Genomic DNA, 72089 nt, shown 5'->3' with positions numbered 1-72089 from the left:
CCATCAATGATTCATAATAAAATCTCTCACCAAACTAGGAGTAGGCAAACATCATGTGTAATCCAACATAAGGCACAGAAAAGAGACCACAGCTACACATAACTTGATGGTGAAAGACTAATTACATTACCCTAAAATTGGGACCAGAACAAGGATATCACCTTTGGTTTTTAACAATGTATAAAAGTCCTAGAGAGTGCAATAAGTCAAGAAAAATAAATAAATCCAGAGATCGAGAAAGGAGAGATAAATAAAACTGTTGATATTCACATTATCACATCATTGTTTACCTTTAAAACTAAAACTACGGGAATTAAAAAAAAAACATTTGGAATCAGTTAGTGAAATTTTAAGTGACATTTTGTGCTAAAATGAAATTTAATTCAATTTATATTGTATTAGAAAAACTAGAAAATGGCATGAAAATTCCATATACATAGTAAAAAATATTTTAACTGAAAATCATATGCAAAAATCTATAAAAATATCCCTGAAAAAATGAAGGCCCAAAGTAATGTTTATCTTCATGGACTTGGATATTGTAAGATATAAAATTGATCTGTTGATTCACAGCAACCCTAAACATAATCTCAGTGTGTGGGATTTTGACTGAGAATGGCAAGGTGCTTCTAAAATGCGTACATAAATTCACAGGACTTGAGACTGCAAAAACAAAAACAAACACAAACAAAAAACACTTGAACAAAAGGAAGATTTAAATTGAATGTTTTTTCAAGATTTATTATTTAAAAAAAAAACAGTATTCAACAGATTTTTTTTCTTTTTTCTTTTAACAAAAGGATTAAGGAAATTTCACGGAAAAAAATGTCTTTTTACCAAATGGTGCTGGAACATCCAGATACTAGACATTCATATAGTTAAAATGAGCCTTAACCCCTCCTACACATCATTCACAAGACTGAATTTGAGAAAATTATGAACCTATACATGAAAATTAAAACTATATAGTTTTCAGATTAAAACATAGCAGGATAGCTGTGTTCTGTGGGGCAGGCAAAATTTCTTAGGATACCTCAAGAACTAATGAAAGAAGGAAATATATTCATTAAATGCCATTAACTTTTTAAACAATTTGTTCATTTATAACATTAAAGAAATGAAGACATATCAAAAACTTGAGAAAACATTCACAGCAAATATATATATATATATATATATATATATATATATATATATATATAAAACAAAAAATAAAGCATTTACCAAAAATAAGAAAACAGGGTAGGGGTTTTTACCTAAATTAGGATGTTCAACATTTTTGATCACAGAACTATTTTATATTTTTAAAATTTATTGAGAGCTGAGCAGTGTAGCTTAGTCATAGAGTACTTGCCTAGCATACTTGAGGTCCTGGGCTTGATTCCCAGCACCACAAAAATAATGTGTGTGTGTGTGTGTATTTGTGTGTGTGTGTATCTATCTATCAATCTCTCTATATATGTAGACAGAGAGAAACCCAAACCCAAATATTATTTGCTCATGTAGGTTAGATCTATTGATAATAAATGAAGTCAAAATTAAAACTGAAAAATTCTGAAAACATTTATGAAGTAATTAACTTAAAGTAACATTTAAAAATTATTAAATTAAAAAAATACAGATTAAAGAAAATTGCATTTTCTCAAATCAAAATGAAATTTAGTGAGAAGATAATATACTTACACCTTTTGTAATTTTTTTCTAATTTCTGGCCTCCTGAAAAACAAGTGGTTTCTCATATCTGCTTTTGCATTCAATCTGTTGTGTCATGTTCTTGGTTTCAACTTACACAAGTTCACAGTTTGATGGAAGAGGTGAAGGATCTCTGTGACATCTTTTTTTTTAATGTATATTTTAGTTGTAGGTGAACATAATACCTTTATTTTTGTGTGGTGCTGAGGAACGAATCCAGTGCCTCACACATGTTAGGAGAGCACTCTACTACTGAGCCACAACCCCAGCCCTGTGACATCTTATTTATGTGCACCAATTCCAAGCATGAATGTTCTACCCTAATGTCCTGATCAGCTCCCAAAGGCCCCCATCTCCAATTATTATTACCTTTGGGGTTAAGATTTCAATGTACCAATTTTGGAGGACACAAACATTCACTTGGTTGCACAAATATATTTAGTTGTAAAAGAGAAATAAGTTTCATAGTCTTTTCAGGTAAATATCAATATTCTTTTCTGATACTATACTAAATCTGCAAAGTCATTTCTTAAACGTTAGTTGTTGTGTGGAATCTAAAATCATATTAGTCAGATGCTGTCACATTAAAAGTGGTCTATCTGGCATACTAAATGGAACTTTTATTCATCCATGATTTTACAACATAACACAGGCTATACCAAGGAATTGCTCATTGAAGAATAAAAGAATGTTAACATCAGACAAAACTGATTTAAGTAGAAGTGGGGATATGATAAGAAATATTCCTCTTGATGTTCAGGTTCTTAGTAGCATATACTTTACATTGACAAACAACCAAAATAGTGATAATCATTATAAGGAAGCTCTAGGTTCCTCTTTCAAAAGCTGGGATGTAAGAAAAAAAAAGATATACAAAACTTGAACAACTGAGGTCTTATTTTATAGCATATATGGCAAAAACAAAGAAGGAAAGAATCTCTGAATCTAATGAAGATAGATTGTTTACCCTTATGAAATTAAATGCATATTACACTGTAATATTAAACTTCAGAGAAAAACTTAAGAAGTTACAAAAGAACAGATATCATAAGGGCCACTTACCTAACTATGATACAAAATTAATAAACAGACACAAAAATGTAAAGTTCCCAATTATCTATCCATTGCAAGTTAAATATACTATCCCTAATAATATAATTAGAGAAAAATTAATAGGCAAACTGTATTAGTTTTAATGTAAACCATCCCTACAGAATGAGTCAGGAAGCGTTTCTTTTGTTTCTGTGCTCAGGCAAATTGAGATTTATCTGCTCCTTTTTTCTGTTCTTAGGATAGCTGTCTTTAAAAACTAAAAACTGAACATAAAACACGGTGTGCATATCTCTTTCAGTGGCAAATGACAGAGGTTTAACTGAATAAAAAGAGGGTTTTTGATTCTCAATACTGATCAGTCTATCAAAAAGATTTAATTTAGGCATTAATTAGTTCAAATTCTCCAAATGATATCCTCAATCTTTGTTCAGCTATAGATTCTGGTTTACTTATTGTGTGGTCTTTTTCTTGTATCATTGTCTTTGGGCACATTAGTAAGTGGTAGGTAGGATTTCCAGGCTCAAATCCCCTTCCTTAAGCAATTCAAGTTGAAAGAATTTCCCTTTGTAGCAAAAGTTTTGGGTAAACTGCTCATCCCAGCCTGGTGTTGTGGTACATGCTTTTAATCCCAGCTACCTAAGAAGATGAGATAGGAGAATAACAACTGCCTGAGCAACTTAAGAAGACACAGTCTCCAAAATAAAGTGGGGCTGTGAATATTATTCAGTAGTAGAGAACCCCTGAGTTCAATCCCCTGTGGTGGTAGAGGTGGGGATATCTCACCCTTAACATAATTCCCTACAATAACAAAGTAAATTGTTTGAAGAGTAGAGTATCAGCATCTTAGTTGATAGTGAAAATGTAATTGGTGATTTTTATATATTCTCATTTGGGTAGTTAAATTTTGCTCTAAAATTAGGAGGAAAGTCCCACAATTTGATGAAAGCCACAAAGAGAAAACAACTATTAGTAATAAGGCATAAAATAAGATTGAACTGAAATGTTGCATATACAATATGGGCTGCTAAAATGCAAAATTATAAAGATGTCAATTCCTGCCAAATAAATCATAACTTAAATCCTAAGAGAATATCTAAAGGTTTTTGGCAAGGATTTTAGAACATTTACCTGCCAGAAGAGAGAAAGAAAGAGGAGGAGATAGAGGGAAAAACTCAATAAAATATTTGATATATTAAGAAGAAAATATTTACATCTGCAGAACAAAGAGAATTACCCTAAATCTAAAATAATTAGTTCACTGTAAGTTGGTATGAGGACCGATAAGTAAATGTTAGAAGCCCATTAGAGAAATATCCAGGAATAACTAGGAATAGTTATATAGTTTATATTTGATAAACTTTACACTTTAAATCACTGGGGTCAGAACATACTAATAAATTACTGCATGATAACTTTTGATAATCTTTGAGATGAAATGTTCTTTTTCTGACCATGCACACCAGACTTTTCTGACATCAGTAGATAAATTCTTTGATTTTCCTTTTTTTTATTCATAGTTATAAAACCATGTATAGCTTTATCCCTGTAAGATTATTAAGGACAAACAAAAGGGGAAAAGAGAGGAAAAAGTAGGAGATGTGGGAATGAAGGGAGGGAGGCAGGAAAGAAGGAGGGAGGGAGGAGAACTCTGGTGCAGGATGCAAGATTGGACTGAGTGAAGAGATTATGAACTCATAGATCAGATAAATTCAAATTACCAGTTTTCAGCTATAAGATTTGTAAAATTGGAGAAGAGGGGAAAATGATTGTAATGTTTTGACATTTAGGGAAGGAAAGACCAAGGACAATCATGAGGTACCTCAATTTCTGTCTCCTTTTACCACCCTCACCCTCCACCCCCCATTTTTAGAGTAGAAGAGATCAATTTTGGAGTTGTGGTATACAAACTATAATTTTATATCCAAAAATTTGTAGGAATGTTATATTTTAAAAAGTCCAATTTTGTAGTACTTTAAATCTAAAAAGGTTTATGGTCCACAGTCCTCTCTGGAGGGGTGGTTTTGGGGGTGAGTGTTGGAAATATATGAAACACATACACACACAAAATTAAAGATACACCCATTATATAAATGCATATACAATTTCTCTTTGTCATCTTATTGACCATCTTCAAGGCAAAATTAACTTGAATAGAAATACATCTGTTTTCTAGAATGAAGGCCCACAAAACCTTAGTGTCCGTGTTCTTGTTCTTATCCTTGGGTTAATTTTCTGGCTCTCATTGGCTTTCAGAGCTCTCTTGACTTTTTAAATGTCTTGTTCTCATACACATTATATTCTCACATCAGACGCTGGAATTATAGCCATTGGTTACCATGAGGATGGGTTTCCTGAAACCAACCTCCAATTTGGTAGAGTTCTATTGAAGTGCCAATCAAAGTTCCAGGCAGCAGGGAAAGAAGGCTTCCCTGGGGCATTTACATTCTGAAATGTAAATTATGGTTTGCCTTGACTTCAACTGCAGTCTTTAAGATGTCCTCCTCCCTTTGTTCAGAAAACATTTTCAGTGCAGCTGGGAAAGCTATTTCCAATTAACAGACAAATCTGCATGTGAGGAAAGTAAAACTACTAACATTTTTAGAGTTAAACTTGGAGGATTTTGTGCCTGGGCCATGTCAACATTGCAGTGTCTTAAAAGAATCATGGTTTGAGTAGAATATGATAGATTCAGAATGGAATAAAATTTTACTATGCATCATACAGTCTAAAGTTCAGTAATCATGAACAGGCAACTCTTGTTAGTTTGTTTGTGTTTATTTGCCATCATAATTAATGAAGATTTTATAAAATCAATTGAAAAGAATTTATTTTGTAATTTAAACTGTCACTGGTAAATATTTATTTTCCTCTGGGAAATGTTGGAAATGGTTGCTTTTGAGAAAAAAATCCAAGTTAGGGATGCTCTTGACTCACCTGTGCATAAACACTGATCTTTATATGTCCGATGCAGACATATAGAGATGTCCACAACTGTGGTAGATTAAATTATTAGCTTCAATTCTTCAGCCTCCCTACAGATGTATCCTTGTCGTGGGATTTTGCAGCCCATTTCACCAAGTGTGTTTCACCACCGCTTGACTGTGGCTAGTAGGATATTTGGAACCCTGAAGCAAACAAAGGCCCCAAATGAAGGGTACATTTGAAAATGTATGGCTTTCCTTTCATGAAACAGCTCAGCTGGAGAACCAGCTGTTTAACTATATCAAGAGCAGTGTCCTGAGTTGTCACATTCACTGATTTCCATTGTATAAACACTCTCACCAGCAATCAGCTCTTGCAAGTAGGGACACCAGTCATGGCACACTCATTGTGGGAGTGTGCTTCCCAGCTTGCCCCTGCTCTCCTGCACTTCTGCCTTAGCTCCCAGGTGCAGGTGCCCTTGACCAGCCCACTGGCTCAAGGAGGATAAAAACACATTCTGCAGTCCTGCTCCCCTCCAGCTGACTCACAGGCCTGCAATGTGAAGCAGAACCACTCTGTGAAGCCCTGCCTCCATCAGGGGGCCCACAATTACAACAGGTGCTTGGAAATAAAGGAGGCCTGTTTTAAACTACTGAGTTTAAAATTAAGTTGTTGAATAGTATTGCTGTAGTGACAGATAACTAATACATTAACCTCTAGGAGGTAAAAGTAATAATGATTATATATATATATATATATATATATATATATATATATATAATACACACACACACACATATATACTATATATGATATTATAATACTAAATATAACACTATAATACTAACTATAATACTATAATATACTATATATAATACTGTATTTCTTTGTTGCTTGTGAAAGCCTTCAATATATTTATTAGTACTAATATGTATTGTCATTCAAGTTTTTATATTTTCTGTGAAATTTAACCTTGGCAGATATAAAAAGCATATGCTAGATCAATTAGCAGCTCAATGGATCAGCAGGGATTACCTAATGAACTCAGTGCCTGTGTTTGATATTTATGATTATTTTGATGCCAAATAAATAATTGTGGTAGCAACATAGGAATACTTAAAATTTCCGTGAGTTTTTCTTTTTAAAGTTCTTTAATAAGATGAGACAGATATTGGTTTCATATACAAAACACATCCATATAACATACCCAAGAGAAATATTTTTATTATAGCTGTCTAATGAAAACATAGACGATAATTGAGTGTCCACTAATCTGTTGGCATTAAGTGGAGCAGCATCACGGTGCAAGATATTATAATACATGTTAATTCAAAATTCAAAATTGCATCCACGTTGACAATAAGTTTCATACTAACATCACAACAAAACCATTTTATCCCAGAAAAAAAAAAATCACATCTCCAATTTGTATTGCTCCCACCCTTGTCTAAGTTATCAACAACTCCCACCTGCTCCTTCTGCTCATGTTTCCTGCACTGATCCTGCTAAAATAACGCTCAAGTCAGGTCACATCTCTGCTTGGAATCTGCCAAAACCTTTCTGTCTCCTTGAGCGTAAGGGGATGATTTCCTTTCAGGGCCTCCATGTCTTTCTGGGATCCTTTTCTCCTCTCTGCTCACTCTACTCTCCTTCCTCTCCAATCCCATCTCTTCTACTCTCCCTACTCTGGAGGGTATGAAGGTCACCCTCCAGACGCATGGGCTTCTACTGCTTTTCAAACCCTAGATTATGAGAGGTTTTTTCCTTTGCTGTTCCCTCTGATATGTGTTTGCTTTTCATGCATATCCCTAAGGTCCATACCTTTAATAAGTCATGCAGGTGAGTCCTTCTTTAATCATCCTACTTAAAATTAAGTATTGTTTCATAAACTTTACCAATATACTAACATACTACATGGTATATTATAGTCATTTATTTTGTTCACAGTCTGTTTCCTCCCACAAGAATACACGTTCCACGTGGTTACGTATTGGTGTTATTCAGTTCACTGTATATTCTCAGTACCGAGGACAATAGCTGTACATGACAGATAGCAATAAATAGTTGCTGATTAAATAAACCAGTCATTATTGTTAATAATATTTGCAGATGAGATGACATCATATATAAAAAGCTTTGGCCTCCTGTGTTATCATAGTAGTCTCCCAACTCATATCAGTGACCCTCATAATATATTTTCCTTTTGAAAGGTCCAATGTAGATGATCATGATTTGAAGGTCGAATGTGGGGTGGGGGTGATAATATTTAAGGTAGAAGAGAGGCTTCAAATTTAAGAAACAGGCACATTTTAAAATGTGCTAAATAAATCTCTAGCAGATCTGATGATTTTTTTTTCAAAACTCCTGAGAAGCTTTGGACTTAACATTATGAAATAACAAATTTCAAATTCACTCAGATCTCTCTCTCCATTTAAATTCTCAAGAGAAAGTAAATAAAGTGACAGATGCAACAAATGTGATGAAAGTCTTGCCTTCACGGGGCTTTCTCCTTATGTTCGAGCTCAGTCAAGAGCTGACTTGTCTCTGGAGTTTTTTCCAACAAATAAAAACACTGTCCCTCTGCTAGCTTCCCTTTCAATCAGGCTCCCTAACTATGTATTGTTCAGGGCCCTTTCATCTCTTCTCGAAGGCCCTGTCCTCCAAATATCACATTGCTCATATGTTTGCAGCCATCATGGATGCTCAGATCAAACTCCATTTCCCTACTTTTTCCTAAATTCTCATCCATTTGATAGAATGGCTTCTCATTATTTCTTTCCATGATGCCTCTACAATATCTCTGGATAGTCACATTAGAACTCTACTAGGAACACAAAAGTCTGTCACCAAGACGCCGGTTGCCTAAGTGATCCCTCGGTCTTCACTCCTCCTTACTTCTGTTGCCTTGAAAGGCTTCAACAAATGAGTTCAATTCTTTTTTTTTTCTTTTTTCCCAGAATAATTCGGGCACCTTCTCTTTCCCCTTTCTACCTAAAACTGCATTTGTAGCAGCATGTATTAGAATCCATATGCAGTTGTTTTCTGAGTGTGTTATTCCTATTTTATTATAAAGTATTTCTGATATAAAAAGCATATGGAGAATAAATATCTGATATCTATATACTCATTACTTAGGATGAGAAAAAAAAATAGAAAAAGTTGATGTTCATTGTGTACCTCCTAATAGTTCCTCAAGCGAATGGTCAGTCATGTTTGCAATGGAATTATTTTTTTCATGAACATTCAGGGAAGCATCCATTTTATTCAATAGGTATTTACTGAGAATCCTCTGAAAGTGGGTAGGATACAAAGGTAGACAATAAAACATAACCCTTGTCCTTGGGAAATTTAATTATACATCCATAAAAATACAATGGCAATTCAGCACAGTGAATGTCATGTTCAGATTTTACATAAGGTGCTATAGAAGACTAGACCAGGAGCTTCTTGTCTAGCTTTATAAAGAGGGCAGAACAGGATTTTTTTTTTCAGAGTAAATAATATGTCTGTAATGAGATTTAAAGGATGAATAGCCAGTTAAGATGATGAAATGGGGAGCAAATTGAAGAAATACAAAGCAAAGGAAAGAATATGAAGAAATCTCAGGAACTGTAAGCCACATCACTTCTCTACAGCACATAGTGGGAATGTAAACTTTTGAAAGTTGAGAGTAAGACATTGATCAAACAGTACGTTCCCCACAGGAGTGCTGTGAAGATCAATGCATTAACATTAATAAAGAGCTTAGAGCAGTAAATATAATTCTTAGCTAAATAATAGGAGATCTTGAATGCCAGGCTGAAGACCTTGGATGCTGAAGAGTGTTTAAAGGGTTTTTAATAACTGAATGGCATGGCATGTTGTTGTTTTTTTAATTTCATAGAAAACTATGAAGGCAGTAATGAAGGGGATTCAATAGGAATGATACAATACCTACTTAAGCTATTTGTCAGCTTTTGAACATGGAAGTTGAGGAAAAGGAAGAAAGACCCAACATGGTAGATCAGATGGCTGAGTAGAAGAAGGTGCCATCAGTTGAAATGAAGAAATTCTCCAGACACTGAGGATAGTTTGTGTACATTCCTTGCTAAGTCATCCAATAAATGGTTCTTAACAAACATGGCTGATCATGACAGAGACTATAAAACAACATTCTCTAAGGGGGTGCATTATAACATATGGCATTAATGCATGATATGTATTAATAGTGACTACAATGGTGTTCACACAGTGGAATTAGCATGGTTTGGGGTCCTCAGTGAAAAAGCAGGTATTAGTTTTTAAAAAAATAATACTTACTTTGGATACTGATTCCTGGATGGAGACTAAAAGTTATTTGTTTTGTGATTGAAAATATCTTGTCACCAGAATAGTATAATTTGTATCTGACAGATTCATGTTCTGTGAGATGAATAGATACTTTATTATATAAATGTCACATGTAGACTTAAAATACAACAGGGAACATACCATGTAGCTTCAAAACATGGAAGTATATCTAATCTCTCAAATTCAGGAATTCAATAATGACTAATGGCCTTTTCCTGCATTTTTACCACACATAAGGAAGTGCTTTGGAAAATGGAGAAATATTAATAAGAAGAAGTATAAATTCTGTCTTGGATTAGTTCATACTTCAACTATAACAAGCAGAAAACTACCAGGAAGAAAAGCTAATTGTGGCAGAAGTATGCATAAGACACAGAGAGAGACTGCTAAAGACCTGAGATGAAGGGAGGATGAAGAGGCATTGCAGGATATTAAAGTGGGAGTGAGAAATAGCTGAAATTGATTTTAGAAGGACTACTTTGGATGCAAGATGGAAAAATGCATTGAATAAAACCAATATGGGAAACAGGAGGATTCATACATGCCTGTTGGAATGTCCAGTCAAGAACAAGTGAGTCCTTAATTAAGGCAGTAGTATAAAATATTGGCTAAAGGAGACTGTGATCAAATAAGTTTTAGAGTAGAGAAAAACATAATAAAAGAAGTAACCTACTGAGCAAGTGATAATGAAGGTGTGTGATGTCCATCTAGTGCCAGTTGGGTTGATATTTATATGTTGGCATAGCTGGGATGATGGTGACTAAAAGCATAGTCTTCCCAAATTTGAATCCTGGCATGGCAAGCGATTTATCTTGAGTCCATGGGGAAAAAAAATTGCTTTACTTCTCTACTATGTATACCATTGAGTTATTGTGAGAATTTAGGGATTCAACTATACAAATGCTTAGAACAGTGTCTTATACAGATGGAGCCCAAAGTGACTATCGGTAGCCATTGTCCTATTCCAACAGCTGGGAACACCAGTTCTGAAAGCACCATGATGCAGTTCTGAGAAGTTTCAGGTGTTGTGCATCTTGTACACCCTAAATTTGGATAATGTTCTCACCAGAAGAAGAGTGGCTCCTGGGGAGAGTCTGGCACTTTGCATGGCTCCAAACATCCCAAACTTGTTCCCACTCACCAGCACTACTTCCTCCCTTTTAATTAAGGCCTTGTTCAGCATCATTGAGAAAAGTCCCTCATGTTTAATCTGTGACTCATAGTCCAACCATTTGAATGGTACAAACATTTCCTCCGCAGGAAGGAGCAGATGCTCTGGTGAAAAACAAGTAGGGGGGAATTAAAGCAGGGAGACTCATAAACACGGAAGAAGTCAGGGCTAAAGAAATCACAAATTTTCATAGACACGTTAGCTTGTACAAGTCCCTTACTTTTCATGGCGCACCATAATCATCGGAGACCTTTGTCTCTAAAAGAAATAAAACCAGCCACAGTTACATCAGTTATGGTCCCTAGAGTGTTGATCTGTCATTGGAAGCTAGGCAGGGCAGAAAAGGCTTCTCTCCAGGTAGCAATAAAAGAGTTATCAACTCATCCCGGTACTCCTCCGGGACCGAAAAAGAAAAAAAATAATAATAATCTAAGTCTGGCACCTAGTTCTTTCCTGAGTAGGTTGTCATAGCAACAGGATATAGCAACTGTTTTCAGGATTCTAGGGCCTTGGCAATTCTCATGAGTTTCTCTGCCTCAGCTTCTATGTATTCACAGACATATGGATACCAGAATTGGTGCCAGCATTGAGGAGAGGATTTGAAATTCATGCCAGGATTCCTCTGGGTTACACGGGACCTCAGCCGACCTCATAGAGTTTAGCTTGCTCTGCACCATTGCTGATAGCATGACATCTGGCTCCTTTGCCCACTGGAGCTCAGTGGCTCCAGATGTAAGATGAGGGGATTGGGCTCAGTAAGCTCAAAGGTTAATGTCATATCCAGAATGTTTTGAATCCCTGTAGTTTTACAGAATTTGTTTCCATAATTCTTCATGGTTGATCTGGATCATGCTTTTGTGATTTAAAATTAAGGGAAAAAAATCTTCCATTAGGATTTAGGAGAATTATTGATATTATTTACCACTTGATCAAGGGTTTTGCTGTCATTCAAGAAAGATTTGAACTTAGTTTACAGAATTGTTTGAGTCAGCTTTTCATTGCTGTAAGCAAAAAAGACCTGAGAAGAACAACTTAGAGGAGGAAAAGTTTATTTTGGCTTAGGAGTTTCAGAGTTTCAGCCCATGGTCAGCCAACTCACAGTTCTGTGTCCAAGGTGAGGCAGAACATCATGGCAGAAGGGAGTCAGCAGAAGAAAATTGCTCAGAACATGCCAATCAGAAAGGGTTGGGAAGCGTGCAAGGTGCCAGGTACAGAATATAAACCCTAATGTCATACCTCCGATTTCCTCCAGCATACTATATCTACTGATAGTTACCACCCAGTTAATCCATTCAGGTGGATTAATCCACTGATTAGGTTACACCTCTTGTGACCTCATTATTTCACCTCTGAACATTCTTGAATTGTCTCACACATAAGATTTTTGGGGACACCTCATATCCAAACCATAATGATAATATGCATATTTAAGTTAAGATACTATGTGAGTGTATGTGTATACACCCAGAAACTCTAGTGTTAGGAGATGAATACAAGTAGATTTTCTTTATTTTTTTTTTATTGGTTGTTCACAACATTACAAAGCTCTTGACAAATCATATTTCATACACTAGAATCAAGTGGGTTATGAACTCCCATTTTTACCCCAAATACAGATTAGATTTTCTTTAAATGTAACTAAGATCTGAAAAAAAATAGAATCTCTGAGACAAGAGAGTGACATTCTAATATTCATATATTTTGATTCTTTTATTCATTGTCTCATTTATATGCCCTATGTCTATATGGCATGTAATACTATATTAATATTATATGCATGGGCATCTATATGTGTCTATGTTTGTGAGTCTGTATATGTGTGTGTGTGTATGTGTGTGTCTGGGTGACGTTATGTGCCCTACAAGGCTACAACTTTAGCATCAGTTCTGTTACTCCAAGAATTCAGAAAAGGCAGTAATTCTTAGGAACTCAATAATTGTGTCTGCCTTGCACACTATTTTATCCTTAGCACTTTGGGTAGTCCTTGACAAATTATAGATGATTAGTCAATGTTTGGGGAGAGATAAAAGAATGAATGTATGAATGATATAGTGTACCTACTTGAGTTTCTCTATGTCTGTTAAAAACTGTCTCTCGGTACAGAACAAACTAAACGTTTTGGTTATCTCTTGCTATGTAACCAATATCTCTAAAACATAATGGCAAAAATTTACTTTAAATTTTATGCTCATAGATTCAGGAATTCAAAAAGGGCATGGTGAATGTAATGTGTGGAGACGTAGCTAGTATGACTTGATGGGCAGGGACTGATGCCTAACAGCTGGTGGCTGAAAGACCTATGGCTAAGGTATACTTCCAAGTTGGTCTGGTGCCTGGAGGAGACTGCTGAACTAGGGTGAGCTTCCCTGGGAAGCTGTTGACCAGAACCATTGAAAAGGTCTTAAGTATTTCTCAGATAGTGATTGGCTTTGGAGAAGGGACAGCCAAGAGATCCAAACAAAAGCTGCAGCATGTCTTTTCACTTACACTGAAATGATAGAAGAGGTGTCACTTCCACCATGTTTTGTTATTATAAGTAAGTCGCTAAAACCAGTCCTCCATTTTTGACTCCTTCTGGGAACTTTTCATACTGTTCTTGTCAATTACGCTTTAATTCTCCCTAGTCTTCCTTCTATAATTTATTTTTACCACGTTCTGCTATCTTCTAAGAAAATTCTTTTATCACATCTCACATCTTTCACAGCTTAATAATCTGTTTTGACTGTGTCCTTTCTGGCATTTATAACATTTATTGAATATTTATTTGATACCAAAATTTTTCTACTAATTTATAATTTAAGACATCTCTTCTAGATTTCATATTGCTAATATCTTCCTGTTTTGGAGTACATTTATTGTGTTAATTTAGAATAGGAATTTGTTTTACTTTTTCTTTTTAGAAAAAAAAAAAGCATTTGTAACCTTCATGTGTCTAGGATACCAGGATACCAGCTCTATAATGCATAACATGACAGGTCAAAGACCTGGCCTTAGTTTGCACCCCAGCTGACGATGGCAAGATATGAGACCATGACCCCCATAGACTGACCTTGGATGTTCCTCTGTCACTCTCACAGGCAACTTTATTTCAGGAGATAATCTTTAAATTTTTAGAGGAAATAGAAGTATTCTGAAGAGACATTTTCCACTGTTGTAATCTACTAGCTCTGGGATTTGGAGGAAAGTGACTAAATGATTGAACATATGAGTTGTTTTCATTCACCCTCTCTTTATTTGTTCTTTCCTGCTGCTTTCATACTGAGCACCAAACACCAACAACCTGACCATTACAGATTCTTTGGGAAAGGTCCAGAAATAGCTTTTTAAATGCCTAACTTCTCAATGCCTCAAGTCGATAGCCCATCCCACCACCCCACCATGCACGCGCGCACACACTCTCACACACACACACACACACACACACACACACACACACCCTCCAGGACATGAAGATGGCCTCATGATCCCCACAAGCCTCTTATCCTTTTATTTCCCTAATTCCTCCAGGGTTGATTTTAGGGCAGAAGGAGGACAGCAGCCCATGCTAATTTCTTATCTCATCAGGAATGCAAAAGCTCTTCCAATATTTTTTCTAATTAAATATATTTCCTGAGGTGATCCACATAAGAAAAGGGATGAAAAAAATATTCATTTTCCCTAAATGCTCCCATCATAAAAGTCTCTAGTGATGTGTCCAAAGGATACACTGGCTGAAAGAGAAGCTTTTGTTGGAATTTAACTCCAGATATAATCATCATCATCATCATCATCGTAGTAGTAGTAGTTTTTATTATTTAAAAATGTCAAGTTTATTTAGGATTCACTTTGTGCCATGCTCAATTATAATCACTTTACATGGATATAATCACTTGTAATTTACAGCATTTGGACAGATGCCTTAGTAAGGTCATATGCAAAACTTCAGAGTAAAATGGTCTAAGATGAGACAAAATGAAATAAGGAATTCAGTCCTCTGTTTCAGTCTCTCTAATGAAACACACAGAAACTTCTAGTACCTCTTTTCCTCACTTCTTTGCTCTTAGCATTCTCACATTCTCCAGATTCTCATTTCCTACCTACTTAAAAAATTATTGATTTCACTTGTTTGCAAAATCCTTTCTGTCTTCCTCCTGAGTCTTATGTCCATTTTTTTTGTCTTATTTTGCATTGCAAAGGTTTATTTGGTAGAAATGAATTCTTCAGAGTGATCTGAGCTGGGCGTGGTGACGCACACCTGTAATCCCAGTGATCTGGGAGCCTGAGGCAGAAGGATTATGTGTTTGAAGCCAGCCTGGGCAACTTTGCTTGACTCAGACTCAAAGCAAAAAATAAAAAAGAGCTAGGGATATGGGCATGTAGATAAGTGGTAAAGTGTCCTTGAGTTCAATCACCAATATCATCAAAATAAAAAGAGGTGGGGGTACCTAAGACGGAAATCCAGCAACATGTTCTCTCAGCATTAGCAGTTAGATATCATAACTATGCTTTTCATGTAAAGACAGAAGCTTTGAATAGGAAAAATTGCTTGCCTGAAGTTGCAATACACTTCCATGAAAGTGAATAATGGAGAATGTATAGGGAGAATTTACCATGTGATATTGGTACCCATGCTTTACTATACAAGGTTGCTGTACTTCCTCCTATTTAGGTAGATTTCCATAAAGAGCATAAGGATCTAGAACTTCAAGTACCCTCTTCAGCTGAGAGAGTTTTGGTCAAGGGAGATGTCATATTTAAAAGAGCCTATCTTATATGAACACTCTGAGTTTGCTTTCCTCACTCAAGGGTATCTCTACTCCCAAAGGGTTTCTCACCTGAGGCCACCTCTACATACATAATTATGCATGTAACAAGTATAATCTCTATTACATCCTTTATAATCATTGGTGAGGCTAGAAATCTCTTGTACTAAAACTTTTATCATGGAATTTTAAGTCTTTAGATTAATAATATTCATTGTAAAAACTACACTTCAAATATGCTAGCATATGTTATTAAATATGATTAAGTTATTCAACTGGAGCAGCATTCCTCAGAATCCCACCATGTACATAAACTTACTATCAATTCAGGAAACTCAGTATTCATTGTCTGGAACTAGAATTAGTATTCCAGTTGTCATCTAGAAATCTAGAGTCATTCAAGAAATACCCCTGAGGAATGTCAACAGTCATCCGACCTATAGAAATCATGTTATGATAGTAAAGTGTAAAGTCTAAAAGAAGAAAAAAGGAGGAGAAAATTGTTAAGATATGATGTTTTATCTGTACCTATGGATCAAATCTCAAATCACAAGAGGAAAGCAAAAATTTCAACAATTGCCTTGGGAATATTTCATTTGCTCTTATAACCAATTTTTAGACAGTGTATACTAGAAGAAAGTTGGTTACATTTTTGTTTCCAAAGTGAAATGCAAAAAGAAATGAAAATACCCAGTTCAAGTGTTCAGAATATGAAAATCTGTGAACATAAAGAACAGATGGTAGGTTCTTTCTTCCCCCAACCCCACAGTATTTCAGATAAAAAATAATTGACCTCTTGGTACTTAACAAATAAGTAATGATTTAATTCAAGAATAAATAAACTTTTTATTTCTGTAGTATTTTGTAATTTACAAAGTGCATTTATTTACATTATGCACTAATAAAAAATGGTAGGAATTTGCATTGTTACTGACCTACAAATTTTTAAAAAATGCATATACAAAATAGTGTGGAGGTAAAAGGGCTTTGGAACCAACTAGGTCTACCTCAAATTCAAGCAATATTTCCATGGAAGTATTTGGTTTGGATTTTAACAGCCACACTTAGTTCCTTAACTAGTCAGATGGTAATAATTATGGATCCATTGTGAAGTTTACAGGGTCACATGGAAGGTAATATCAAGTACCTATTAGATCCTCCTCTCCTCTACACCACTCTTTGCTTAGGGAAATCTTGAATGTTGATCTTGCTTGAAGACAATTAGGAAGATGTCCCTTTGTAAATTTTACTCAGTAACTGTTTACAGTGTTAGATACAACTTCTTAAAATTTGCTAAGCTTGAAAAACTTTAATCAGCCTGATGAATAGTGTTATTCATGTTGCTTGTTGACTTGATTTTTCACTATCACTCCTTCTTTCTATTCCATCCCATAAATTTTACCTAGTGACATTAGAGCCCGAGGCAGAAGTAAAAACTAGTCTTACCTTTATTTAAAAATGTTTATTATAGATGTTTTACATCCTATTTTACAATATTGCATTAATATTGCAAATTTACAGTGTTGCATTTATTGCATTAAAATCATGTTTATCTTAAGTTCTGAGTTTTTTGGCACTCTTTTAAACTTTGCAGATTATGAGAGTGTCTCGCTGGCCCATATTCAGGGACTTACTGTTCCACTCCTCCTTTTATATGCCTAAATCTGGCTTCTTCCAGTGGCTACTGAAAGAGCTCACTGAGGACCATGCCAGTGAGGCTTGAAAACTCTGAAGTAAAAAAAAAAAAAAAATTCCTACCATGAACTAAAAACATCAAGGAGGAACAAATCTGTTTATCCTACAGTTTAAATTATGAATATTGGTTTGGTCTGATTTTGCAGGGTTTTTTTTTTTGTTCTTATTTACTTCCTTTTCATAGAAAACTACAAATCATATCATTTAGGGTTGAGGAATAGAAGTGAACATGCTCCTTACCTCAAATCTGACATCTGATGGCATTGCATCAATCACTTCTCCAGAGCTGGGATTTAGAAGAGCAACTGACCCAACATCCACCGTTATGTTAAATCTCTCCTGAGTTTTAGTGATTTATTGCTGTGCATGTGATCATTCTTAAAAATAAGGTATTACACATTTCAAAAAATGCTAAAATAATTATTTTTTAATGTTCTAAGAAAGAAAGAAAGGGAGGGAGGGAGGAGGAAGGAAGGAGATGATAAGCTGGTGTATATGTCAATTAGCTCAATTGAATCTTTCTACAATATATACATAAAAAAATCACATAGTACCCCATAAATAGGTATAGTTACTATTTGTCAATTAAAACCAGATTTTTAAAAATATTTATTTTTTAGTTGTAGTTGGACACAATACCTTCATTTTACTTATTTTTATGTGGTGCTGGGGATGGAACCCAGGGTCGTACACAAGCTAGGTGCACGCTCTACCGCTGAGCCATGACCCCACCCACTAAACCCAGATTTTTAATATCAATTTAAAGAACTCTAACTCTATTAGAGCTCACTGGTAAAGCGCTTGCATGAGGCACTGGGTTATTTGAGCCCGAGGCATCCCCTCCTGTATTTTCCCAAGTCTATCAGCTCCAAAACATGCAAACCTGAGAAAGAGAAACCCAGGTGACACAGCAGGAGAGGAGCCTTGGTGTTCCCTGCCCGTCATTATTAGTTAGGTTCACAGAGGGTCACTGCATTGGTTATCTTGCCGACAAAAAAAAATAAATCCTCAGCTTAACACTGATAACAGACCTCATTTTGACAGTAACTTTAAAATGAGAAACCAAAATTGACTCTGTAAAGGAAGAAAATGAACAGTGTGACTAGCAAGAATAATTTAGTTTAGCACATCCCAATATATAGTCTACATAGGAAATTAACAATAATTAATATTTATTGTCTGCTTACAGGAAACCTCATGCTGTTCTTAGTTCTCTGTTATATCAAACCTTTTCAACAACCTTATAAGACAGTCACTATTTTTAGACTTGCTGAAGGTCATTCTGCTAGGTTACAAGCTCTGGCAGACTCTAGAATAAGCGCTTCAGCCACTATGACATACACTTCTCAAATTATTAAAGCAAAACTGCTTTAGGAAAAATTCAAGTAAGTATTATTTGCACAGGATATTGTTTAATGAGTGTCACATTGCTTATGTGTGTGTGTACATCTGTATATGTTTGGAAGCTGTCTTTGCAAGGTAGAAGGTTCCAAGTTCAATATGTTTAGAGAACACATGTCAAGAAGTTTAAAGGACTTTACTGCAAACCTATGGGAGCCCTGAATCGACAAAGTTGAACAATGATTCTCCAGGGAAGAGTTTTGAATGTACAGTTATCCAAAGATATTTGACAAGAAACATCCCAATGTGATAAACCATCACTACATAGTAGCATTTCATTCTGTCCTGGCACTTTAACGGTCATCGGGAGTGGACTGGATGGTGGCCAAAAGTTCACCACCAACAGGTGCAAGATGCCACCAAAGTCTATATCTCAGCCTGGATCCCAGCTGTCACAACAACCTCACTGTGAAAGTGGAATGTTTAACAAAGTGTGGCCATGCACATCAGCCCCGAGAGAGACACCAAGGCATGAGGGAGGCTGGGGAGGCAGCCAACTGAAAGAGCAAGTGATGACTCACAACAGCCGACAGAGCCACTGGGGTTTCTTAATGGGCATTGGCTGCCCTGAGGAAAGGGTAAGGAGAGATTTAATGGAGCTTGCTGGGGCTGTTGCTATGTAAATCCCGTCTCTGGGGAAGTGACTGGCACAACAATATCAGATGTCACTGGTGCAGACATTTGGCAGATGTTTCATCGTTTTTACTGGTGTGCAAATTATGAGCAGATTCCAAAAAGCGTGAGCATGGGAGTGTGGGCAGATGGGTGTGGACACCTGCATGTGCCATCTTTAAATCCACTGCCCACAAAATGGGAGTGGAGTTTCAAAGGTGAACTTTGACAGGAGATTTGCTACACACCGATAGAGTTTATCCATTATAAAAACTACATAGCAGACATTTTTTTAAAAGCAAACACCCATACATGCATACACTTTCTTACATGTGGAAAGAAATCAAGTTGCTCCTTGACTCTCAGGGGGAAAATGCGCTGTCACTCTGCTTCCGAAGTAATTGTCAGATCTCTGGTAGTACCTCAAACCAGAGCCTTGCCTTGGATGTGACAAGAACTCTTAAAAGCCTGGCAGTTTTTTCCCCCACTAGGAGGTAAAATGTAAATGGATAGAGGGAGTTTATTTGACTTTCAAAAAAAAGGAGAGCAAGAATATTTAGATCAATATGTCACATTTTATTCTTATAATGTGCTTTTATCTTCCATTTGGTCAGTGACCCAAGAGTCCCCAAATAGGGACAGTCCCAAAGCAGGTGTTTAGAGTATCTGAATTGTATTGAATTAAGTTGAGTTAGATCAAATTGAATTAAATAGATTATGTGAGTGCTCTGGGTTCAAGCAAAGTTTCTTTAGGACTGGTCTTGGATACAAAAGCATAGCACTAACCCACCACGGGGCACACAGAGCAAGAGAGAAATGAAATCCATGTTCTGGACCGCTCAACATTTAAGTTAAGACAAGAAGCAAGTTTCAGACAAGACAGATCAGCCAAAAATAATTTTGAACCTGGAGCCTAGGGGAATTTCCAGAAGCCCCCTGCCTAGGGCAAATGTTGCTGGGGGGTGAATGTGGGTAATAGTCTAGCTCAGTTGTAAACTCTAGTCATTTTGGTCAAGAATTTATTATAATGTTTTGAACGACCAACAATAAAAAAAGAAAAAAATAAAATAAAATAAAAATAAAGAGAACCTAAGATTTGGACTATGCAATGCTAGTTGTAGCTCATCGTGGTGACCAATATTTTCCAAACTTTGGGAGCAATAGCCATGAGAACACTTAGGACACATGGAATCAGAACAAGGGGCAGTTTATGCCTGATATTGAAATACTGAAAATCTCTACCTCTCACTACACATAATATATATAACCTTTTTATACTTTTAAATCCACTGCCCACAAGATATAGATATATAGATAGATATCTTTATCTCTTATAGAATAAAATATCATCTGTATATATACAGATGATATTTTGTATCATATATATATATATATATATATATATATATATATATATATATTATATATATCTTGTAGAAGCACATGGCCAAGAAAACACTATTCATCTATTCATATTAGATAATTTTTGCATAAACAATTGCTGCATTTATTTAATCAGCAAGCTATGCTTCCTCACAGAGAAAATATTTTATTGGAATATAAATATGATAAAGAGAAAATGCAAAATGGACCCATAGTAAGACCTAATGAGTGATTTCTTCCTCAGCTTGTCCATTTCTTACTCCCATCCTCTCCCTAGATCTTGGGCAGAGGAAACTACAGCAACACACAGTTTTAACTCACCAGGTGATTCCGATGGAGCTCCCAAATGGACAACCTCTGTCTTCTGTAAAGCCACTTTAGGACTTTGTAACACTAAGTTTCATGAAGTTTTTTTTTTTTTTTCTGACTTCTAACTTCAAACAAGAGGAACTATAGAAGCCGCTTTCCTCTTGTTAAGAATTCTGTTAGGACACTAATATGTGAACTTATGATTGTGTCAAGCATGTCAAAATGGTTTGGTCTAAAATTGTTTGGATCATTGAAGTCTGTATTTCCTTCCAATTTTGACTTGTACAACCATTACATAACTCTATCAGGAGAAATGTCCTAACAGCAAGTAATTCTTTGTTTTGAGTTGCTAACTACTGTTTCCAAAAAGTTAGGCCCAAGTGTGGTATGCTGCTGCATTCTGACCCATTGATTTCTGGCTGAGCTGGGCTTCTGCATGCCATCTCTGCAAATGCTTCCTTCCTACCACACTGGACTTCTTTATGGAGACCTTCAGAACTAGGTGCAACCCTAGTAGATATATTAAGAGTATGATAAAAATATCAGATCAATCTAGAACTATTCAGTGTACCTACAGATTACTGTTGGTTTAAGTGTTTGGGTGGCTTTTCTTTCCTGGTCGAATACATGGAATATATTTAGAAATGCTAGCACTTTTTCATAGATCTGTGGATCTCACTTCTGTACATGCATATGGGCCATTTCAAAGCAATTTAGTGGAATGGGAAATGAGATAAATATAAGTAGGATGAAGGAAGTAGGAAGAATCAAGGCATTTATGTTTCATTTGAATGGAAAATTGTAAAGTAGAAAGTATAAACTGTCGCAAAAGCATAGAAAGATTACTTACCTATCCTACACCCAAGATACTATAATTTTTTAAATGGGCTTTAGAGGATCCATAGGTACTGAAAATGATATACAGGAGTTTATAGTTGCATTTTGTGGAGAAAGAGTTCAATGCTTGTTTTACAGCTTCCTCAAATGATCTGAGATTCAATAAATTAATATAAAGCTACAAAAAATTAGGTGTGAACTCCGCATTCATGTCTATACTAAATGGAAATTTGACGTACATGTGTCTTATTATGTTGATTAGAAGAATTCATTCAAATTCCGTTCCTGAGTGTCTAAGATGTGCCAAGCACAGTACCATGTACCACAGTACCACTTAAGTGCTAGACTCTAGAGAGTTCTTTGCTAGCTCTGCCTTGACATCTTCCTTCATTTGCTTGCCTCTGAGGTTGGCCATCTTCTCCAACCTCTCTACTTTCTTGTTGTCCATAATGGTTTCTCTAATTTTTACCTTCCCATCAGTTTTCCTAGATCTCACTAATGCCAAGGGACTAATGGAATGGGTTTTGACAGATTGGTCTGGGAAGGATCCAATCTAGTTACAGAGAGGAAGTTGATCTCCACAATGTAAGTAGCCTGCTTGAATTTTTGCTGCTCCAATATATCCAGACCTATATGAAGGTCACCATCTTTGTACACCTCCATTCTAAGTTCTCAAAAACCCCACCTCCATACAAGGTAAGAAGGACACATGGCAGTAACATTCCTTTCCTGACAAAAGCAGCTGGCCATAGAATGCACCTTAATAAGTTAGAATGAAGGTCATGTGCTTCCAGAATGAACAAAACACATACATCTTAAGTAAGCAGAAGTAACTTCCAAATCTCGACCATCCAATCTCCTAGGTATGGTTCAGAATACTTGATCCTGAGGTAAAGAGAAGATCAACCATTCTCTTGGACCCTGCATGTCCCCAGCCACCTACTAGACTGTTTTATAGAAAACATGCCACTCTGTGCTTTTGTGATACAAAATTCAAAATAAACAACTCAAACTTAAAACTCAGGACTCAGTCAACATACTATTATTATATTCATTAAGTGGCAAATTTGCCCTATTGAAAAGAAGTAGGTGATCTATAAAGGGAGGAAATGAATATAATGACATAAGAAAGACTAAGCCAAAGATAGTCCCAACTACCAGTTTATCTTTGAAATTGTGGGGAGAGGATAAGCAAAATGAACCATACAGATATTTTAACATGTAACTGAACCTGATTTGTGGCATATGGAGGGAAGGAAATTACAGGATAAAAATCCTTTTCCAGCCATTTACCCTGATTGAATCTGTGAAGTTAGCTCTGAGAGTAAAGTTAATTGTGATGGAAATTTCACATTATAGAATCCATTTTTTTCCCTAAATATTTCTCTTTATAATTGGTTCAGAAATATTTAAATATAGTGCTCATTTCTGCTTAAGATTCCTTAGCTCCAGGGAGATTTAGCTATGCTGCTCTCAGGTCTCATATTGCTCTAACTTTTCTACTTCCTTACTCCACACAAATCCTCAGCTTGGCACTTCAGTATGCTAACGTTTGCCTCTAGAGCGAGAGCTAGTACTTTTTCGTCAAAGTAATGGATTGTAGAGTTAAGATTTTTCTGAAATGGATTAAGAAAAGTTCGCTTGACCCAAAGCTGTAATTTCAGATTACATTTTAAAAATGAGTCATATTGACCCCACAAAAATCAGTTTTTTCAAATGCATAATTGCAAAGATTTCTGTGCACTATAATATTCAAGAAATGTCTCTTTTGGAGTCAAGGACAGTTTCTGGGAAAACCTTGTTTCATATCTATAGAAACTCTAGAGTGTTTGCCAGTATATAGGTTACTATTAGGGTGGACAAAATAGATCAGCTATTTTTTTTTTATCTGTAAGCCAAGGAAATATCAAACTGCTAGCTGCAGTGGCGCATACCTGTATTCCCAGTGGCTCAAGAGGCTGAGGCATGAGGATGACAAATTCTAAGCCAGCCTCAGCAACTTAGTGAGGCCTTGTCTCTAAATAAAATTTTAAAAGGGCTGGGGATATTAAACAGTCCCTGGGTTTCAATCCCCAGTCCAAAAAAAAAAAAAAAACAGAAAGAAAGAAATATCAAACAATCTTCTCATTAAGTCAGTTTATGTTATATAGATCTTGACTGGCTCTTATCCTACAATTGTTAGATTATGGAAGAGTCATGAGTTCAAGATATTGCAAACTCATCCAAGAACAAGTTGATAAGCCTGAGACAACTCATTAGTTATTTATCTGACTCACTGTCTTGAAGGAGGCTTCTTCTCACATTTAAACCATAATGGCCTCTATCAGATGTAACATATATTTTAATTTTATTGATAAAAATTTAATAGAATTAGGGTAGCAATTTTAACAGAGAGACCCTAAAATCTCTGTACTTTCATGCCAACCACCTCTTGAAGATTCAAGAGAGTAATTTCTCCTTTTACAATGCAGTACAGAGCCTGATAGTCCACTGCAGATTACTTGATAAAGAGCTTGGCTAGATCAAGTGACTTACACTTAGCTGCCTGAGAATATCCATTCTCAAACATATGCCAAACATATCCATTCTCTGTTTTGCTCTTATACACTTTCCACCACAAAGGAAGGATAAACAAGCAAGCAAACAAACAAACATAAACAAAAAAACAACCAACTGAATCTAGATTGGAAGAACAGGATCCTCAATGATGTCATCCAAAAAAAAAAAAAAAAAACCAAACAAATGAAAGTTGGTTTTTCTATTTGGGGGAAGACATAGTTGGAAATATTGTGGCAGTGAGCACACATTGCTACAAAAACCTAGTGTGTGGAAAAGAGAAATGAAAAATTGGCAATCTTTCCCAAAGAAGGTGTGTTCTGTGAAAATCTCAATCATGGGGTTCAAAAGAAAGAACATGGTCTCCTCTCCTGCAGTAACTCCACTCAGTAGGAGCTTGTCACTAACCAAGGCTCTGATAATAAAATTGCCAACTCCTTCTGTTTGGCAAAAAGAGCAAGGGCAGGCCTGATAGATGAAGATAAAACAAATCACCTTCCAAAATCCCTTCTTCTTTTTTTCTGTTTAATCCATTAGCTTAAAACTCAAGTTTATGGTCAACTACTGAGAAGCAAGTCAAAAAGGTTTTCAAGTCCTCATTCTCCAGTCCTGTTCCTCCAACTCTATCACAGCACATTTGTGTGGTCCTCTTGCCATTCATAATTCAATACAGAACAGCCATGACCCTGTAGACCCCATCGAAGACAAAACACGGAAAGAACAATGGATTTCTCTACCCTGTGCATATTGAAAACAGACACCCACCGGAGTGTTTTAGTCGAACTAACAGCGGCAACAGAACTTGGGAAATTAGCCAACAGATTTCCATTTGTGCCATTTATGTCCATTTGTCATAAGTATCTAGGAATTCTAGACAGGTTACTGGCCTTGATGAGATTGGAGGACCCTCTGGGGATTAATGTTTCCAGTTAAAGAAGAGCCTTATCTGTATGCACGGTGGTTAGTAATTATGCTTCAAGATGCCATTTTCACAAGTGCTGTCATCCCAAAGTAAAATTCCACTCTGGGGATTTATATATAGGGCACAGATCTCCACTTACTCTTTGCCATATTTTCCAATCTGGCTCTTGCTCTTTCATAACCAAACACACCTAACATCAGCATATTTGCTCTAACTCCCTCTTTTCTACTTTTCTTCCCAAGGCAGCAACTTTTTTTTTTTCTCCCCCTACTTGCTAACCCTGAAAGACCTGGAAATGCTGAAAATAATACAGAGAAACTGATGTGTGCTTTTTCGGTGTGTATTTAAATCTCTTTCCTTTCCTTTTTTATTTTTTCCATTTTCACTCCTCCTTCTACCCTTCTTTTATTACTTTTCCCAAATGTGACACATCTTGACTTCTTTGATGTTTCTTTTAGTTCTTTTACATGTTAAACTATATTAAAGAACAAGTGGAGGCAGGAACTCACGTGGAAATAAAAAGAAAACTCTGGAGCTTTTTATACATTACTTTTTCTATAGGCATTTCTATTCTTTTCTACTGTTTCAGGACTTGTTTATTTTTCTTTGATTTTTTTTCCTTAGGTATTATAACAACTTACTTTTATTCTCTCTTGACATTTATTAATTTGGGCATAAAAAGTCATGCCGAAACTTAATGATTTAAAACCATAACCAGCTGTCAGGTTCACAAGTCCGTTCATTGTCATTTACACTGGGCTCATTTGGGGTGGGAGGCGAGAATTCTACCATTGAACCACCAATGCTTTACACTGGGCTCATTTGGGCAGTTCAGCTGATCTGACTAGGGTTGGTTGCTTTCAGCTGGGCTCATCCATTAGTCATGAGTTAGCTTTCAGATTGGCTGGGGTCTAGCTGGTTAAAGATGAGCTAGATGGAATGATTTGTCTCATCCTGCTACAGGTTTGCTCACAGGGTAGCTAAACGCAGGAGAGTGGAAGGCAAGGGTGAGAGGAAAGATCCAAGGTGTTTTCAGACTCAGCCTCAAAACTCTCCAAACAATATCTGGTTACATTTTATTGAACAATTCAAGTCACAGATTACAAATGGGAGGGAAACAGAGACTCTACCTCTTGATGAAAGGATAAAAGTGCACAATCATTTTGGTCATCTATCACAGAGAATAACAGAGGCAGCACTATCTAGCTCTGATGATGTTTGAGTCTGGAGTCAGAATATCAGTATCCAATCCCATTATCATAACTTAGGTACATGTTTCCTTACTTCTCTCTGGCCTCATTTCCAAAAGTAGAGACTATAATAATAATATCTAGGACACAGATACAAAGATATAAAATACATGATAACACATGAACTTACACAGTGCATATTGCATAATAATGAAATGTATTTTAGTTATTTTCATGCTGTTGTCATTATTTTCATTATTAGAGTTTTAGGCATGGATCTTCATTTAGATATATGATGGATAATCTATAATTTTTAAAATAGTTTCTGTAGCAAGACCTCATGAATTCTATTAAATCCCAAAGGCAGCTTTGTCTTGAGGAAATACTGTTCTTGTATTTGTCAATCACACATACTTGATTCTGGGATGGCAAATATGACTTTGCTCTCTTAACTCCATTACAGACAAAATTCATTGATCTTAGCAATTGGTTTCAATAATATTTTGGACAGACCTCCAGAAAGGTACTACCAGTGACCAAAGTTGGTGCAAAAGAAGAATCATATTTACTGCCCACACTAGTATTTTTAAAAATCTGGAATATGTTCTCCTCTATCTTTATTTTGGAAACCATTAATTCCATTGACTTCTGATTAAGTAAAAGTAAATGACTCTAGTCCAGTGACTCTCAAACTTTTTGGTTTCAGGACCCATTTTTCAGTTTCAAAAATCATGGAGGACTCTCAAGAAGTCCTGTTTATATGGATTGTATGTACCAAAACTTATATTAGAAATTGAAAATGAAAAATTAGAAATAGTTATAAATTTGTTTTAAAATGTTCATAATAAACTTATAACATGTTAAAGTTCATTAAAGCACCACATTATTTTAATGGAATAAACTACTTTCTCCCAAACAAAAGTTAGTAAAAGTTGAAAAGTAGTAAACATAAAGTCTGAGTTAGATGACAACTAAGATTCTCAAACTTATTTCTATACTCAACTTGTTGATATGTCATTTTGATTGAAGGGTATGAAGAAATCCCAGTAGCAAGAGTTACATTATTAGGAAAGGAAGACCTTCACAGATCCCCTGAAATGGCTTCAGAGATTCCCCATTGGTGCTCAGCCCACACTTAAAGAACGATTTTTCTGAGTTATCTGTCCTTTAAGCAAATGGAGGGAGGTCTCATAGCAATATACAGGAAAGGGCAAAATAGGGAATATTTTCAAGGATGAGCATGCCCTGTCCTCAGGTAATGGGGGCTGTTGTGGACTTTGATATGATTGCCTTCTAAACTGCCTCCATCTCCTGGGAATTGACCTTCCACAGATCACTTGGCTACAGCAGGCTCCTTCGCATACTAGCCAGGGTTACTGGGACCAGATATAGACACCCACACTTGACTGGGCCAACCAGTCCTTCTTGAGGATATGGAATTGAAAATCCACTTCTGCACTAGCAAAATTTATATACTTCCCAAATTAACAACAGTGTATCCCAATGCAGGGAAAATACAAGTTTGTGTTGGTTAAAAATTAAGCAGTACACAGGGATAGAAGGAAGGTGCATAACAGCTCCACAGAGAGTTCTTGCATCACCCAAGTCCCTAGATCCAGAAGATGAGATAAAAAATATTATCCTGGAGAAGAGGTCAGAAAAAAAATGGACACCTGGTGTGTCCAATTTTAGTTTTATCTAAAGTGGAAAAACAAATTGTAAAGACAAAGGTCCTTTGGGAAGAATCTAGAATCATTATGAAAATTCAGGCTGATTACATCTTGGTTTATGGGTAAGGGAATGTGCAAGGCACCTTCTCTGGAAATTGGAGAGATCACAACTCTGTCTCCCTCACACCTGCTGAGCCCTGGTCAAAGAATAGCAAATAATCAAATGTTAATATAATTTTGCAAAGATACAGCAATTAGTTTGTAGAGGAGTAATTTTTGGCAAGCCTCTTAAACTCCCTAAATCCAATTACTCATCTGTTAAATGGGAGTAATAAAAATAGAGCTAATAAATTATGGGCTACAGAAGAGATAGAAGGAACCCGATTATGACACATAAGATATAAGAGACTGGGAACTCGGTTCAATTGCATGTCCAAAACATAAAATGTGCAGATGAAAGATACTTCCATATATCTCAGTGCCATGCATCTCATAGACAAAACGGTTGTGAGTGGGAAGTTTCTCAGTGTTTGAAGCAAGCATTTTGATACCTTATGTCACTCAAGTTCAAAAGAAATCTTAGGTGGCTCTGAGTTTCATACCTTATATGAAAAGGAAAACTCTCTCTACCTTTATTCTTACCTTATCTGACTTTCAATTAACCCAATGTGCTTGGCTGCATTTGAGGGACACTTTTCAATAAAACCATATAAAATCACATTGTTATAACCATCCATATGGTAAAGAGTACTTTCACATATATATTCTTCAGAGCAAACTCGGGAGGAAGGCTTCGTTGTTTTCATTTTAAAAGTAAGTCACTAAATGTGAAATGCCTTTCCCAAGGGTCCTACAAGTTCTTGCTAGAACAGAACCTTGAAGGTGGCTTTTCTCTTATGTTCTGGCCTCAGTCCACAATCCTTAATTCTTAGAGGCAACATGAGCACTCCATGTGATTATTAGTATCATGTGACTTCAAGAATGTCAGATGATTACTTAGAGAAATACTGTCAACATAAAATCCCTAGAGTAAAATTTGGTTATAATATCCATTAGAAAGAAAAATATTAATTTGGGTCTTTTGTTAGTTTCATATTTTCTTGAGTTGGCTTACACTATTATTTATTACTTATATGCATTGTTATGTGAATGAAATAATTGATAAGTCAGTTAAGCAGTTAAGATATAGAATATGCTCTTGTCCATTCCTGTGATGGAATTACTTGCTGAGGGCCATTACCAAGTAGGAAATTTCCTTGCCAGCGTACCCCATGTTAATTTCGCTGTTGACATTGCATGTTAGGTGACCCTGCCCAAGGACGAGGGTGGATCCAGGATTAGGGTGTATCCTGCAGTTTGAGGAAGTATCCCAATCCTTGGGTTTAGGGCGTTCCCGGTTTAAGACAAGGCGTTCCCAGTTTAAGACCTTGGATTTTAGGGAAGTTCGATGTTGAGGATTATTGCTGCTGGAATTAGGGCGTTCCTGCTGCCTAAGCTCCTGTTGAACTCTCGTGAGATTCAGAGAGCATTTTGGGAAACGAGCCTCGTGGAGTAGGTGAATTGGGTGGCAGCAGAACTGGGATTGCCCCAGAACGTGTGTGGAGGCCGGTGTGAGTTCGGGAATAAAGAATTGCTGTTTGAATCTACAAAGCTGTGTGGTGGCTCGTGATTCTGTGCCCAGCCAAGACTGCAGGTGAATTGGGTGGCAGCAGAACTGGGATTGCCCCAGAACGTGTGTGGAGGCCGGTGTGAGTTCGGGAATAAAGAATTGCTGTTTGAATCTACAAAGCTGTGTGGTGGCTCGTGATTCTGTGCCCAGCCAAGACTGCGGCATTTGGTGGCCTGTACGCGGAACGTCTGAAACTTGGAGGTAAGTGAAATTCCTCGCCCCTGAGGGAAGGCGAGAGAATGGGTGACTATTTTAAAAAGCAATGTGTTCTTGTTTTGATTTATTTCGTTTTTGTTTCAAGTTGCCTGTTCCTAGAACTTTCTCAGGCAAACTGGGGAAAATGGTTGACTCAAGGTTTGAAGTTGTTCGCCTCCGAGGAAGAGAAATTGTTAGAGAAAGGAGGCACCCCAGTGAGACCAAGAACAGCTAGGATATATGTTGATACAATACAAAAATGTAGCCCATGGCTTTTTAGAGACGAGTTATTAAGTATATCAATGGAACCATCATGGTATCCTGTAGAAGGATTTTTCTTCAACAAGAAAGAGATGCCTAGTTCTGTTTACTACATTTGTCTAAGATCTTGGTTTTTACAGACATCTGATTAATTTACAAAGCTAACGTGTTAAAATATCAACCACTAAATATTAAATCAAGTACTCTTTACTTATTAAGTTCCATAAGGTAATATATTTAAACATTATGTGTGTTTTCATAAATTGGTAAATAGAAAAAAGTTTAATATTGCTTTGGTCTGTGTCTTTGCTGAAACAAGGTTACTAAGTCTTAAGATTCTATCATGTGTAGTTTATATACAAAGAGTATAAGAAGTTTCAGTTGGGTTTCAATTACAATATTATAGTACCTTAAAAAACATGAAAGTATTTCATCTTATTAAAGTGGAGTAATTTGTCTAAATTCAAAAATTTTATAAGGGTTGTTTCAGAATGTGAATTTATAAAAAGGGTTAATGGTTAAAAAAGAGATATAAAAAGATTCAAGATGTGGAAATATATTTTAATATAAAAGGTTAAAGGAAAAATAAATGTTTCTAGATGAGATAATCTCTGTGTGGTAAAGTTAAAAGTTGTAAAATGCCATTTAAAAAGATTTTGAGGAAACTAGACTTAATTTAAAAACTTGAGAAAGGAAGAAAGAAGAAAAAGGTATTTGTACATGGCAGATTGAGACAAAGCTTCTTAATGGAGTAAAAAAAAAAGCCTTTGGTTGAAGGGCAGCCATGTAAACTAACATTAAAGCGATTTAAACAGGATCGAATCCTCGTTTAAAAGAGTGAAGCTGTAGGTGGTGAAAAAGTACATTTAAAAGTACAGTATACATGATAATTGGAAGGCTTTAAAAGGTTAAATTGAAGGTGGTTGAGATACCTTCATGGCGGGAAAAAAGATTGCTTTACTCATCAAACTATTAAAATGTACTTATTAAACCAAAAAGAGGGAGATGAGATAATCTTTGTGGTAAAGTAAAAAGTTGTAAAATGTCTAAATAAGTTGCAAAAGGCTTTAAAAGGTTAAATTGAAGGTGGTTAAGATGCCTTCATGATGGATGGGAAAAAAAAACCCATGAAAATGGGAAGATAATAAGATAAAAGATATTTAGATAAAGAAGATTAAAAATTTAAAGTGGAAAACTTTAAAAACAGAAGTACAGAAAGGTAAAAAAAGAGAGGAGATGTAGAAAGATAAAAAAGATATAGGAAGATAAAAAAGATGTAGAAAGACAAGAATTTTAAACCCACAAAATAGGAAACAAAAGAAAACTAGGAGAGAAAAAGGCAACTAAGGGTAAATATAAAAACCTTAGAAGAAAACTAGAAGATAGAAAATGGTTGAAAAATGTCAAGTAAAGGTATTTCAGATAGAAAATGCAAGAGGCTAAGACAACTATGGTTTAAAACCACATCAAAAAATTAAAAAGACTAAAGTAATTCTAAAAACTAAGGCAGAATGCTTTTGAATGACTTAAATTTAAAAGGATCTTATCAGGGGTATATATCCCCCAAAGATAAAATAACCCTTTTTACTCTAAACTTTTTAAATTTGGATTCATCAGGACTTAGTGCTGCGGAAAGACATATGTATCCGAAAAATGTACATAAGCCTAAGGTACTTTGGAAAGATGTTCTAACAGGACAATGGAAAGGTCCTGATCCAGTTATTGTCTGGAATCGGGGTTCCGTCTGTGTTTTTCCGCAGGGAGAACAGCAGCCGATTTGGATTCCAGAGAGATTAACTAAAGCAATTTCTACAGAAAAAGAAGATGATTTGACTCAAATCCATAACAGCTGATATCCAGAGCTCCAGTTTGGCTATTCTTACATCTGCGACAGTGATTAACCATGGTGCTTTTTTCAATATCTATTTTATTATTGCATTTTTCCCACATCGTAAAGTTCTATTTTATTTTTGAGCTCATACAAACCTAGGTTAATGTTTTTCTGATCAGTTTTATTTTTTGACTGTGTTTTATTTTTTCACTGTGGAGTTTTTAAACATTGCAATGGAGATTTCACCTAGGTAAAACTACAAGGCCTTTATTGTCTTATGTGTTGTATGTTATGTGTGCACATTTCTGTTTTGTGTTGTATGTCTGTATGTGTGTATGCCCATATTTCATATATAAGGAGCGCTCATGAAAAAATGGATCCGAATTTTTTTTTATTCACGTGATTTAAATGCTTTAAATGCTTTAATTTTAATTTTAATTAGGTAAACAGCTGTTAAGGATTGTTTTTAAAGGTGGTTTGAATCTACAAAGCTGTGTGGTGGCTCGTGATTCTGTGCCCAGCCAAGACTGCGGCAATTACTGACTTTATTCCTAAGGTTTTCATAGCACTATGATTATGTAGTAGATGATGATGATGATGATGATGATGATGATGATGATGATGATGGCAGCCATCAGTGAGTTTCTATGTGGCACCTAGACACTGCAAAATGCTTTTATGTTGCACATTATTTTGCTCAGCACTCCCAGGCGTGAAGCCAGTATGATATGCACTTAATATTTGGAGAAAAGGGGTGTGTGCCAAATGCTAAAAAGCCCAGTAATAAGATGTTAATGCTTTCTCCTCAAATACATACTTTAAGATATAAACAAAATACTCAGACCAGCAATACCCCTAATTTACCTGCATTCAATGACTTTATATAGATGTGAACACAAAAGAGGCTAGAGAGGCTCAAGAACATCAATTCCATACAAAAAGTTTTATTCATTTATTCAAGGATCCAGGTTTGGAGTTAAGTTCTGGAGATACAAAATATGGACAAGAAGAGGTACACTGTGGACCTGAAAATCATATGATCTATTGGATGAAAAGACACAGATCAAACAGGAAGCAAGTAAATCAATGCAAAATTTCAAAATTGCAATTAGGATATTGAGAGTATTTAACTAAATGAGAGAAGGTTGCCTAAGTGGGATACAACGTTTTGTTAGAATTAAAATTATTACAGAGACAGGCAGGTTGGCGGGAGATGCCAAAGGCAGAAAGAATAATGTGGCTGGAGGTGGGATGGGGTGCAAAGCAAGAACTTTAATATCTTCTGTCACCCCATACCTTATGTGGGATGGGGTGCAAAGCCAATGGCAAATATAGATTCAAATCTCTGTGAATTAATTTTACCTTCAAAGAAAATATGATGAAGCCACATTGAAGAAAGAAAGCTAATCTTTCTGGTAGATGCAGAAATTTCATCAGATGACTGTTTTAAAAATATATCTCTCGAGTTTATATGTGGGATGGAATTTACTGTGGGCAGAGCACATGAGGAAGAAGATAGGAGGCCACCATGGCGTTCTGATGCTGATAGCTACATCAAAGGAACAGGAGTGAAAATGGAGACAGGGGGAGAGATTAGAATGAATGAGGAGAAAAGTTAAAAGGCTATAGGTTGCATTACATGACAGGGGTTACAGGAATGGAAGAGTCAGGAGTCATAAGTTTACTTCTAATCAGAGTGCATGAATGATTATCCCATTCATTGGCATAGTCTCCAACTCATCTCAGAAAATATATGAGTTTGACTCTGTGAGACTAGAATGTAAAGGAGATGACACAAGGAAAGAAAAAAAATGAGTCATTCAAATACAGAGGAAATCAAAGTGAGTACTCTGTTGACCAGAAGCTTCAATTTTGAGAAATTTCAACATTGAGCTATGGAGAAGATAATGTCAATAAGTCAGAGAAAAGATACCTGAAGTGAAAAGAGGAAATTCAAGTGAACTTCAAGCAAAGAATCCCAGAAAAGAGTCTGCTTCAAAAAGAGGGATCAGTCCATGGTTTCATCCAGTAATTTTTAATCCTTGAGGATTGTTGAAAATGATATGATGATTTACATCCTAATAAGTCCTACAAAATGCCCCTACCATTTTGAGCAAATTGTATTTTAAACTGTGCATAATGAGGATACATAGCAGAATTTTACTCAAATGGTTATAATGAATTAACTTCTATTTCAGAAACTTTATTCTTGTGACTACATGAAGGATGGATTTTAGAAGAGCAAGAATGGGACAGAGACCTTTGACAAGATTATTGTAATACTGTAGGTGAAAGATCATGGAGGACTGAATGCCATTCAATGCTGAGATATAAAAGAGAGTCTAACTTCTAGATAGACTTGGATGGTAAAGATATCAGGATTTATAATATTTGTTCTACATCAGGAAGAATATTAAGATAGAGGTGAGGTCAAAATTTTAATAGAAGAGATTATACCAAAATGCCATGTTAGATGAAATATTCAAGAGATACTGGGTCAGAATGAAAATAATTCAGTGGATTTGGGATATACTGAATTTGGAGCTTGAGATATTGCCATCGCTGCAATTATTTCTAATGGATATTATTTTTCATGGATAGCTCAGAATGACCCCATACATATGGGAGGAAGTAAGGACTGTACTAGAGAAACAGACTTGGGATTTCTAAGCACACCTGTGATAACTAAATTCATGAAAAATATGAAGATCTCCAGATTCTGCAGATTGCAGAACAAAGAGAAGAGTGAAACAGATGACCAGGAAATGGCAAAATTTAAGGGCCAGAGAGCAGAAGGTCATGAGCTGAAGGAGGAATGTTAAGGAGGTGGAGGAGAACTCTGGAAAGGATGCTATAAAAATAGAAAAAAAAAAGGTATTAAGGAAGGATCATCAACTTTAAAGTCAGAGAAAGATACCTAAAAGAGAATAGGAGTGGGGGTCTAGAGTTAGAAAAATTGAGTATATGGAATCAGTTTAGATTTTTTAATTGTGTAGCACAAACCTGTAGATTTCAATATTCAGAGAACAATTCCCCCAAAACATCTGGGTCATCCACAGATCATTATTAAGAATATCCAGTGTAATAAAAATGCTTCTACAGGGGAGACACAGGCAAAATAGATTATGATTAAAAGTCCTTTCTCACTTGTTGCTCTTAGACTTTAGTCTTGTCTTTAAAAAGAACACAAAAAGTGAAAGATGGTGAGGGAGATAATGTCAAGATATGGTCTTGCAAAGCCAAGGCAATTTCAAAGGCAGCTCCTTATTGGGTCTGGAACTCAGTTCTGCTGGTTAGAAGTCTGGTGGTGTTGTCAAGGTGTAGAAGCTGACTCAGAGGAAGTGACTTTTTAAGCAAACTCTCAAATGAGTTGTCAATAAACCAGGAAGCTAATTTAATTTCTTCAGCTGTGAATTGACCCACTTTTTCATGGCCACCAATTTAGGCAACTCTCCAGGGTAATCAGAAGACACATTAGACCACAGACATCTGGTAAGCATGATATCAGGGCACAGACAGTAGGAAGGTTTTAGGCATGGCTCATTAATCCCTGGAAAAGCCAGCTGAAATGTTCTTGCCCCACATCAGAGTTTCTTTCCAAGATGCATAATGTTCATTGCTTGGTCCAGTGGTTGTTTCTTGCATAATCTTCCAAGGACACTGACTACTTCTTTCTTTTTTGCACATCAGTCTTTGAACATCATTCAGACTCCTTTCTTTGTGATCAAAAACATATCAACTTATAAAATAAAATGCACCATATAAATAAATTTGGGACAAAGGCCATTCATTATCTACTTATGGGTTAGGTGACCTTGAGCAAGTTAAAGAGCTTGATTATTTTCTTAGCCTTTTCCATCTTATGCAAGAAGGGTATATCCAGTCTTTGGTATATTGTGAGAATAAAGGAAATAATACATCTAGTCCTACATGTGGCACAGAGTAGACATAAATAAGACACAGAAGCTGTTTCCCCTGTACCTGCTGTTCTGTCTCCCTTTCCTCTTGCTCTTTCCTCTCTTTTGATGGTATTCGTTCTCTAGTATAAGCCAGAGATGGTTTTCATATGACCATTCAGTCCAATAAGCATGGAAGTTTCCATTGATCATGAGCTGATACTGACGGTGAAAGACAGACAGGAAGCAGTTCTAAGAATTGTTGGTACTTGTGTGTTATTTCTTTAATTTTTATAACACATCAATTATTTTGAAATTAATAGAAATTAAAATGCAAAATAACGTCTTATGAATCACTGGCTGAGCTATTCTTTACTTATTTAAATGCTTTCAAATTTTAGGAGCTATAAAAATGTGCAAAAATTCTGGAAAATTCTACAAGAATTTCCAGTAAATCTAGGAGAACCAAAATAGATGATAACACTCAAAGGAAACCCTGTTATCACAGTGAGAGTCAGACCATCCTAAAGAAAGAAAGAACAATTGGAAACTAAAAGAATAGTGAAATAATGCAGTACTAATAAAGGAGGGATGCCAGGCATAAAAAGCCAATAATAGTCCCTATGGAAAAACAAAATAGAAAAAGATGTACTACAACTGTCACCCCATGTAATGCTATTTATTGATGGTGAAGCTTTTCATTCGAGTCATTTACTCTCTGATATTTGGTCTATTCTGAGACATAAGGTTCACATTTGAAATAAAATACAGATCCTATTTAGTAAGAGACGCTGAGATTCATTTATCTCCATATCTAGTCACAGATAACTAAGTGTTAACTCCCTCAGGAATTTAATCATGCAATCAGAAAATCTAATATCTGAGATAAACAGAATTATTTATCTTTACAATGTAAATATGAAAATTAATTTAGAATATTAATGCATGAATATTGACAAAAAAGTGTGTATTTTAAGATAAATAGTTGTTCCTGCTGTTAATTTTTATATCAATATCATTACCATTGATAAAGGATTAGTCAGGTCCAATTAATAAAACTGACGATTACTGTGTCAACTTATCCATTTATTATAATTGTTTAAATTGTCTCTTTCTAGTTGAAACTTCAAATGTGTTGGTAAATTTCACCTCCCAAGATTTTGCCCTGTGCATTTTAACTGATCAAGGTATTATCACATTTTTGCAGTCATAGATTTCATGACTTTCCCTACAGGTAGGTTATTTTTAACAGATTATTAATTTAATTCTGATTTGCCTGAGTTTGACTTGCTTAACCATCTGTAGTTGAAATCATTTTTATGTCAACTTAAAATACTCCATATTCCAGGAAATATTTTAATGATGGTCATAATGGAATTGAGTGGAAACAAAAATGATTTTTTAAAAACATAATATATGAGGACAAATATAGTTAGACTAAGTAACTTAAAATATAAGACATTTTTAAGTAGATGAAAAAGGGGAGATATTTTACAAGTTCCTAAAATTGAACTGCTCATTTGGTTTTGAGCAAAAAGAAAAATGTGGTTAGATTTCAATCTCACTGGCTTTGATAGGCTTTGTACACATATACACTTACACACCAAGAGAAACAGATCTTTTTTTGGTTGGGAAGATTGTTTAAAGCTATCCTTATTTCCATATTTCATGATATGGGGTAGGGGCTATTATAGCTTCATCTTGGTGGTTATAATATCACATCATATTTAAAAGCACTACAAGATATTTCCACTGGGTTTTCTACATTTTATTCCTGATGGAAGTTTTGACTTTGAAAGTTCAGGCATTTTTAAGTTTTTATCCTTGTGCAAAGCATATCTTAAGTTTCTTTAATATAGCTTGCAAGCTTGCTCTGTATTTATTTCACCCTTGCATAACTCAAAAGTAGTGGAACAGATTGTACTCAGATTGAGCAAAAGCAATTACCAAATCCTTAGACGAGGTCTGGTCATGGTCCCAGAAGATAATTTTTGGAAGTTCCATGATAGCACGTAAATACAGGGTTATTAAAGGTTTTCATTGACAACTTAACAGCATCATGTTCTGTAGCACAGATCTGCCCATGAGGCTCTGCCATGTTACTTCAGAAGCTGGGTAACACAGTAGACACTCTGCATTGACTTCAGTCTTAGCCTATGCTCCTGAATTTATGTTTGTTACAAATTATAACAACAATGATAATACTAGATAACAAATATTGTGGCTGGGGTACTTGTAGTTCAGTGTTAGAATTTTAGTCTAGCATGAGTGGGGCCCTGAATTCAATCCCTAGCACTACAAAAAAAAAAAAAGTAAGCAAATATTAGCATAGCACTTGAACACTGTTATTATTTTGTGTCATGGATTATATTTTCCTCCTTTTTACAGAACTAAGGATCAGCACATTAATTAAAAAAAAAATGTTCCAAGATCACTTCATCTTATGAGAGGTTAAGTTAGGATTCTAATTCAATTCTTCATTTATTCTTCAATTATTCATCCTGAGCCTCAGATTTCCTGCCTGTAAAACAAATGCTAATATCTTCATTTATTCAACAGTCACATCATGAAAGCCTACTGTGTGCTAGGAACTGTCTGTGCAAAGGAGACGCAATGATGCACGAGATAGGCAGAGCTGCTTCTTCATGCAATGTTCAGTCCAGTGAAGAAAGAGCCCAACAAAAACCAGAATAAAAATCATGATGAATTATGCTATTGCCAAACACAATGAATGCTTCAAAGGAACAGCTCAGGGTGCTCTGAAAAGGGAAAATATGGGGCCCTGAATGAGATTCAGTGGCCTCTATGAAAAAGAGGCAATAAAGTTGAGACAAGAGTTTGTTAATGGGCTTTTGATTCCAAGGCTCATTCTTTAACATTATATTGAGAGTAAACCAAAATAATACTCTAGCACAAAAATTCTTAAGAGAAAATAATATATTCATCCTTGTTCTTATTTAAAAAATAAAAACCACTTTCTCAAGTTTTTTTTTTTTAAAACCCTCCAAACTGAGAATACATGCATTTACCCCTCAGCCTCCATGTACAGAATCTATGGATATAGTTTTATTGTCAAAAGCACTAATCACATTACTAGGCCAGAATTTCATTCCATTGCATTCTCTAGAAAGTACCTCCAGATTCTGAAACCAGATAATAGATATCTTCCTGAAGTTCATGTAACAATTTGTCTGCTCTCTTCTTAAGACACTTATACCTACCTGCCTTGGGTGTAGTTAGTTCTGGCAAGTTATTCTGTCCATAGGGCAGCAACCATCATGTTTCCAAATTTGCATTCTCAAAGGTATGATGCTTCAACATTTAAAGTTTAATTGAACTGGCAGATGGAGGTATATATTACGTGCATGGGAAAAACACATGCACATAAGAAGCAGTATGGTGTGGCAAATAGAGCAGAGATGTGGGTCTTTAACCATCCAGCATCAAGTCCAAATTCTACCCTCTCTCACCTTGCTTGCCTAAGCATCCTGAGCCTCAGATTCCCTGCCTATAAAACGAATGCTAATATCTTCCTTGTAAGATTCTTGGTGTGTTGTAAAGAGAAAACATAATCTACATGAAAGTGAGATGGATTGATTCAACTACTCATCAAATGGTGGCTGCTGTTAATGTCCATCGTTATTTTTCAAAATGGTATAGCCATCACTCAACCTGTTGGGAGGCTAGTCAAGGAAAACTGGGGAAATTCTGAATGTTAGGATATTTCACATAACTCAACAGGTATCTTTTGACATATTGGCATGTAATAAACTAGAAAGGTGCTTAGATAGTAAACAAATGACCAAAGAAAGATTATTTTTGCTCTGAACAACAATAGGCTAGTATAGCATTATTAATTTACTAAAATGTATTATACTATGAATGATGCTATTTCCTAGATTTCAAGAATACTGTTAGATAGGTCTAAAGAAATTACAATGAACTAAAAAAATCTCTCTCTACATGTTATATCGCCTCTCCTTAGTTCCTGTAGAGCCATCTTTAATACCCAACATTGCTGGTGTATCTTCCTGCTGACTTTGCAACTGATAAAAGCAAACAAATATGTCATGCCAGTCCCTGAGTCCCACCTGGAGCCACAGAGAGAGGATGAGAAGGGGGAGGACAGCAGCAATATGAACAGATAGAAATGTGCATTTTTGCTGTTAAACCAAAGCCCGAATGTTAATCCCCAAAGTGCATGGGGAAAAATCAATAAATCCAAACTACTAATAAAAAACATCTCCCAGGCTTCAAACTGACAAAAGGTAACATGAACAAACTGACAAAAGGTAACATGGGCATCTTTTCTGTAGCCCGCCATCATCCTTTAATGCTAGGTGCATTTGTCCTTGAGGACAAAAGCAATACAACAGACTTACTTAGCTTTTCCATCAAGTTCTAGTTGTTGGTACAATAGCTCCATTAAAACATTGCTCATCTGTAAAATAGCAGAGTAGATAATCATCATTATTATCATTGTTATGGTTTTCAATCTCCCTCTTCTCCTCTTGAGAAAACAGCTTTTTGAGATCACATTCAAATAAATGGGAGATAAATTGTTTCCACCATATGCCTGGGCATTTCTGTGTTTCCTTTACTGTCGCAAACTTGGGCTCATGCATTGCATACACGTGGGTGCTCTAAGTCGTGTCTGCTAGTAGATCCTACTTGGCACTCAGTGGATAATTGCATGGGAAACATGGAGCCACCTTTCCTGCATTCAGCTTTATGAACTGGGGCTCTCATCCACCTGGCTGCTACAACATCTGTCCATGACTCTCTTGAAAAATGGTACTTTTCCTCTGTCATCTCCAGCAGCTGAGAAGAATGGTGAAGTCCTAAATCCTGATTGCCTGTGAGTAACAGATTACAGAAAAAGGGCTTCAAGTTTGGAAACCATATGCTTCAAGCTCCTTTGGTGCTGGTTGAGCCAAGATATTTGAATTGAGAGCACTTGACTCATGCCTTCCTTTTCACAGTGACCATGGAAACCTCACAGTGTTCGTGCTTTGTGTGCAGTAGGGAGAATGTCTATTAGAAATGGTTCTAAAAGTGTAAAACCAAAATTATGATGCAGGCTGAGCATGGGTTTAAAGAAGCTAGAAATGAGACACTAAGACAAAGTACATTTGTATCCTACATTGTAACCAAAGTGACTGAGATTAAGAGTGTTCTGGTTTACAAATACCTCTCAGAACTCTTCCACTTGGTGGACACTTGGTGGATGTCCAAAGTGTCTGTGTGTGTGTGTGTGTGTGTGTGTGTGTGTGTGTGTGTGTGAGAGAGAGAGAGAGAGAGAGAGAGAGAGAGAACACAGACTGCCTTCCCTCCCAAATCCCCCTATTGCCCCTCTGCCCTCACAGCAAATCTCTGCAGACTTAGTCTATTCATTTCTAAGGCTCAACTAAACTATCATTGGCTCTATACCATTAACCTGGTCCTCTTTAAATCAGATGTAGTTGTTACTTTCTCTTAATTCATACAGCATTGTGTCTGATCTGATTCCCTCTAAGGGTCTTTCTTTTCTTTTCTTCGACTTCTGTTAAAGTTAAGACTGAACATCTGTTCATTCTTTTCTCAGTAAAACAGGACTATCTTAATGCTCATATTTGACACATTGTGGGCTCTCAGACATTGAATGCTAAATGAATATAAAACAGAAATGAACGTGAGTCACAAGGCCCAAAAGTGTGTACAGCACAGGCAAGGGAGATGATATAACAATTGGAAAATTCTTCTTCCACACTGCTCTCATTTTAGAGAATATGGTACTTATTTGGTTGACTGTGTTTGGTTGGTTTTGTTAGTGTATCTTCTATTTCTAACTTGGTTTCAGGATTAGACTTGATTTTTTCTGTCTCCAGTTCATCTGTAGTAAGCCATCCCAAACTATATACATCAGCATACAGTTTGGTCCCTGACTTGTGTTTCCATAGGAACAGAAGCCCTGGGTTTGGTCTTATCATTATCAGGCACATTCTTTTTTTTTTTTTTAAAGAGAGAGTGAGAGAGGAGAGAGAGAGAGAGAGAGAGAGAGAGAGAGAGAGAGAGAGAGAGAGAATTTTTAATATTTATTTTTTAGTTCTCGGCGGACACAACTCTGTTGGTATGTGGTGCTGAGGATCGAACCCGGGCCGCACGCATGCCAGGCGAGCGCGCTACCGCTTGAGCCACATCCCCAGCCCCACATTCTTTTATTTTTTTGTCTTCACTATTTTTTGATTGATGCACAACAATTATACATATTTGGAGGTAGAATGTGATGTTTTAATTCTGTCTACATTATGTAATGATCAAATCAAGGTAATTATCATATCTATCACCTGTAAATTGTATCATTTGTTTATGGGAACTATATTCAAAATCATCTCTTCTACTTATTTTGAGATACATAAAACATTATTTTTAACTATACTCATCCAATTGTGCAAAAAAAAAAAAAAATCACTGGAATTTGTACACCTCCTATCTAACAGTAACACTGTGCCTGTTGACATTCCTCTCCTCATCTCACTGCCCCTTCCTGTTTCCAGCCTCTACTAACCACTATTCTTTTCTCAACTTCAGTGAGTTCAACTCTTTTAGAATAAATATATGAGTGAGATCATGCAGTACTTATCTTTCTGTATGGTTTATCTCACTTAACATGAAGTCCTCCAGTTGTTTTTTTGTTTTGTTTTGTTTTGCAAAAACTGGCAGGATTTCATCCTGTTTTAGACTGAATGGTATTCCATCATGCACCACATTTTCTTTATCCATTCATCCATGGGTGGACATTTGATTCCATCATCTGGGCTATTGTGAATAGTGCCACAATAAATATGGGAGTTCAGATATCATTTGAAAGAGTGATTTCATTTCTTTTGGATGTATACCCAATACTTGGAATAGTACAGTAGATCTGTTGTTAACTTTTTGAGGAACGTCCATGATGTTTTCCATAATGGCTGCTGAGCTAATTTGCATTTCCACCCACCAAGGATGCATAAGAATTCCTCTTTTTCTACATATTCACCAGCATTTGTTACATATTGTCCTTTTGATAATAGCTATTCTGAGGTTCTTCTTTTGAGAAATGTCTGTTTAGGTCTACTGTCCATTATGATTTTATTTATTTATTTATTTATTTTTGTTATTGAATTTTTTAGTTCCGTATATATTCTGGATATGAACCCCATGTCATATGTGTAGTTTGCACATATTTCCTCTGATTGTGTAAGTTGTCTCTTCAATGTTTATTGTTTCCTTTCCTTTGCAAAAATTTTGGGGTTTGATGTAATTCTATTAGTTAATTTTTCTTTTTTTTTTTCTCTTCCTGTGCTTTTTTTTCATAAAATGAAAAAAAAGAAAGAAAGAAAGAAAGCTTTCTCCAAATCAATATCCTGAAGTGATTCCTATGTTTTCTTCTACAAGAGTCATAGATTATGGCTTTGCTGCTGAATTCTATCAAACATTTAAAAAGCTCAAATTATTCCAAAAACAATTGAAGAGGTAGAAATTCTTCTCAATTCATTCTATAAAGTCAGCATTACCTTGCTACTAAGACTAGATAAAAATGCAGCAAAAACAAATAATTAATTAAATAAAAATAAATAAAACTATGATATATTGAAAAGATCATTCATCACAATTCTTCCCAGGGGCACAAAGGATGCTTCAATACACACAAGTCAATAAAAGTGACACATCATATTAACAAAATGAAGGCCCAAAACCATCTGATCATATAAATAGATGTAAAAAAAAGTATGATAAATTCAACATTCCTTCATGACAAACATTCTCAAAGAATTGGGTATAAAAGGAGTGAAGCTCAACTCAATAAAGGACATATATATAACAAAACCACAGCTAACATCGTATTGAATGAAAAAAGTTAAAAGCTCTTCCCTTTAAGATCCCAAACAAGACATGGATGCCAATTTTATCACTTTTTTCCAACATAGTACTTGAAGTCCTAGGCAGACAGGGAAGAGAACAAAACAAAAGGTGCTGAATTTGAACAGGAAGAAGTCAAATTATCCTTGTTTGCAGATGACAGAATTTTATAGAGAGAAATTCCTAAAGACATCACCAAAGACCCTATTAGAACGAATAAAATAATTTGCTGAATTACAGGACACAAAGTCTACAGACAAAAATCAGTAGGGTTGCTATGTATCAATAGCAAACTGTCTGAAATAGAAATGAAGAAAGCAATACCATTTATAATAACTATAAAAAGTAAAATTTAGCTGTGGATAAATTTAATCAAAGAGTTGAAATATCTCTACAATAAAACTGTAAAACATTGGTGAAAGAAATCAAACAGGGCACAGAGGAATGGGGAAGGCATTTTTTTGTTTGTAGATTAGAAGAATTAATATTATTGAAGTGTTGATACCATTGAAAAAAATTTACAAATTCAATGCACTTATCAAAATTCCAATGAAGGTTTTCATACAAATAGAAAAACCCATCCTGAAATTCACATGAAACCAAAAATGATCTTGAATAACCAAAGCACCATTGAGCAGAAAGAGCAAAGTTAGAAGTATCATATTACCTAATTCAAAATATACTACAAAACTATACTGATTAAATCAGCATAATATTAGCATAAAATCAGACACACAGATCAATGGAATAGAATACAGAGCCTAGAAATAAAAACACAAACAATTAGAAGTAACTGAATTTTTAAGAAATATTATTTCTTTATATTGCCTAGGCTGGTCCCAAACTTCAGGACTCAAGCAATTCTCCTGTTCCCCACATCTGGGATAACAGGTATTACTCCACCATGACCAGCCAGACAACTGATTTTTTAAATAGATGCCAATAACATACAATGGAGAAAGTTTCTTCACTAAATGGTGCAGAGAAAACTGGAAATCCACATATAGAATTAGAGACCTTACATCGCACCACACACAAAAATTAACTCAAGATAGATTAAAAAACTTAATTTTAATGTCATGCACACTTTGACTCTAGATTTAAACCTCAGATCCCCATTTAAAAGGTGGGCCCTTAAATCATTTCCTTAAAACTTTAAGCCACAGCTTGTTTGTCTATAAAATGCTGTTAGTAATATCACCCTTGCCTTTCTCATAGAACTACTGTGGTCGTCAAATACATTCATGCTAATAGAAGAACTTTACAAGCTGACCAAATGTGCATATACATGTGAAATTCAAGGTAGCATGCATTTGCTATAATATTACTCTGAAACAGTGTTCCTTAGGACTATGTGACTCAGGAAGAAGAGAACAATTGTAGACAAATAATTCATCATAATACACACTGTAATGAGGAAGATTTGGATACCAAATCTCACTATTAATATGCCCCAATGGGCCCCCTTTTAATGCCCCAGGAATATTGGGGTACGGAAAGCTCAAGAGAGGCTGCCTCTGGTTGCCTGTTGAAGGCTGACTTTCCCTCTGGCTATGCCAACACTTCTGCCCTGTTTGTTTTGGCCCTAAAACTTGTCATCCATTTCTATGAATTCTAGGATCATTTCTAGGCTGCAGGTAGGGGGAATTTTTCTCTTATTAATCTATTCATAAGAATTGCATTTAGGAGACGCCTTTACCGTGCCCCCACACTCACACTCTGACAATTTCTCAGATGTCTCACTAATGTTTGGATAATCACTCACATTTAATAGATACCTGATGCACCTCTCCTTTTGCTCAATTGGCTCCCACATGACACACCTTATGAAAGATCCGTGTTTTATGCTAGATGACACCCCTTCTTCCACTTCAGCCTACTCTTTTTCCATTTGAAATTCAATGAGCTGAGCGATAACAACAGATCCTGCCCCCGATCCAGCATTGATGGGAATTTATCTGTCACGTAACCGGGGAGGTTGCAGCATTTGGAGACCTAAGTGTTTGGCCTCTAACCTTGTGTTGCCTGTGCCACAAACACAGAAGAAATCACATTATTCATTGCTGTGCTAAATGAGGAGATGTGTGTCGAGGATTTGCTGGTGTAGGATTTTTCATTTAATTAAATCTGAGTTTATATCTGCCCAAGGGACCTCACTGACAAAGGGAAGGTGGTGAAAAAGCTTTGTCGGTATTTAAGTCCAACAATAACTTTTTTCCTCATATAATTAATGTGTATCCATTGATTTCGGTTTTCAGGGAAGGTTATTGTTTCTGAGGCAACACTGTCATCACTAATTCGTCTTTATAGAGCAGCTTTATTAGACCTGTGGCCTTGGGCAAGTCACTTAACCTCTCTGACTTTTGATATGGAGCAGAATTATTAATGCCTTCTAAACAGAGATGTTGTCAGGATTACACATGATAATAAATGTGAAGAAGCCTCTTGTTACCTAGAAAGGGAACACACCTGCTTTATCTCAGTTCATCCCTACAATACCAAGGAGGTGAAGGGTAGGCAAGGTAGTTTGGTGCAAAGGATGAGGATTTAGGATCAGACAAATGGAATAAACTGTCTAATAGCACAGAACCAGGAGCCTGTGCCATTAGACAGTTTTCCTCTGGTTATTTCGGCACTCCGCACACTGAACCTACATGTTATTTCCTGAGACCAAAACCTGACCTCATTTAGGGAACTTATACTGACTCCAAATATACTGTAAGAAATCAGAACATTTAGGGGCTGGGAATATAGTTCAGTTGGTAGAGTGCTTGCCTCACATGCATAAGGCCATGGGTTCAATCCTCAGCACTAAAAAAAAAAAATAAATAACTAAAAACAAGAAGAAATCAGAACATTTAAAAGAACAGACAAAACATGCTATTAGGAAGCTATCAGAACTGACCTAGGATAGAGAGTTCTCACTTGCAGAGTCAGAGGTAATCTGGGACAGCTCTCTCTTATAAGAGATGTTAAGTTGTCAGGAATTTTGTAAGCCATTTGTTAAACACAGCCATTATTACAAATTAAATTCTATAAACCTAGCTAGTTAAATCATAGTGAACAAAAGGTAATTAATACTCAAAATTGTTTACTCAATTTTTTTTACTACATTTTACTATCATATATACTGAATATTTGTGGCACAAATATCGCACAATAATTAGTTACTACACATACGGCAGTCATTTGTGATATTAGGTTATCAAAGACTCAGCTTCCATCTTGGGCCTTTTTCTGTCTTTTGGACTACTCACTCTGGGAAGCCAGCTGCCACATCTTCACAACACTCAGGCAGCCTATGGAGAGGCCCAGGATGTAAGGAACTGAGGTCTCTAACCTACAGCCAAGGGAACACCTGAGGCCTGCCAAAAACCACATGAGTTTGGAAGTCTCCAAATGACTACACCATGATTGACAGCTGGACTGTAACTTCATGAGAGACCTGGAGCCAGCTAAGCTGCTCCCAGCAATAGATTACATTTAGCAAAGCATCTAGATATTCTCACATTCCATGTCTGATTTAAGAGAGGATCCTGTAAATGTCTAGAAACTTGCTTTTTCCTAAACATTACAAAGTTGTAAACAAATCCAAAATCATATCACAAATATAAATATTTTCTATATTATCTTTTGCTGCCTGGTAGGTCAAATAAATGTTATTTAACTCTTGCATCTGATCTATTCAATTTTAGAGAAAGGCTTATTATTTCAAGTATGAATGTAGTTCTAAAATAATAGTCTGCCCAACCATCTTTATTTCTCTTTAGGTATGAACTGTCAGCATGCACAATTAAATTGGGATTACCCAAATAAGTCTCTGAAATCTGTGCAGTGAATAGGCAGCTTCTTAATAGAGGTAACATCTGTGGAGTTGTCTTTTGGTGAGTGGCATGTCTGTTGTAGCTAGGCAGTGGTTTGTGTAAAGTGAGCAACAATATGTAAGTGGGCTAAAAGGTGTAACTGTGTTTCACCATTGGGGAGATCTCCAGAGCATGGAGTACCATGAAGTTTGTTGGAGACCATAGAACTAAACTAGTACTTTAACACGTTTGTTATTATTTCTAGAACTTTTAGAGAAGGGGATACTCATTGACCCCTTGAGTTACACAAGAAAAAAACTGAAGTACATAATAGTCTTCCGATGATCTGAATCAATAGACTTCAGGATATAGGAACCCTTCTTTTCATCTCACAAAGAAGATTTGAGGATCTAGACTTCTGGAAACAATTATTTTTGAAAAAAGATTTTCTGATCACTATGATTAATTATGAAGATACTTCTTTTGACTTGAAAAGCATAGCATGATTAAGGAACACTTATGTCATCATAGTTTACTTATGCTTAATTAACTAGAAGGATTACCTCTCGCTTGCAGTTACTAGCTCCACCCCCCCTCAAACTTCAGTAAATAAAAAATGTTTTCATACAGTTTTGAATTAGTTAAAATTTGGAGAATTCTAGACAAATGTAATAATTCCTATAATTCATTATTTTATAGCATGAACACATTTTTATGTCCTTAGGAGATATTTTAGAAAAGCAATGCATAGTTTAAATGTAAAAGATATGTTAAATCATTATTCTGAATTCAGAGTCTAAATTTGGAAAAGGCACATTAAGACCCATTGTCAAATTGATAGATTAAATCATAAATATCTAAAGAAAAAAATATAAATAGCATTATAAAAATACACAGAAAAAGATCATTACAAGCTTCACTATTTTAAAGTAAGAAACATTTTAATGATTTAAGAATATAAAAAGAAACTGAAAATTAAACTATATATATATATATATATATATATATATATATAGTCCAAAGCAGAAACTTCAAAAATCTGAGCACAAAATAGTCACTTTACAGAAATAAAAAAGATCTATATATTGTTAATTTTATCTCTTTTCTAGTTTATTCACATAATAATTTGTAGCAGAAAATTTAATAGCATATCTATGTATATTTTGAGTCATATGTAGATATAGAAACTTATAAATTTAGAGTTCTAGCTAAAAATTTAAAATCTAATTACAAAGATAATATATATCCTACCTAAATAAGTGTGTTCCTTCACTTCTTTATAAACTAAAATATATTTATAAGCAAAAATTCATACCCATGGTTTATTATTCATATTCGTATTTCTCTGTAACTATTCAACTAAGATAGTTAACTGCTTATAATAATTACCATCTTTAATCAAACTGTGTTTTCTCCAGACACAAGAAAAAATTTGCAACAAACAAAAGTCGAATAATGGTTCAGATATTATATGGAATAACTATCTACATTTTATAGTTTGAATAAATGTAGAGAAGCAACAATGATCATATAAGGAACTGAGGTCTCTAACTTACAGCCAAGGGAACACCTGAAGCCTGCCAAAAACTACATGAGTTTGGAAGTCTCCAAATGACTACACTATGGTTGACAGCTGGACTGTAATACCATTCAAAGACATTAGCATATTTTTGTATTTTATAAGTATTTAACAGATAGAAGTAAAATAACATTATAGTTAATTTACTGACTATTGTTTTTGTGTCTGCTTTTTATTTAGAAATTGCTCAGGCACACAAAGATGATTTATTAGATAACTACTCTAAGTTTGTAAAGTTGAATTTTTGGAAATAACAATTTTAATCTGCATATCAAATCCTTATGATTTGCAACCTGGTGAGAATTTTATAAACATGAGCCCTTGAGAAAGCTATCTATTGTATAGAAAAGGCCACCTACTTCAGACTCCTTGGCCTCGCCTAATCTCTAAACTTATTGTCTGGCTTTCAGTTTTCCCACTGCATGCTCTGCTGGGCATCCCATAATCTCATCCTGACAATGAGCAACTTATCTTAACATAGATTTTCATGATTCCTTTGTTGTGTTTCTCTTTACATATTGTCCTCTGAATGCAATCTGCTCCAGCAGGTCCTAACTCTGCAGTTGCCTCTGGCCACCCTCTCTCTGTAAGCTCTATTTCTATACATACACACCCCATATGGTAGACTGCTGCCTTCCTACCAGACATTTAGAGGTTCTCCAATTTCTCACTGCTATTATTAAATCATGAAATAAAAATTTATCCTCAAATAGCATATTTCCTTTTGGATTCCCTTCTGGGAAAAAAATCTCAGAAGTTGAGTTCCTAAATATAAAAGAATGAACCCTTTTCAGTGACTCTTGAAATGGCAAATGCTCCCAGATACACAACCAGGAACCTTTGCTACTTACAGGAGAAGTAGAAGTATCTTCTTAAACTGGGTCAAGGGTCTATACCATGGCACTGTATTCCACAATTACATTAGTTCAGGAATGGCATTGTACCTCACTGTATTTGTGTTGCTGAAAAATAAAATGAATCATCTGTAACTCTCTGGGGCAATCGTGCTTTTAGATGGACACACCAAAAATTCCAATGTTTTAGAAAATATGAGTAATGCAGAATTGTTAAATGTCGACCATGAGCATTTGCTGACCTAAAGGACTTTTCCAAAAGCATCTCCAAAGGTAAGATCTTGAATGGGAAGCTCTTGAGATGCTGATTGTTCTATAGACTGAGAGAAAGCCAAAGCCACCTAGATACAGTTAAAGAAATGAGTCCTAGACCCCAATGTTCTCCCTTGTTCTGTTGGTGACACTTAGATGGGGTACAAGGAAGCAATCTGAGAGGGGTGGGGTGGTGTCCTGCACAAGGACCTTTTTCTTCTGTTACTTTTAGACAGTGGTATTTTCTTCGAACAATTTTTTGGTTGGAAGGAATATGAGAGATTGCAGTGAGGCGGTATTCAAACCCAACAGATATTTTATTTTTTTACACATCTTTATGCATGTAAGTTATTTCAGTCTTCATTTTTTCCAGCCAAGGAAGATGGGCTGTTATAATGTTGTTTTCTAGGCAAAAATCTCTCTTTCTCCTGACAAATAGACAGATTGCTTCCCCTGAAACTTGGTTTATTTCTGGAAAGTCTTCAGACCTCTTGCTTCGAGAAGGAGAGTAGGTCTGGGGAAAGTCTTTCCATGACCCCAGGAACCTCATTTCCAATCTTGAAAAAGAGAAATTTCTGTTTGGCCCTCTGGGTTATGCTCTTCACCTTCAGCCTTGGTTTTCTGGCTTTTTCTATGTTCTGCAGCCGCATTCCAAAGCTTCTCCCTCTAATTCCTCTGTTCAGTTCAACAGTTTTGGGCAGTCATTCCTCTTATCTTGGGCTTCCTATTTTCAGCTTTCTCCATGTTTCACTGAATACACATTTACATTCTAATTTCTGATTCCCTTTGATATTTTGAGAGGGTTGCTCAAAAGAAAAGGGGGAAAAGCTGATTTTATGCCATCACATTCAAACTAGAAGCCTCATCCTTTTTTTATAAAAATATAGATTACTTATAATTGGGCCATTAATTCGGACTCGAGACTGTCTTAGATATTGAACATTTTATTGAAACACTATGATATCAAACAGTTCTTACATTTTAATCTATACTTTGGCATTCAGCGTAATTTTTTCCTAATTTTTATAATACGCATATAATTTTTGTCCGCTTGAATCGTCATTCTTGTTTGTTGCTGATAACCTAATACCACAGACTGGGTATGTTTTAAAGAAAAGAGACTTATTTTGGCTTATCATTCTTCTTTCAGGTTGAAGGGCTATATCCGATGATGATCTTCTTGCTGGTAGAGTCCCAAGGTGGCTCAGGACATCACATGGCAAGGGAGAGCACAAGAAACCTGGCTGAGTTGGCTTTATAACAGAGCTGCTCTCAAAATTCAATGAATCTATGAATCCATTCCTGAGGACAGAGCCTTAACCAGTCACCTCTTGGTTCCCTCCTGGCCCTATAATTGATTACATTTCCATATGGGTTTTGGAAAAGACAAACTGTTTTGAAACCACAGAAGCTTGTTTTATAATCATAAAATTATATATATTTTTTTCTAATCAGTTAGACCATAATTACTCTTCCAATAGATTCTTCATAAAAAGGTTCAAAGGAAATCAACTCTCTCAAGACGTTTTTAAGTATGTTAAAGTGTACCTTTGCCTACATGCTTGAATGGGAGTCAATAATTCCAACATGTAGGTTCCAGAACAGCTTCAAAGGAGCACAGCATTTGACTTCGTTCTCTAAATTTGGTAAGAGGTTTGACAGAGCATGAGAAATGAGTCCCCTGAGCAGAAAGAACATCTGTAAAAATTTAAATTGAGCAATTTTATAAGGGTCCTATAGAATTTTACAGGTTTTTAGAGCTGTCATATACAGGATGATAGGTCAGAACGAGTTTAAGGTACAGTCAGGAACTGAAATAGTATAATGGGAGACATTTATCTACTGAAGTGTACTCTACAAGAGAAAACTTATTGTGATTTGAGTGCAGAGAAAAACTTTCCCTGATACTTACTGTCATTTGACAGCATAAATTTAGAAAATTTCAAAACCAGATAATACCAAAGTTGAAATTGAATGTTAGACTTCAAACCTTAATATTCAAAGAATTTTTATTTATGTCCTGGGTACTTAGAAGATCTTCCTGGCAGAAGTATGATAGGGTACATTTTAAAGAAAATTTAATCAGGTGGGAACCAGGTGGGTGGATTGGTGGGGCACTGGAGAAATAGACAGGGAAGAAACCCAGTTCAATAGTCCAAGCGAGACTGTTGAAGGTGCAGGAAGAAAGTGAAAACAGAATTGATTTAAGAAACACGATAGTCAAAATAAGAGAACCATGGTGATTGATTTGCTATGGAAAGAAAGGAAAGACTCTGAGATGAAACTGAAATGTCAAGAGTTGTGCAGCAGGAAAGAATATCAGCCCTGATCAAATGTGACTCCTCCACTACCCTCATCCCCTCAACATTATTTTCCACATAACATTGAATATTAACAGAATAGTTCCTAAATTAGTCTTTTATTCTAAATGCATAATGGATAAATTATATCTACTTATGGAATTTCCATCCAATTTTTTGAAAGGCTTCTGTTACTGGAATTCATTTACATTATGAAGTAAAATTCTACAATTTTTTTTAAAAAAGAGAAGATCATATGAGGTGAAAAAAATATGAAAAGTGAGAGAAATCAAACTCAGTATAAAACAGTTGTAAAAATAGTTGTACCTTTCAAACACAACATGGGGAACAGATTAAGAATCAACAAGACTATGAGTGTGCATTTGTGTATTTAATTTGGATTCAATTCTTCCAGTATACTATTTAAGCCAAGATTGTTCATTATAGATAACCTTTTTTTTTTTGACCATTTTTGACAGTGTCTCAGGAATTGTGTTACTTAGTTTTATATCACTGTTTCAATATATGGGTAAAATAGCAGAGTAAATCAGCTCACCTCATGGCAACCAAGAACCAGAGGGAGGGAAAAAGAGAGAGAAGAGGCCAGAGACAAGATATGCCCCCAGTGACCTACATCCTCCAACTACACCCATCTCCTACAGTTTCCACTCCCAATAGTCCATTCAACTGTTAACCCATCAATGGATTAACCCACTGATGAGATTAGGGCACTCATGATCTCTTCACTCCCCAGGAGCCCCACCTATGAACATCGCTGCACTGAGGACTAAATAGTTAACATAGGAGCTTTGGGGTAACATTCCATATCCAAACTATAACAGATAACCTGTATAAAAATATCTCTGGCCAATATAGCCTAGTATTAAAGTTGTAAACTGCTGAGGGCCATTGCCAAGTAGGAATGATGCATCGAAATTTCCTTGCCAGCGTACCCCATGTTAAATGGACTTGCCTTGGAATTTCGCTGTTGACATTGCATGTGTGTTTGAGAAAGGTGACCCTGCTCAAGGACGAGGGTGGATCCAGGATTAGGGTGTATCCTGCAGTTTGAGGAAGTATCCCGCTCCTTGGGTTTAGGGCGTTCCCGGTTTAAGACAAGTTTAAGGCGTTCCCAGTTTAAGACAATATGGGTTTTAGGGAAGTTCGAGGTTGAAGATTATTGCTGCTGGGAATAGGGCGTTCCTGCTGCCTGAGTTCCCGTTGAGTTCTTGTGAGATTAAGGAAGTATTGGAAAAAAAAAGCCTCGTGGAGTAGGTGAATTGGGAGGCAGCAGAACTGGGATTTCCCGAGAATGTGTGTGGAGGCCGGTGTGAGTTCGGGAATAAAGATTGCTGTTTGAATCTACAAAGCTGTGTGGTGGCTCGTGATTCTGTGCCAAGCCAAGACATTGGCAGTAAACCAAGTCTCATGATTAGGCAAAAAGTTCTTTGGTTTAGTTGGAAATGTTGTTTGTCTATATGGATTTATTTTTACCTTCTGTTCAAGGTCAAAGCACCAAGACTGATGACAAAGCTAATGTGTATGAATTGTAATAAACCGGTAAAAGTGTAAGTGGGAAAAGAGTCACTCATAGTGACAAACCAGTCACAGTAGAGACACAAGATCTCCCAGGAGCTGCATTGAGGAAATAGAGATGCAAAATTTTACTGTGTAAATGAAGAAATAGGAAACAGCATAATCCCTGAAAAAAAAAGGGTAGCAGTGATATGGCTGTCAATGTGTGCTAGCCCTGGCCATTGGTCTAAACTGATTAAATGGGCATTGTCAAGCACAATCCATGTAGCTCAAGAAGTTCCTGAGACCAGAGAGAGCTAGAGGTGTGGAACCGAAATCTGTGGTGTATCCAATGCAGCTGGATGTGGATGCTTTTAAAGGGTAGGTCACTCAAGGCAAGCTCTTTGGAGAAAATACCCAACAAGAAAGAACAGCCTCAAGACCAGGAGCCCATATATAAGGGAAAAGAAAAAAAAATGTACAAAACGAAGAGATACACTTCCAAAATGTCACACCCAAAAGCCATAAAAGAGCAGAAATAAATGTATCGTTGAATAGATCGTTCTCTGTCCTAAAGTAAGGGGACTCTGGATTAGAGTCTCTAGTTTTATCTAGAAGAGCTGTTTAAGTAAACCACTTGTGAGTGTGATATCCCAGACTCATACACATAGAGGCAGACATTAATATACTCACTAATACCTAAGAATATCTATATGTATGCACATCTATGAACATTTATATCTCTTTGCCAGTCTTTAAACTTCCCACCAAGCCCAGCATTTCCAGCATCACATAATCAAGGCAAAGCTCAGTCTGGTTAGCAGATGTATAAAAAGGATTGTTTGGCAAGTAGTATAAGCTTAGGTTATACATATTGACACTAGCTCAAATACAGTTATTTTAAGTAGGTTTTTAATTTGGCTTTCCCATTTACTTATAATTTAGTCCCCCTTCCAGTATTAAAAGGAGGGCTTTTATCAAGAGTCATTTTTTTAAAATTTAGATTATCTTTGGAGATTGTTTTTTGGGGGGGTACTTGCACCTTTTGGTAAGATTTAGCACTTTCCAAATAATACTGTAAATGCTTTTAGATAGGTTGGTAACTCCCAATATCTCAATCTCATTAGGGCCTCCTCTGACGATTTCTGGCACTAAACTAAAAATTCCCTAGTCACAGAAAAGAACACAAAACCTTATGTCAAATGAAAATAGGCAAATGATGCAAAATGATAATTTGGTAAAGCAGGGATAAAATTCACATTTGCAGTTAGGGCATTAACCCAGAGAGTTTGCCAGGTGCAGCATACATTTCTCCCTGCTGAGCCACAAAGTAGTTTGTGACTAAGAGCTGAGTGCACCACGGTCTCACCCTCTTGTCCCCAGAGGTGCCCTGGTAACTGCATGTGTCCTGCCTATGAAAACACAATTTAGAAGATGCCATTTGACTATCCTCAGAAAAGCATCATTAGTTAATTAAATTGTAGCTATTTAAGCACCTGTAACAAGTAATGGGAATTTCAATTCTACTAATAAAAGGATATTATTTATAATAAGCTTTGCCACCAAATGTGCTCAGAATGTGGAAGGCTAACCATTAAATTGTGACTCAGAACATTACCATAAAGACTGAAGCTGCACGTTCTGATTGCAAAAGTAACCAGGATATACAGAAATCATGAGAGTCAATGAGCCAGGCCTAGGGGACCATTAAGATCTAAGAAGGGCAATGATCTATATTTGTTGGGACAAAGATGGCACGTTGGGAGGTGATTCAGGACACAGGCACTGCTTCCTATCCCCTTCATGTTAATATAAGAGCCAAAGAAGAATTTGGTAGTTTTTTTAAATGTTTATAGAGTATTCTGCACATTTCCTCTGGGAAATATCATCAACAACTGTAATGTCTATGAAAACTCATTTAATAATCTAAAATGGCTAGGATCAGTCCTCCTTTGCCCTCATGAATTTTATAGCCCACTTCACTTCCTCTGCCCTCAAAAGCCAGCTAAAAGTTTCACAACTTCAGATACCACCCACTACTTTTTTTTTTTTTTTTTTTTTTAGAATCAAGTACCAAAACTAAGATGTCTTCTCTCTTCCTTGAAAGGCACAAGAACCTGATGGGCCACTGGTGTAAATCTTGCGTCTTTCACTTCAGATAGAGAATTACATCATTGGCTTGCCTTATTCTGAGGGCTTCAAATTTGCACGGAACCTGTGGTAGGACTACTCAGCTTCTATAACCACATGACCCAATTCCCCTAATAAATTCCCTCTTCTCTCTCTCTCTCTCTCTCTCTCTCTCTCTCTCTCTCTCTCTCTCTCTCTCTTATTGGAAAATTCTACTTAATACAATTAGCAAGACTACAATGCTGAATATGAATGAGGGGAGTGAACATTCTTGCCTTGTTCTTTACCTCTATAGGAAAAAGTCTGTTCTGACCATTAAACATTATATTAGCTATGGAGTTTTAGTAGATGTCCTATACCTGTTGAAGAAGTCCCCCTCTATTCCTAGCTTTCAAAGAGCTATTATCATGAATGAGTACTGGATTTTTTTTTTTCAAATGCCTTTTTCATTGCATCTCTTTATATGAACATATATTTTTATTTAACCTATTGGTATGAAGGATTGTAGTAATTGATGAACTAGCCTTGTATGCCCAGAATAAATCTCAGTTTGTCATAGTTTGATTCCTTTTATACATTGTTACAGTCAATTTTGTCAAGTTCTTTTGCATCTATGTTCATGAAAAATTTGGTTTGTAGATGTCTTGCAATGTCTTTATCAGGGTTTCATATTAGGGTAGCAGTGCTGGCCTCATGTGATGAGTTGCAAGATATCACCTGTGCATCTATTTTCTGAAAGAGATTTTAGAGACTTGGGATAATTAATTGCTCCTTAAATGTTTGGTCGAACTCACTAATGAGTCTATGTGGGCCTGCTACTCTGTTTTGAAAGATTATTAATTTTCAATTCAATTTCTTCAATAGATAAAGGCCTATTCAGATTGTCTCTACTTTCTTCCGTGACTTTTAGTAAATTGTGACTTTCAAAGCATTGGTGCATTTCGTCCAAGTTCATGAGCACAAAATTGTTCATCATGTTTCTTGATTATGCTTTTTGTCTAAGAGATCAACAGTGATGTTCCTTCTTTGTTTTCTGATATTAGTAATTTGTGTCTTCATTCTTTTTTTCTTAATTGGCCTGGCCACAAGTTAGTCAGCATTTTAGCCTTTTAATGTTTTTTTCTTAATAATTTCCTGTTTTAAGTTTTATTAATTTCTATTCTAATTTGTGTATTTCTTATTTTTGTTCTAATTTTTCGGCTTTTTCTAGTTCCCTGACACGAAACCTTGAATTCTTAATTTTAAATTGTTCTTATTTTCTAACATATGCATATGGTGTTACAAATTTCCTACGAAACACTACCTTTACTGCCCCCCCCACAAATTTTAATGAGCTATATTTTTACTTTTATAATCTAAAATGTTTTAAAATTTCTCCTGAATCTTATTCTTTGTCCCACTTGCTATTCATAAATGTGTTGTTCTTTTCTCCAAGTATTTATGGGTTTCCCAGCTATTCATTATTGACTCATAGCTTAGTTGCTTTGTGTTTTAAAGCCTTTTTTAATGATTTCTATTCTTAAATTTAAAATGTGTTTTCTGGCTCAGAATGTGTACATGTGAGCTTGAGAAGAGTGTGTACTCTGCTAATGTTGGATGAACTATATTCTGTAGGTGTAAATTAGATCCAGTTGATTGATGACATGGTTCACTTGAAGCATGCCCTTACTGATCTTCTATGTACTGGAAACAGAAGCTTTCTATTTGTGGGTGCATATACATTAAAGATTATTGTGACTGTTTGGAGATTTAGCCCTTTTATTCTTGGGAGAATTCAAATTACCTTGAAGGGTGAGACTCTGGTGACCAGATACTGAAACTCTGAGAGATAAAGATAGTTCCTCCTAACCATAAATTTTGTAAGAATGTATGGCTAAGAATCCAATTTGAACCGGTCAACATGGGCCAAGGTGACCTAGAGTTGCCATAACAGTGAGACTTGATAATTTCCCTTGTTCTGAAATCTCTTTTGATGGTTAATGTTATGCATCAGCTTCACTGGGTCATAGAATGACCAGATATTTGGTCAAATATTTTTCTGGGTTTGTCTGTCAGAATGCTTCTGGGAGAGATTGACATTTGAATAAAAAAGAATAAGTAAAGCAGATTGTCCTTCCTTAATGAGGATGGGCTTCATCCAACCAGTTAAAGGACTGAAGAAAACAAACAAATAACAACAACAAAACTAAGTAAGAGGGAATTCTTCAGTCTGGCTTCCTTCCAGCTGGGACAAGGTTTGTTCTTAAATTTGGATTCATGCAGAAACATCAGCTCTTTGTTTTGAGCTTGCCAACATTCTCAGTGGATCTGCACCACTAGCTCTACTGGTTTTCAATATGCCAATTACAGTTCTTGGAAACTGTCACTCTCAGTAAACATGTGGCCCAATTCCTTATAATAAATCTGTCTATAATTTATTAATGTAATATTGATTGTCTTTTTTACCAACTGCTTGGTCTGGTATTGATAGTCATCCAGGTATTCCTACTTTCTTTTTATTAATGTTAGCATGACACATCTCTGTCTATTACTTTTTGAATGTATGTGTGTGTGCATATATATATTCCCCCCTGTGAGGGGGGGGTGTGGAACTGAGGGCCTCATGCATGCTAGGAGAGCTCTCTACTGAGCTATCCCCAACCCACTATATATGACTTTATATTTAAACTATGTTTCTTATAGATACCATACAGTTGGGGCTTGTTTTAAAACTTACATTTTTTTTTAATTTTAAATTTTGCCAAGCACAGTGGCCCACATCTGTAATCTCAGCAGCTTGAGAGGCTGAGGCAGAAGATCACAAGTTCAAAGCCAGCCTCAGCAAAAGCAAGGTGCTAAGCAACTCAGTGAGACCCTGTCTCTAAATAAAATTTAAAATAGGGCTGGGGATGTGGCTCAGTATAAAGTGCCTCCAGGTTAGGGTTAGGGTTGCTTGGTTTATTGCAGTACTCTTCTTGTTTCTGCGTTAACTGAATGTTAAATCTGGTAAGCATGCTAAAGTAATTCTTCTTTTAAAAAATACTCAACAACTTCTCTTTCACTCAAATAAAAATCAACATCATTGGGATGGCTACCCAGAGAGTCTACAATATGCAGCATATTTCAGCACAAAATCTTAAGAGTATAAAACAATGAATATTTATTTTATTCACAGGTGTGTGTGTGGGCCAATTGGGAGATCTGTGATCACTGCTCAGCCTGTCTGGATGGTTCTGCTGAACCAAGTAGGGTTCTGTCTGCCCCCTTTTCCTAGAACCACTGGGTTGGTACAGCCATGTTCTTCTCATTGTGCCATGGCACAAGTTCAGGAGGACAAACAGAGGAAGGTGGGGATCCTTAAAGAATGGGTCATGTCTGCTTCATTTTACTGGGCAAAGCCAAGTTCTCGCTTCACCCAACACAGTGACAATAAACAGAGAAACTCACTCCTCCCTTTCAGTCAAAGGAACAACAACATGACACAGCCAAAGTAGTGAATATAAAGAGGGATGAAAAATTAAGGTCAGTAATTCAAAAAAATTAAGGTCAGTAATTAAAAAAAAATAGTTCCGTGGAATATGCTATATTTTTTGCTAAGTAATTTTGTTTATTGTGTGCCTACTTCCTCTAGAATGCATTATGAGGAATCATCATTTGTTTTGCATACTGCTGTATCTTTGTTGGCTAAATCAGTGCTCCTAGTAGGTACTCAGTAAAAACATTTAAGTAAATTAATATGCAAATGATCGCATTACATTATGATTAGTGTTGAACAGCATTCTGTATGTAAGTCACAGAAGTAGAATAGGGGAGGATGTTTTGAAAGGGGCTACAAAGAAGGCTTAAATAAAAGATGCATTAGCTCAATCTTAATTAACAAACAGGAGTCCAACCAGAAAATTTCAAGGAATATTATGGGATAAGGGTGTTGAATATTTTAAGCACATCAAAAGTAAAACTAACTTTACAACCTATGTATACATTTGGATCAGCTCTTCTCTATACTCATATTAACATAAATACAGGCTGTATTCATCAGCCACGAGTATTTCCTTCAAGGGACCCTCTGCAATTTGGCCACTGTTATCTTATGCATGAGCTTCATGTTTTCCTCTTTGCTCTAGTGTTATCAGGAGTTTCGTAATACCTCTTAACAGCATCAGTGCTGATGTTATTGACTGAGGTTGGTGTCCTGATTCAGAGAAATATTACCCAGTCCTGGGGTTCTCCAAGCCATCAGATCTTGAGGAACTAGAACAAGGCTGGGTTTAATACAGAGCAAGGCCTCCTTATTTCCACCTGAGCTTTGAAGCAGTCGGTCTCCAACACAGTTCCACAGCCGTTCCAGAAAGGAGCTCTGTCAGCTACTAGGCCTCTCCCAACTCCAGAAGCTTAAAGACTGCCCACAACACACTCTAGTTGCTTACGCTTTCAATTGATTTTTTCAATCCTTCTTTCTTCTGCATCCTCTTCTTCCCTCTTGTTTGCCATTTACAAAAGGAAATTCTCCATTCACCTAAAAAGATGGAGAGAGGTGTCTAAAAAATAAAATTACCATTTAAATTACAGAAATCTCTTTCTACCAGTTAAATTATTTCATATAAACAATAAAAATATAGTTTCAATGTCACTATGCTCCCTGCAATATTTGGTACTGAGGTGTATTAAAAAAATTATCCATAGCCAGGCACAATGGCGCACACCTGTAATCCCAGTGGCTCAGGAGGTTGAGACAGGAGGATCATGGGTTCAAAGCCAGCCTCAGCAACTTAACCAGGCACTAAGCAACTCAGTGAGACTCTGTCTCTAAATAAAATACAAAATAGGGCTAGGGATGTGGCTCAATGGTTGTGTGCCCCTGAGTTCAATCCCTAGTACCCCCCCAAAAAATTATTCATGATTTATTGGGAATTTCAACTTTTCTGTTGTCTTGAGTTATTGGTTGCTCAACCCAGCAACCCCAATAAAAGAATTACTCAATGCTCCTATAAATAGTATCAGTCTGGGTATGGTGGTGTATGCTTGTGACTCCAGTAACTTGAGAAGCAGAGGCAGGAGGATCAAAAGTCTCAAGCCAACCTTGAGAACTTAGCAAGATCCTGTCTAAAAATAGAAGAAGGAGAAGGGAGAAGAGGAAGGATTAAAAGAAAGAAGGGGAAGGAAGGAAGGGTGAAAGAAAGGAAAAGGGAGGCTGGGGATATAGCTTGATGGTAGGGTGCCCATAGATTCAATCCCAAATACTATATAAAACAAAATAAAACACAGTGGTGCTTTTTCACCACTCAGCCAGTCAAAAGCCCAGTTACATCCATATCTCATCTATATATGTCTGAAAATTGCACAGGACCCTGCCTTGTTGGTTTCACTTGTCAGTTTAGAGAGTCAAAGAGACTGATGCAGGTCAGTGCAAAATGAACAGGACAAGACATGAAGCAGTGGGAGACTCAGAGAAGAAACTGACAATCCAATCGATGGTTCAGGAAAAATAATTTCGACAGCAGAGCTTTTGACTAAACATAAAGGATGAAGAAAACAACACAAAATCATCAGAACCTACACCAAATTCAAAGATAGAAGACAAAAGTGTTAATGAAATATTATTGTAAGGTAAGGAGAAATAGGATTTGATAACAAAGATGTAAATCTTAAAAAAAAAAAGAAGAAGAAGAAGAAGAAAAGCCTGGATCCACCAAAGTTTTTAGAAGTCGCAAGGAATTTAAGTTCTAGTTAATAATACTTCCATCCCAAACGTGTTTTAAAAAAATTCTATGAACCTTAATATCTTGCCATCCAAATTCATCGATAAGCATTGTGTCTGGAAAGTACCGGGTCCCAGTGGCCACCTGAACAGTGCCATTTAAGGCAGTCAATGAAATTGTCTTGGCCTTTGTTGTTCCCTTTGAAAAGTAATTCAGTATGTGTGGATAAACTCCAAACCTCTGGGCTTGACACTGCTCTAGACATAGGGGATTTCGAAGTGAATTTAAGTCTCTGCATTTACAGATCTTAGAGCTTAGTGGGAGGGAAAAAGAAAATAATCAACATACAGATATTAGGGAAGATAGTGGTAAAAGCTATGGAGAAAATAAATTATGAAAGACTCCAGTTATTAAGTGGGGAAAGTAGAAATAAAGAGATCAAATGCAAGGAGGCAGCCCATGAGATAAACAGGCAAATGCATTTGAGCATAGAGGAAAACACGTACAGGTCCTAAGTAGAAGCATATGTGGCAGAGGACCAAGAATAGCAAAGCAGCCAGGAGGATTGCAGCCCACTGAGAAACAGGTAGAATAGAAAAAGATGGAGTCACAGACAAACACCAGCAGAGCTTTCAGGGCTAGAGAGGGCTTTGAGAGTGTTACCTGCAAACGATGGGAAATCTTCAGAGACTGCAGAGCAAGAATCACCAAGGCTTCTGGGTAAAGGATAAACTATAGAGTCAATGAGTAAAAATTGGGGAGATTTTTGTTGTAAATTTTTGAAGACTAGTTAGAGATAATGGTGGCTTACAGGAGAGTGATTACCATAGAAATCATTATACCTGTTAGATTCTGGAGGATGTGATGTGTGTTCTTAGAGAATGTGAAGAAACAGAGATGACTGACTTCAAGTTGATAGTCTGATGGCTGCTCAGTTTGGTACAATGGGGAACACCAAGAAAAGTGCAGATGGTCAACAAGGGATCTGCCAAACCTGTTCTAGCTTGAACAGGTAAGGGCTGAGTGGATGTTTCCTTATTCAAGTGGAAAGTCAAGTCTATCACCGGCAACTCTGGGGAGAAGTCAGGGATGTCGTAGTAGTGAGAAGCCATCCGTATATGGTTACTTTCAGTATTGGAAAAGACATTACAAGTTCCCTCATCTAATTGAAGCATTTTGCATACAATGTTCTAAGACTTCTCTCCTGAGTTCTCTTTTAGAAAACTTCATAAGGTTAGGTAGCTCTTTTTTTAACACTTAAAAGACTTTATTACATTCTAGAAAGGTGTTAGCAGTTACTTTTTATTTTTATTGAATCAAAATTTGATTTGATGAAATATTTACTCGTTGTTCATTATTCAATCTTAAGAAATTACACCCAAAGTCCATATAGGAGACTTTATTCAGAAGACTCAAAGACAGTCAACGCTTCTGATGTAAAATCTCTCTGTTCTGCATTAGACACTCACTTCTAAATGACCTTTAAATCTCAGATGGTTTTGCAGAGTTTCTATTCCTTGACTCTTCCTCTTACAAAGAGGTTCACTATGAGCAATGTTCCTTGCAAAGCCTATTCCTCAGGACGATGCAAACATGGTCCTTATGGCCTACAGCTGAAAGTGAAATGAACTGAACATTCAAGTATTCAGCACAGCTCCACAATCCATGTCTCTCCAGGAATGATAAGCCTGTCGGGAGCTGCCCTGGATGCAGACGCCTTTAACTGAACAGTTATTGCCTTCAGTCTGGCCGGTAGTGTCAGGTCGCAGTAATTTGGGTGTTACCTCCAGCTCAGATAACAAGATGTGGCTCCAGGAGCAGGCATCACCCACTGGGGTTAAGTGACATTCACCTACTCCTTTGTAATCCTACCCTTTTTCCCTTTGTGGGATAGAATGTTCCATGGAAAATCCTCTTGTGTGTCCCCTATATAAGAATAAAGAATTCCAGTGGCTCTCTCTCTTTCCAAGGACCCTGAAGGTCGGAGAGCTGTCTCAAATTTTCAAAAGGTACTTCTGTGTGTTTGTGTGCTTTCTTTGCCTTTTTCTTAAGTTGTTGGAATAGTCAGATTTTGTGAACCCAGCATTAGGTCGCCAGCTAGGATAGATAGCGATACAAGCCTACAATATTTAACAGAAAATTAAAAACCAAAGAGAAATGTCTTTCTGAACACAACTCGTCATTTAACTCAAGAAGTATACTTTTCGTTCTAATTGGAAATGAAATTCTCGAGGTTACCAATACTCTGTAAAAATGGAGGTAAAAATGATTTTGGTCAATACAATTTATAAATGAAAGATTTTTTTTCCTCCCAAATATAGCAAATTTGCATTAAATTTTTGCCCTATTTTTTTAATAAAGAGGAAAGCAATGAAATTTCTACTGTGCAAAAAGTAAATCAACAGTTCTGAGTGGTTACTAATGTATAAAAAATAATATCTCCTGTGCAGAAGCAATGATGGGAACACTTGGAATGACTATATTTAATTGCCTAAATTAAAAACAAATTACTGTTGTTCCCTTAAAAGCATTTCTTATCATGCAGAGAACAGGGAACACAGGAAATGTTCTGCACTTTGACATCAAGTGAAATGCCTGTTAAAGTGTGTCATGAAATATGACCCAGATAATTGGTTTAAATTGACTTGCAAAGGACACAGTAGCATGGATTAAAAACTGGCTAAATCATGAGAAAGATCGACGATCATTACAACTGTGGCCTCTCTATACTTGAGGTCCCAGTGTATAGTTAACCTTTTTATTAGAGATGTTTTCAGCATTGCAGTCTGCAAATGTATTAACAGTTTAGGAAACGCCAGATTCATGCTGGCATTCAGATAAACTGTATGTTGGATTCATGTTGTCCCCACGTTATTCGACATTCTTCCCATCAAGATGTGGATCTGTGTCCTCTCCCCATGAATATTGGCAGGCTCTGTAACTGCTTTGACCAATAGAATACAGAAGTAACCTGTGACAATTTCCTGGCTATTTTACTCAGCTTTCGATCGCTGTGAGCAAAATGCCTGATAAAAACATCTAAAAAAGGAAACATTTATTCAGGGCTCATGGTTTTAGAGATCTTAATCCTGTTTCTCTGGGTGTAAGGTGAGGCAGGATATCAGGGTCCAACAGAGCAAAGATAACTGTTCAGCTCATGGCAAGTTTAAGAAGCTGGTGGGCAGGGAGCGGGGTGGGGAGGATGAAAGGGCCACAGGAAAGATGCACCCTCCAAGGGCATGTCCCCAGTGACCGTCTCCTCAACATGCCCACCTGCCTACAGTTACCACCCACTCAGTCCATTTAAACTTCAATGATGATACAGTTTTCTTAATTCAATCATTTTATCTCTGAATATTCATTATTAAGCAGGAACTTTAAGGGGACACCTCACTTCCAAACCATAATGTTAGCCTAGAAACAAACTCCTTAATGCCTGTTTAACAGAACATGTACTCTGTGCTTGCTCCCTCTGAAAATTCAGCAGTTCTACTAAGAGAAACCTAAACACCCAGGGAGTACATATGTAGGTGCTTCATATGCTGAGCTTCCAACTGACAGCAAAGGTCATCTGCCAGTCTTGTGTTAAAACTATTCATCCCAATAGTATCTTTGTAGGACATCAGCTCTAGCCACATATGACAACTGTGTAAGAACTCCCAAGAATAAGCCCTCAGTGCAGCTCTGAAATGGTTACATAGAATAAATTTGAGGTAGAGGTGGTTGTTAAACAGCAGTGGAAAATTAGGCAATCTTTTTAGCCATAAATGTTAATATAAAAAATATAATTCTTAGCAAGATTAGATGCACTCATTAGTTGACATTGAAAAGTATTTTAAGGTGCATATACTGGATATTGATCAAAACCATGTAAAATTTAATCCCAAACACTCAAAAAATATTTCATAAACCTATTTTCTAAAATTTCTCTCTGAAGTCAGTGGATAATGAAGGCAATGTTGCTTCACTTCTTCACTGCATAGTGTGATCAAAGACAAATATTTGGATTTATTTTAATAATGTCTAAAGAAGTTACTAAGCCCTGGACTTTTATTATTTTTCTGAAAAGAGATATTATTATTGGGCAGATTTCAGGTTATATGTTTAATAGTTATACTGGTTATATTTAAAGTTATAAAAAATTCTAAAACAAACTGAAATATCTTTTGTGGAAACACAATGTGCACTAGTTCAATGAAAAAGGGTGATGGTTATAAAATAGTAGCAGCTCCATAATATCCTGAATAGTCTTTTTCGCCAAGACTAGACACTCAACAACTACCTGATAATCAACATATTGCTGGGCTAACCTACCTGCAGGACTTTCACAGCATGAAAGCAGATAACTCTGTAAGTCTGTGGTTAGATAATGCATGTAAGGAAATGCTTCATCCACAAAGCCAAATGCATTTCTATAAGTCAACACCTAGAAGACTCTTTAAAAATTCCCATCACCAGGCTCTAACTCTCTGACAATTTATGACATGGTACTAAATGTCCCAGTACAATCTAGATTTTACACTCAGTAATTGATTCAAGATTGCCTCCAATTCTTTAAAGAAAGAAATAAAAGGGAAGGATTTGAGTTAACTTGAAATTTTTTTTCAATATCCATAGCAAATATACATATGCTGACATTTAGCCACCTCGTAATGCTTTAAAAGAGCTAATTTGGATTTCCTTTTTATGAAATCTTTTGATTAAAAAAAAAATTGCCGAGAACAACCAGACAAATTTTGAAACTGCCACCTCCATTGGGGGGAAAAACAACAACAAAAAAAAAGCAAGCAAAATTCTCTTTTCTAGAACTGTGATCTGCTAACACAATCCATCACTAACTGACTGGGACTCAGGCCAACACTGCAAATTGACACCTTATCAAGACTCCTTAGCCCCATTCTCTGTGCATCACTTTGCTTAAAAAACGAGGAGTTGAAAGAAAAGAGGTCAGGTTTAGACACAGAGTCAGCCTGGCAGGAAGAATGAGGAGGGGAGTCACATGATATGTTCGGAAAAATGAGGACTTCTTGGCCATCCTTGCCCTTTGGCAGGTAAGGAGAGCTTTTTAGTATTTTTACCAGAATAAAGGGGATTCAAATAAAATTGGAATGAGAGAAAGAATTTCTCCTCCTCATGTTTCCTTTAACCTAAACCATAATTGAATCAAATTAAAAATAAAACAGACACTGTCCCTGCTTGTTGCATTTCTCAGCCACTGCTTGTATGGAATCTTGGAATACACAGTGTGTGTGTGTGTGTGTGTGTGTGTGTGTGTGTGTGTGTGATGTATGAAAGAACTCTGCAAGTATCTGTGGTTTTGAAGTAGATGGCAAGGTTGCAAGAGGGAGCCTCAACAAGATACCTTTGGCCACAGACTTGTTCAGTCTCTAATAGCCAGTGAATCTGAGTGTTGGGAGAATTCCCCAATTTCTGTGCTGGATGCTATGATTATCAGTCTACATGGGAAATGACAAACCTGCAAAAATGAAACCTTATATACAGATCTACTGAATGTCAAGGCTCAAGAAATGTTCCCTCAGTCAACCAGACCGCATAGAGCAAATACCAACCTCAGGCCAAATACTGTGACTTGGGAATTTTATCAAACATCTAAGTAATTAAAACCACTTCTAGGGAAAAGAAAAAAGGACATACTGACCAGTTTGTTTTGTGGTGCCACAAATTTGATGCAAGCATAATAATTACAAAAAAATAGAAAGAGACCAATTTATCACATAATCAGAGATTAAACAAATGAATAAAATCTTTAAGAATAGAAAACAATCTAGAGACACAGAAAGTGAACATCATAACTTATTTTGGAAATAATATTGTTAGAAGAAAAAAAACACCTAGGTAGGTAGGAAAAAATAATGTGCTCATAGACTGGATGTCAGCACTTTTAAAATAAATATTTAAAATAAATATTTTAAAATTAAAATACAAGCCTTCTCACACTCTTACATTCCTGGTGGGACTGCAAAATGCTACAGCCAATCTGGAAAGCAATTTAGAGATTCCTTGGGAAACTTGGAATGGGGCCACCCAGGTATCCCACTCCTTGGTCTATACCCAAAGGACTTAAAAACAGCATACTAAAGGGATACAGCCATATCAATGTTAACAGCAGCTCAATTCACAATAGCCAAACTGTGGAACCAACCTAAATGTCCTTCAACAGATGAATCGATAAGGAAACTGTGGTATATATACACAATTGAATATTACTCAGCAAAAAAAGAGAATAAAATCATGGCATTTGCAGGTAAATGGGTGGAGATGGAGAATATAATGCTAAGTCAAGTTAGCCAATCCTGAAAAACCAAAGGCCGTATGTTTTCTTTGATATGAGGATACTGACTCATAATGGTGATGGAGGGGAGGAACCATGGGAGGAATGGAGAAACTTTAGATTGGACAAAGGGGAAGGAGGCGAAGGGAGGGGGCAAAGGAGTAGGGATGATGTTGGAATGATATGGACATCATTACCCTGAGTACATGTATGAAGACATGAATGGTGTGAAAATACTTTGTGTACAATCAGTGACTTGAAAAAATGTTCTCTATATGTGTAATATGTAATGAATTGCATTCTGCCATAGTGTATAGCAAATTAGAATAAATAAATAATTGAATTTTAAAAATACAAGCCTTCCCTCACACCCCAAAACAGTGACTATCTTATTCTAAATTTATGTAGAAATGAAAAAGGCAGAAAGAAAAAGAGAAACTGGAAAAAGAAAATAAGACTGAGGTATTATTGCATTAGCAAAAATTAATATTTACTTTAAGATTAAATTTATAGTTTTTTATTAAGATAAAGGTGGACATATAGATCAATGGAATAGAAGAGTGTGTTGAGAAATCAAATCACACTTGTATGGAACAGAATTCAGAGGTGAAAAGAAGATCCTTATACTTATGTTCACTTGATTTATGATAAAGATGACACTGAATTCAAAGGAAAAAGTCTTTTTAAACACATATTTCTGACCCCTACCTCACATCATACAGAAAAATCAACACTACATGGAGACTGTAGATTGAAATGCAACAAGTAAAACAACAAAACTTCTGTAAGAAACTTCTCAAAAGAGTCTAAAAGTTTTTAAAGATCATCACTTAAAAACATCTTCATAGACTTAAGGTAGGCAAGGATTCCTTAATTGGAATATAGACATCATTACTTATAAAGTATAAAATGATGAACTGTACTACATTAAAATGTTAAATTTCTATCCATCCAAAGATATCATAAAGTACCGAGGCAAATCACAAATTGGGAGAATATAGCAATCCATCCTCTCTCCACACACAAAAATCCTTTTGTCAAGAATATACAACAAAGACTATTTTAAATAAAACAAATACAATAAACCAGCATGAGAAAAGACAGAAAACAAAACAGAAAAAATATTTAAGTCTTGAACAAATATTTAAAAACAATAACCAAATGGTTAACAGTAAGATCGAGATTGTTACAGATGCACTGTTGGTGGAAATGTAATATGTTTAATTATTTTGATGAGAATGGAAATCATTAAATCACTTAGGAAATCACTTCCAGGTAGAAGTTCAGGGACACCAAGATAGTAGAGATATAAAATATATACCCCACAGCCATGCCCCCAATGACCCACTTCCTCCAGTCACACCCCACCTGCCTCCAGTTACCACTCAGTTATCACCTTGATGTTATTACATCAAGAAAAGATTCACTTATTAGGTTAAGAATATAACCAAATCATTTTTCCTCCAAACCTTCTTGCATTGTTTCACATGTGAGATTTCAGAGGACACCTCACATCCAAACACTAACACTAACAAAAACAATATTCAAGAGAAACAAGCACATATTTTTGCCATAGACTTGAAAAAGAATGGTCCTAACAGCATTATTGGTAATAATTCCCTGGTAGAAACAATTCTTGTTCATCAAGAGGAGTAAAATATATAAATAAATTTCAATACATAATGAACTCTCTATGACAATAATAATGTACACATTTCTACAGAAAACAATGCAGATGAATCTCATCTTCAATGTTGAGCAGACAAGAGTATATACACCATTATTTCCTTTTCATGAATTAAAAAATTGGCTAAGCTAATACAGTGGCTATATTTGGGTGAGGGGATTGTGACTAGAGAGGAGCATGAGATATCTTCTTTGGTATTAGAAATGTTCTATATTTTTGCACATGGATGATATTTATACTCATATGTCCCTCTTGAAAATCTCAAAAGCTGTATATTTATGAATTTGACATTTTTGTACTTGAAGGTCAGATGCCAATATAAATTTTATTTGTTAAAATGTCAACCAAAAAATCATCAGCATATTTCTTATGGTAAAATTTGACAATCTAATTTGATATTTTCAATGGAGATGCAAATGGCCAAGGAAATCTATGACCCTCCTGGAGAGGAGGGACATGGCAAGAGGATGCATTCCATGAAACAGGAAGACATTTTCTCAGGTATAAGTTCAGGAACACCAAGATAGTGGAGGCAGGGAAACCCTCATGCCCCTGTTTACTGTTCATCAGTCCCTGTTTAAGACAAATCCCATTACCATGACAATTCCCATCACATCACTGTGACATCTCCCACCACAGGTATAGTATTTAAAACGACCAATGTCGAAAAGTGGGCAATATTCTAATTAGGTTTTCTAAAGTAACCAATGGGGCAAAATTGAACAATATTCTAAACAGGTATTATAATGGGGTAAGGTAAATAGGGTGAGGTCTTCAGTACATCTCACAGCTCAACATACAAGACAGTAATTTCCAGGCATCAGGGCCTTGAGCGTTTCCCTCTAGTTTGGCCCACTCCATTCTCCCCAATGGAATGCTAGATGCACCGTCAGTAAATCTGTACCTTACCTGTTACTTCTGTGTGTTTTGCTCAGTTCTTTGTTCGGGATATCAAGTACCTGGACCCTAACCGGACACCCTGATGGTTACAATTTTATAGAAAAAAAAAAAAAAGTAAGACGGAACTGATGCAAAGAGAGTTTTAGTTAGCTTTTTTGCTGCTGTGACTAAAGGACCCAACCAGCACAATTGTATGGGGAGGAAAAAATTATTAAAGGGTTCATGGTTTCAGAAGTCTTAGTCCTTAGAAAGATGGCTTCATTCCTTAGGAGAGGCAGAACATCATGGCAGAAGACTGCAGCAGAGGGAAGCAGCTCACATGATGATTAGAAAGCAGAGATAGAGAGAAGAGAGAAAGAGACTCCACATTCTAGATAAAAAATATATACCCCACAGCCACACCCCCAATGAACAAGTTTCCTCCGGCCACACCCTATCTGCCTCCAGTTATCATGCAATTAATCCCATAAGAGGTATTCACTGATTAGGTTAAGACTATAGCCCAATCATTTCTCCTCCAAACCTTCTTGCATTGTCTCACATGTGAGCTTTTGGGAGACACCTCACATCCAAACCATAAGTGATAGGAAAATGGACCAAGGGATTGAGAACAGACACAAGCCCACTTATGTGTGGCTGCAAGAACTACAAGAATGTTCTTTGCAAGAAAACCTAGCCCTTTACATATCCAATGATAACACAAATCTTGATAACCAGTGACAAAGACTCACATCCAAAATGTAGGAGAATCCACAAATCACATTGTAAAAGGGGAAAGAAACAAACAGGAAAAATAGGCAAGAATACTGAAAAGGGAGCATCCATAAGAACTTGTACTCTATCTCCAGCTCCACAAAATTTAAAAGACAAAAGAAAGTGAAA

At 36.2% G+C, this 72089-nt stretch overlaps 1 long non-coding RNA gene across 1 annotated transcript; it reads left to right on the top strand.

Annotated features, from left to right (window-relative positions):
- Positions 1-19432: 19432 nt before the first annotated feature.
- On the top strand, positions 19433-53896 carry LOC308644860. The gene is made up of 3 exons (XR_014021097.1): positions 19433-19583; positions 22627-22731; positions 51856-53896. It is a non-coding gene; the product is annotated as an uncharacterized lncRNA (long non-coding RNA).
- The last annotated feature ends 18193 nt before the right edge of the window (positions 53897-72089 follow it).

Source organism: Spermophilus citellus, assembly GCF_964194105.1.
Source record: "Spermophilus citellus genome assembly, chromosome: 3".
Classification (NCBI taxonomy): Eukaryota; Metazoa; Chordata; class Mammalia; order Rodentia; family Sciuridae; genus Spermophilus; species Spermophilus citellus.
The sequence above is the reverse complement of the archived record's forward strand: the minus strand, read 5'-3'. Positions and strand labels throughout refer to the sequence as shown.